This window comes from Cryptomeria japonica, chromosome 4, assembly GCF_030272615.1.
Source record: "Cryptomeria japonica chromosome 4, Sugi_1.0, whole genome shotgun sequence".
Lineage (NCBI taxonomy): Eukaryota > Viridiplantae > Streptophyta > Pinopsida > Cupressales > Cupressaceae > Cryptomeria > Cryptomeria japonica.
In genome coordinates this window covers 768,434,279-768,506,367 of record NC_081408.1, presented here as the reverse complement: position 1 = coordinate 768,506,367, position 72,089 = coordinate 768,434,279, and positions in this window count along the sequence as shown.

The window sequence follows — 72,089 nt, the reverse complement described above, 5'->3', positions numbered from 1 at the left end:
TGTAGTGTCTCAATTTGGTGGCTGCCAAGATAAATTCTAAGCAAGCTCGCTCAATAGGTGTGTAATTGAGTTCATAGCCTACCAGTGTGTGAGAGATGTAGTATACTGCACATTCTTTCCCTTCTACATTATGATGTGCTAGCAATACTTCTAATGTTGTGTTTGTAACTGAGATATATAGCAATAGAGGTTTTCTTGGATCTGGTGGTATCAACAATGACGTGTTCATTAGGTAGTCTTTGAGCATCTGGAATGCTTGCTGGCATCTAGTATCCCATTGAAAATGGATATTCTTGTGTAGCAGATGGGTGAAGGGATGACACTTATCAACCAATTGTGTAATGAATCTTTGAATTGATTGTAGCTACCCTTGTAATGTCCTTAACTGACTAATGTTCTTTGGAGGTGGCATGTCCATGATGGCCTTGACTTTTGTAGGATCTACCTCAATGCCTTTTCTTGAGACGAAGTATCCTAGGAGCTTCCTCGAGGTTACTCCAAAGACACATTTCTTTAGATTGAGGTGAAAATGATATTGTTCTAATCTGTCAAAGACTTTATCCAATATGGCAAGATGACCTTCTCTTGTTAATGATTTATCCAGTAAAGTATCCACATAATCTTCCATTATGGTGTGCATCATATCATGAAAGATGGTGGTCATGGCCCTTTGATATGTCACCCTTGCATTCTTTAGGCCAAATGGCATCACATTCCAATAGTATGTTCCCCATGGGCATGTGAAAGTAGTTTTATGTTGATCCTTTGGAGCAATCTTAATCTAGTTGTACCCTGAAAAGCCATCCATAAGAGAAAGCATGGCATGTCCTGTTGTCAAGTCGACAATCATGTCAATTTTTGGTAGGGGGAAGTCATCCTTAGGACATGTCTTGTTTAGATCTCTGAAATTTGTACAGATATGAATGCCCCCATTTGGTTTACCAATAGGTACTATATTGGAGATCCACTCTACATAATCAATTGGTCTGATGAAACCAAAATCTAAGAGCTTTTTAAGTTCTTCTTTGACAAGGACAACAATCCGAGGGTGAATTTTTTGGAGCTTCTGTTTGACAGGTTTAGCTCCTTTTGCTACAATTAGGTGATGCATGACCAAATCTAGATCAAGGCCAGGCATGTCTACATAGGACCATGTGAAGTTGATCTGACGCTTTTGGAAGAATTCGACAAATTTTGGTTGTTCCTCTGGAGTTAAGAGAGACACCAAATGTATTTGGTGAGGAGTCTCAGGGGTCCCCAAATTGAATTCTTTTGTTTACTCTATGAGGATAGTTGGTCTTTTGTGATTTGTATTGGAGGGTAAGATGTCAAACCTTTCATCCTCAGGTGCCTCAAAGAGGTTTTCACCTTTGGATACGCTCTTTGTTTTTACTTTTTTGGGATCAACAACTACCATTGTGTGTTTTTCACTAGAAGATCCTTGTTTTATTGTGATATTTTTACAGCTCAAAGGTTTGGCATCTGCCCGAAAGTATGTTGTGTTGTTAAGTTCGATGGCAAATCCAACTTTGTGATCCCTACTTGGTATATTATCTCATAATTCCAAAAAGTCTATGAGCGCCTCATAATTCTGGAAATGGTCAAGGCATGTGGGATTTGGTTGGTTCCATTTGCTGAGTTTAGGATGGATAATAGGAATTACCTCATTGATCAAGTTAATTTTATGGGAGGCATCGGTGATTGTTAATACAGTGGTGTGAAGGTCATCGATGGTACTCTCCCTATCAGGTTCAGGCGTAGGATTTGACGTAGGGCCTATGGAAGGTGCTTCCAACTTAGGAACCCAAAAGTTTTTAATCCATGCCTCTCCATAAACAGGGGTATCTTTGTGAGGTGGAGGGGGTGATGTGTCTTCCTCATCTGAAGTATTTAGATGCACTGAATAAAATTCCCACTCATGCAAGTCAGTCTCTAAATCACTTTTGAACATTTGATTACTATACCAAGATGGGATGTCTTTTGAGTTGAATAGAGCATTAGTGACTGGCTTATGTACTTCTAGAGGTGGAATTGCTGGTACTGCGAGTACTGCTGATACTGTTGATGGTGTTATTGATGCAGTGGGTGTTGCTAGTACTGCTAATGAGGTTATTGGTGTTTTTGATGTTGCTGATGGTGTTGTTGGTTCAATTGGTGGGATTATTGGAGTTGCAGGTAGGATTATCGGTGTTGCGGGTAAGATTATCATTGCTGTAGGTAGGATTATTGGTACTGCAGGTAGGATTATTGATGTTGTTGATTTTGTGGGTACTGTTGATGGGATTGTGGGTGTTGAAGGTATAGCTATGGATTGTGTTCTTGGAATAATGGGCTGATACACGGGAGTGTTGGGCTTCCCTTTGAATTGGAGCTTAGGAAGAGATTCCTTTTGAAAACCCACTCCAATTTTGTCTCTGGGTTTTAACTCTGGTTGCAAGGGCTCTTGTCATCCTTGTTTGCATGGTCCTAAAGCATTGTAGCCATCATAGCCCATTCGTTGCATGATAGTAAAGCCTTTGTCATATTTGTCTGTGGGGAGATTTACCTTCGGGCTTTCTTTGTCAATAGGGTCTGCGTAGATCCAATCTGCTATGTCTTCATCCATGGTTTCTTCCTCCTAACTTTTTCCAGGAGTAAATTATGCCAAGGTGCAAGTGCTTTTATCTAGTTGTGGTTGAAGTTAACCTTAAGGTTTTCCATGAGTTCTAGGGGATGTGAGTAATTGTCTAACATAAAAGAGTTGGCTAAGATTATATTACCCAGGGCTTTCCTCAACCATTTTCATTTTCAACTTCTCTTGCTTTGGTGTAGGGATTATTGAGTTGGAAAGAGAGGTCGGATTTACATAATATGAGGAAGGAATAACTTCATTGTTGTTAGGTACAATGATCTCCGGTTGATGGTTAATATTGTTGCTATATGCAAAGGGATTTGCATCACCAAAGATTGTAATCTCTACCCCATTATGCGGAAAATTGATACATTGGTGGTAGGTAGAGGGGACTGCTTTCATGGCATGTATCCAAGGTCTCCCTAACAAGAGATTATATGGTAGAGGAAGGTCTAGAACTTGACAAACTATATGCTTCACCACCGGCCCAACCCTGATAGGTAATACCACAGCTCCTCTGCAAGAGCATTATGCATCATCATATGCCTTAATGGTTATCTTTTTATTGGCATCCACTGATTCCACTACATACCCCAATGTTGTGACGAACTGCAAGATGCATATATTTAAACTGGCTCCATTGTCAATCAAGACTCGCTTGATCCTATGTTGGTTCACAAATCCTTCAATATGGAGAGAGGTATTATGGGGTTGTTGAAAGGATGCATTGTCACTTTCAAAAAAAGTGAGACATGGTGATGACTTTAGATTACCAACCATGGCTTGAAATTGATCTGTGTTGAGGTTGGCAGTGACTGACGCTTCTTGGAGAGCTTGGTCCAAGATTGTTTTATGGGATGGAGATAAGCGTAAGAGCTCTAAAATGGAAATAAGGGTGGGCGTTTTATCTAACTGCTCCACAAGATTATACTGCTTGGGAATGGGTGTTGTTTCTTGTGGAGCTGCTTTAATAGGGATCTTGCTATGACATGTAACAACATTGCATTCAGGATTTGGATTTTTTATGGTGAGGGTTGCAACTTGTTCATCTGCATCATATAGGTGATTCACAATATAATTGTACACAACTTGTGTATAATTAGTTGTAGTGTTTGTGTTTTTCCCTAAAGTGGAAGGACACCTTTGATCATGTGATGGGAGTGGATTTTTAAACATTAAATGATCATCATTGGTCTTTTTAGGGTCATGTCCTTTGATTTTAATTTCTCCTCTGTCAATAAGATCTTGAACAAGATCTTTCAGTCAATGGCAATTGCTTGTCTTATGGCCTTGTCCCTGGTGAAATTCACAATGTTCATGGTCTCGCCACCATGAAGGCTTAACTCGAGACTCATAGTTAGACATCTTTGGCAAGGTTACAAGATTAGAGGATATCAATTGATGCAAGATTGTTTCAATGGGTTCCCCTAAGGGTTTATACGTGCGTTTTGGTTTCAAATTTTGTTGCTTTGGTTTTGATTCCTCTTGTTGCGTGTTACGACCTTGATTTTGTGGTATATTGATGATGTTGTTGTTAGGAGGGGGATTTTTCCTTGCAAATCTGACCACTGCTTGTGTAATTTTTATTATCCTTGCATCTACTATCCCATCATTTACAACTTTCTTGTTCCAAAATTTGGGTTTATCACTATTATAACGTGGATGAGGACCATCTTTAGTTTCATTATAATTTTTGATGAGTCTCTTCTTAATAAGGGGTCTTTCACATTTCAGTCCTTGAGTGATCATCTCTTCAAAGGATTTCGTACCCTTCATGTCTAAATGGAATTCCATTTCATCATTTATGTTTGAAATGAAAATTTCCACCAGTTCTTGCTCGGGTAGATGAAGGGAAATTTTGTTGGATAATTGCCTCCACCGTTGTAAGAAAGATGAGAACAACTCTCCAGGTTTCTGTTTGGTGTTGCATAAATCTGCCATGGTGACATCGCGCTCTATGTTGTGTGAGTAATGAGCGATGAATTTTTGTACTAGTTCTTCGAATGTTCTGATGCCACTGGGTAGTCGTGAGAACCATTGTGTAGTGGTGCCTCCCAAACTTTGGGGAAAGAGGCGCATTAGATAGATATCCTCATAGGATACCTCTAAACAAGATGAGTGAAATTCTCTCACATGATCTCCTTTGCCTTGATACTTCTCAAATTTTGGTGTTTCAAACCCTCGCAGAAAAGGTGGCATGAGCATGTTCCTATCAAAAGGATAGGGAAAAATGTCATTGAGTGATAACTGAGTAGTCTTCACACCAGAGTTTAATTGTTGAGCAAGGTTTTCTAGTTGTTTCCTTAACATGTCTATTTCTGAAGGTGGAAGAGGAGGGGGATTCCCTTGAAGATTAGGATCATAGCCAAAGTATTCTCTACCTCTTCCACCATTGTGATGACTATGTTGTTCAGATGTTTGTCATATCTGTGTTGTATCAATTTCAGAGGGTAGTTTGGCACCCTCCTGAGCAAGTCATAAGAAATGAGCATCTGCATTGTCTCTAAGGATCTCATCGAAGAGCCTATTGAATTTGATGTTATGTTGTGCTCTTTCTATATCTTCTAGAGTTGGAGTGTTGGGATCCTCTGAATTAGTGCCTCCTCCAACGACCTCATGAAAATTGTTGAGGTTTTCTTCCTCCTCTTCAATTTATGGTTGTCAGATTCTCATTGATCTTGTGTGAGCCATGTTTTTTATGTTTGTGAAAATGATTTATGAGGTGATGATGATGTGTTCGATGGAAGAAATTTTTTGTGAAATGTTTGTTGGATGATAAATCTCTAACATCGAAGGTTGGATGACAACATAATTCTTTGTGAATTTCTCTTGTGTTTTCAACAATTTTGATGTGATAAGGTATAGAAAAGTTTGAGATGTGTTACAAACCAAGCTACCTAGCGATGAGAAGATGCACTCATAAACTATTTTTAACCTGCGTAGAAATGCCTCTTAGGATGATTGATCCTAGACGTAGAAACACTCTAAAAGTGATTCATTGTTTTGATATAGCAATATCTAAAAAGAACTAAGGATAAGACCTTTTTGTGTTTTGAGATTTAGATGGATTGTGATGTGTTGAATGTGAAAGTGGAAATGGGTAGAATGTATGTCTCAATAGAAGATTTTTGTGATAAAGGGGGTGTCTACTTCCTCCTCTCTTTCAGGGGTTGGTGGTTCTCCTCGAGCTTCATTGTATGTAATAAAGATTTGAGGAGAGAAAACAGGGTTGATTTTGCCCCCTTTGTTCTTGTGATAATCAAAAGCTCTATATTGTGTGAAATCTCTATTACTCAAAGGCTCTTTATCAAATTCGTTGGATTTTCCTTGAAGATATAAATGCATATGATGCATAAATATCCTATGTGAGAGGAAGAGTTGTCTATTGATATAGAAAAACTTCCTTCTTTTGTTAAGAGCTTTTGAACCAAGTTGTCTCTTCTTCAATTGGGTCTTTTGATGAAGAGTTCATTTTCTCAAGATATGAGAGATGGTCATACAAACTGATATTTTGTTTCACTTGTTGAGGTAGATTTGTTTGTCAATGTTTGATGTAAATTTTTTGGATGAACACTTAGCTTTTGAAATTCTTTGACAAGAAAACACAACAAGCACACAAGCACAATAACCTTGCCCTTTTTCAATAAAAGGAAAAAATAGGTGTGGATCTAGATCAACCCAATCATGAACTTTGACCCTCTTTACAAATGTATTTTAATGTTTCCAAAGCCTGGAGTCAGCTCAAATTGTTACTGGTCTGACACAAGATGAAGACAAATGAAACACTTTTTATCCTAAGGTCATTGGCTAGTTGTGATATTTTCAGCCCACATCTTGATTTTTCTTTGACTTTGGTACTACAGACGTTATGAATCCCGCCATGGTAGGTAAGGATCTGATATACTAAGTCTTACATGAGCATAACAGATAGATGATCCCTATGATGGGAGAGTCACCACTTTTATCAAGCTACAAGTAGCCTTTCAAAAAGCCCTATTTCTACTCAAGGAAATATGTATGGTGAGTATCTTGGGAGCAAAACCATGTATGCTCTAGCACTGAACTTTTCACAAATATCCTCAATAAATAGAATAGGTGGGCTTCTATAATAGGAGGTGTCTAGTAATGTTCGATGTCTTTGGATGTAAGTTCATTCTGCAGTGACTCACTTAAGAGCCTTGTAACTTGTGGTGGGGCCCATATGTCCTTTCGGCAAGTTACATTGTAGGAATGGCTACACCCAAGGCTACAACTTTTTCTCTCACCTGATTTCTATTGCGGCTCTAAGGATTCACTGCGCAAGGTCATTCCTAAGAGTGATGTGTCTCTTGGTAGGCCTCTCTTAAAAATAAAAAATTTCAAGCATTACTAACACTTTTCTCTTGCACCAAGGACCACAAGAGCCAAGGCAGAGGATAGTGTGTGTTATGAATGGGACCACTTTACAGACTTTGCACAAGCATGCCAAACATAGAAAACACTTATTCTTTTTAATTGATTTATCGCAATGTGATCTAGATGCTATTTGGAGATGTTGCTCCAACAATCATGGTGTTCTTTTTGATCCCACAAAACAATATGTTGTCTAACTAGGAAAGTGAAAATCTTGGTGAACAAAATTGAAGCACGTTTTGCTTGAAGTAAAATCATTTTTGTAACAGAAATGAACAAGTTGTTTGTTCTTTTTAACTTGAAAAATAAAAGTTGATTGTAAATTTTATCCTTGCAAGAAAAGAAACTTGTTTGTTTGTTCTAAACCCAAAATGAAAAGTTTGCCCCTAACTTGCAAGAAAACAAAGTTTGTTTGTTTGAGTTTGTGGTAATTTTTAACTTTGCAAAATGAAATTCTTTTTAAGCCCCAAACTGAAAATTTTGTTGATTTTTAATCCAAAATGAAAGATGAAGTTGTTTTTAAACCCAAAAGGAAAGTGAATTCTTTTTAATCTAACTTTAAAAGCAAATCTTAGAAAAAAAGAAATAAACTTCCTAATTCCTAACTCCTCGAATCCTGCAGAACAAAAAGGTTAGCAAACCTGCACAAGAAAAGAAAATAGTTAGTGATATGAGGGTTTTTGGAGGGCTTCTACAAGCCTAAAGATTTTAAATTTTTTTATTACACATGTCTTTTTTTCAACTCTCTGTTACAATAGAGCTATTTTGTGTAAACACAGAAGCGCCACTTTAAGACAAAAGCGCTAAAAAATTGACAGAGGTGCTAAAAGAATAATAAAAACACTACAAGAAGGACAAAAGCACTAAATTAAAGTGCAGAACCAAATGAAAACTCTCTCAAACAAGGAGCGCAAATGCGCTAAAATATTTATAATAGCGCTATTTAACCAACAATAACGTTATAACTACAACAAAAGTGCTAAATGTAGGACAAAAGCGCTAGAACTCGGACCAAAGCGCTAAATCTTTGGCTGTCAAAAGCGCTAAAACACGTGTCAATAGCGCTAAACCGTGACCTATGTGTGGAAGTTTTAAAATATCACAAAAAAAGAGTTAGCTGGAATCAAAAGGTTGCATGTTCGATTCACGTCGGGTTCACCAAATGATGCACACCTAAAAGGGTGGCAAGAGACATAAGATTCAAACGCGTTAACATTGTTGGTGACAATCCGAAACAAAAGAGAAATGAAACTACAATCCTAAGGATGGATATCAAGGGAGATATAAAACAGATTATGGAAAGAACACAAAAAATAAAGGAAAGACACAAAACCCTCCCAAATGCTATACAACATGCTCACAGCTTCTCCTCCCTTGTTCCTCTCCTCTCCAAGTTCCACATGAGTGTAGCTATCAAGTTTTTTGGACAATTATGGATGTCTTATGGAGGTTCAAGGTTATGAAAATGAAGATAAAAGATTATGCAAGTATAAAAAATCTAATATGAGAAAATACCTAATTATCTATGTTAATTTTAGCCAAAGTAACAAAGTAAATGTTCCTAAATGCTCTCTCAAATTTACTATAGGTTTGATGCACAAAGACTTGGATATTTGAAAATGATGAATGAGAGCTCTATTTATAGGTAAAATAGGGCAATGGGTGGTTGAGATTGAGCAACCTCAACAAGGGTCGGGATTGATGGGTTTGTGATCCATGTGAGGGCTTTCAACCCAATCCTAGGATGACAAATGTCAACATGAGACGGCTTGAGAGGAGATGAAGGAAGCATTAAATGCTTGAGATGACTTGAGGGTTACCTTAGGATGTAAGGTTTAGGCTTGGGTTAATCAATAAAGACTTTATTCAATGAATAATGCCTTTATTGAATGGATAAACTCTTGTGCAAGAGTTAGTGGGGATAACCATGGTCAAAGCAATGAATGCTTGAAGAGACACATGAGTTAAATGGGGGTTGAGTTAGAGGTAAAGTATCTAACCATGTGGGTGAGTTGAGTTTAACCATTAATGGTTATGTAAGAGCCATAAATGGTTTTGTAAGAACTATTAAGGGTTTGGAAGACTTTAGGGGTTAGCTTCTGGGAGAATACAAGTCAGTCAATGCTTTTTAAAGACTTTGGAGGCTTTGAGAAGTGACTTCAAGTTTCTTAGGAATGTGACAATAATTAGGGGATAGGATTGGGCTAAATAAGAATGGTTTGGAAGAATCTAGAATGAGATTAGGATGCAAGTGGGTTTGGTGGGTGAGGAAAAATAGGATTTTAATTAAAATAAAATTACTTTATTTCAACCAAATAGGTGCAACTTGCATTTGTAGGAAAGTGCAAGTCGGGGGGTAGTTTAGGGATTTAAATAGATATTATTTATTTATTTAAAGGAGGAAAAGGGGTTTAAATTAAATAAATATGTTTTATTCATTTAATTGATTTGGGATGCGGTTTAATGAATTTATTCATTTAATTGATTTGAGATGTGGTTTAATGAATTAATTTAAATAAATTGGATAATTTATTTAGTTAATAGAAGAAGAGTTTAAAGATGAATTAATTAAATATTAATTTAATTAACTGTTGGCTGATGGTTAAATAAACAAATAAATACTAAATATTCATTTAATTAAATGGACAGATTTATGTGTCTACAATATGTATACATATACATATGTATATATACACATGTGTGTGTATATATACATGTATATGTAGATGTATAAATCTGACCACCTTCTTAAATAAATATTTAATATTTATTTAAATCACATCCCCTTATTAATTAAATTTTATTTAATTAATTTCTTCATTTTCATCTATTTGATTAAATGAATTATTCAATTTATTTAATTCAATTCACATAAATCCATTTCTTCTAGCCTCACCTATTAATTAAACTAAGGGTTGATTAAATCATTTTCTAGCCTTTAATTAAACAAATCATTTTATTTAATTAAATACCCTTTCTCTCTTTTAATTAAATTTACATTTAATTAAATTGACCCTTGCATATAAATAAATCAAATTTATTTATAAAAATCTCCCACTTGTATTTTTGCAAGTTGCATCTATTTTAGTCGAAATAAATCAATTTTATTTTAATTAAAATCCTATTTTCCCCCACTTGCCCTCTCCTAACAAATCCGCTTGCATGATTAATCTCCTTTTAGAACCCATCTAACCCTAATGAATTAAGTCTTAACCCACTTAATCATATCCCTTCCCCAAATTTGAGGAAACCACTTCCCCAAATTTGGAAGAAAGTCTTTTAAATGAATAAAAGACTTTATTTATCCAACAAACTTCCCCAAATTTGAAGAGAATCTTACAAATTCATCTCCCACTAATGGTTAACTCAACCTTACCTCCTAAGGTAACCACCATCTCTTCTCGAGCAATCTCTTGTTGACAATTGTCACCATTTATATTGGTGAAAATTGTAAACATGGATTCATAATTTTAAATCCTAGCCATTGTTAATATTATTGAATCTTAAACATCCATTGTCCTATTTCCTCTATAAATAGAGCTCACATTCCTCATTCTTGGGGATCCAAGTTTCATGTATCCACATTATAGTCTAATTTACTAAACATTTTATCCTCTCTTTGTTAGAATATCATCATAGCATTTAGAAGCATTTTCATATCATAGAATACTCATGCTAGACTAGTATGTCATGTTAGGATAATTTGTTAATCTCTTTATCATATCACTATCTTCATATTAGCTTAATCATCCTAGTTTCAACTATCATTTAGATCTTAGAATGCATTCATGCATATAGATCACAATATCAATCGTTCTTGTGGTTGTCATTCCTAAATCATTTGCTCAATGATCTGAGAAAAAAACATTGGCTTTAGGGATCCTATGAGATAGATAACAATGGGACACCCCATGGGAAGTTAAACTAGTCTAACTAAGTTTATACTTGCAACAAGAGTCTCATTGGTATGTAGGTCATTTGATCTTGATTTATTCATTTTGATCACCACATTTTCCCGCATACATATTTGGTGCCCACCGTGGGGCCCGTCCCCAAAAATAACATTATTTTTTGTGCAAGTTGAAGGTTGCAATCACACTAGAATATTGTTTTACAACATCTGGGACTTCCTACAATGCACATGTGGCAAACTATAGTGCATATAGCTCACAGTTTAGCGCATATAAACATCCCTTAGCGCATTTAACTTTCCCTTTAGTGCATATTCTTCTCTGGTTTTTCCACGCATTCAGACTGCAGAGTAGCACATCTGGTTCATAGTTTAGCGCATCTGGTCCACAGTTTTGTGCAAACAGTCTATAATTTAGCGTATTGCATTGACAAAAGAAAACTTTTGTAACCAAGTAAAAAATTTAGGCTTGTAAAGCCCACCATCAGGATTTAATTTTTGACTAACTGTTCTGCAAGTTCTAACATTTTCTCAATGCAAGAAAATGAGGAGTTAGTTTGTTTCTTTACTTTCTTTAAGTTGGTAAAAAGAACTCATTTTTTTCTTTTATTGCAAAAGTTAAAATGAATCTCTCTGGTTCAAAATCTTTGCTATCTTCACACATTGCTATCTTGGGTTAAAAGGAGCGACATGTCTTCTGAATAGCTTTTTACAAAACAACTGCAATATTGGATAAAAACAATGTGTGTATTTCATGTCTTGAAAGTGGTAGGCATATGCTCTTCCCTTAACTAGGTAATCAAAAAGCCAAACCCACTCTTTAATGCTTTCTTTACTTCAAGTATCTTACATCCTTTAGAGGGCCTACCTTCCCGAAGCCTTGAGCAGGCTAGTGTGAAGGGTATGACCCAAGTGAGAAATGACTTTATTGCCAAGTATTCCAACCCACTATAATCAAAAGTGGAGGCTGATGAAAAATCCCCTCCAATGATTTTGCTTAGCGATTAGTCTTCTCCCAATATCTTTAAGATACGTAAAGCCTTTGTTCTAAAGGTTGGGAAGCCTCCCGAGGGAGTTTATCACTGAAGGCCAAACAAAAGCCTGATTAAGAACCCTAGCATTAGAAACTTTGAGCCGAGTCAGTTGCCAAACATTGGCAATATCATCATGCAAGGGTGGGGAAGAATCCACCCCCAAGATCACTCACCATATATCTCCCAAGATAACTACCCAATTGTGAAGAAATGCACTTTGGGTTAGTTTCTAGAAAAAAGGCAAAAAAATGGGCACCCTCTAGGGGGTGACACGGCTGTTTGAGCTGAAGTAGTCTCAAGTGTGGGCTATGATATTGTTAATGACCTTTGAATAAAGAGTCTACTTGATCCGTCTTCTTTGTAATCCAAACCAGTAAAAAAATCAGGGATTTGAACACATCCTCAAAAGAACATACACTATTTGTTACCATAGGCAAATTGTTACTACTTTTGTCTACTGTGTTTTCAAGTCATTTTCAGAAAATCATCTGTCAAGCACATAAATCATTTCTCAAAATTTCAGCAAAATCATCAAAACAAAGTTATCAGGACATTTAGCACATACGAGCATCAGCCTAGCACATATCAACCATAAGATAGCGCATACCAAAATCCAACACTTCTAGCATTCACATTAGCGCATAAGAAGTATAAAATTGTTGAAAACTGAGACAACGCTTACCAACATCATTTTAGCGCATATCAACCATCAGATAACATGTTTAAACCAAAAGCCAATGCTTCTAGCATTCACATTAGTGCATAAGAAGTATAACATTGATAAACCCAGATAGCGCTTGCCAACATCTTTTTAGCACATACAAGCATTAGCCTAGCACATGTCAACCAAATTATAGCCCATTCAAGCCAAACATTAGCGAGTTAGTCGGACATATTAGTGCATAAACTTTTCAACATTTTATGATAATAGACAGTCATAAATAGCGCATTTGAGGGACAACATAGCAAATCTGGAATTTTTTGTAGCGCTTTGGGGTCATTCTTTAGCGCATCAGGGCTCTACTCTAGCACATGATCAAAACTAGCCAAAAACAAAGAGCAAACCAACAACCTTGGGAAATTTTCATCAATAGTTTTAGATACCTTTTAGATCCTCTGATAAATCTGACATAGAAAGGAAAAATTAGATCATAAGTAAAGAAATTTCCAAATCAAACTAGTATCTTTAGGAAGAGGTATCAAATCTTCAACTATCTTAAGATAATATTTTATCCAACAAAATTAGGGAGTATCAATCATAGTGATAAAAGGTTCCACCATCCAACAAATCCTATCAAAACAATACCTAGTTAGATTCTCAAGTTGTCAATGAAACTTGACTCGTATCATTTGACACACTTTGTCATAGAAGCGAATCAAACTAAACTTCTACTTTACAAGTAGGCTTGAGTGTTCGAAACAAAGTATCCATATCCAACATCGACATCAACATTGATCACTTTTGTATTACCTCTCCCCATATTTTGAGAAGAAGAAGTCTTCATCAAAAGATTACATTAAAGAAGAGACAACCTAGTCCTAAGGCACTTATCCAGAGGAGGAAATTTCTCTATATCAATCGCCAACTCTTTCTCTCGCATAGAGTATTTTTGTAACAAATGTGCTCGTATCTTCAAGGTAAAACCAATGAGTTTGACAAAGAACCTTTGAGAAGTAGGGCTTTTACACAAAAAGTAGCATTCAACCAACGTCTTAACAAAGGGGGAAAGATCAATCTCGCTTTCTTTCCAAGAATCTGCATCACCTAGAATGAAGATTGACCTGAACCACCAACTCTGCCAAGAACCCCAATAGAAGAAGAGGAATTCACTACTCTAGAGATATATTAATGCCTATTGTTACTCGGTCTCAGAAAAACAAGGAGAAGGAAGCACAACCATAATCCAACATGAGTCGTAGGGAGTCCAAACCTTTCAATGAATATGCAAATATCGAAGAAAATGAGATCACCTAAGAGCTTCTCCAAGAAGGTCAAGAGAATGTCGCTTTCCAAAAGCTCATAGAAAGACTTATGGAAACAGATAAGCAAAAATATCTCCTCATGCTAACCAGTAAAGGAGTTGATATTCCTAAATATTTTGACACATAAAATTTAAGGAATACTGATGAGAGAATCTCACGAACAAGAGCAAGAACCTACACATATAATACCCAAAATCAAGAGCATCTAAGAGGAGAAGATGCCCAAGATCACACCCATTAACAAGATCATAACAATGAACAAAATAATACCCGTAATTATGACAATCTTAGTGAATAAGGGGATGTTAATCATCAAAGGTCCAAGGCACCCCTAGCTATTCTTGCATAACAACTCCAAACACTTCAATGAAAAATGCAGGACATGCAACAAGGGACTACGACACGATACTCATTGGAGGACATTTACCCTTATCCTTTTGATAGAAGGTTGAACATGATGCCTTTTCCAGCAAACTCAAATATTCCACAGTATCATAAGTATGATGGTAAGAGTGATCCCCATAACCACATCAGGGAATTTTGCACCATGATCTTGGAGTTTTCCCACAACTATTCCCAAGAAGCTTGGGAGGTCAAACCATGGAATGGCTCTCTAAAATCACACCTCCTATAAGATCATTTGATGAGTTAGTGAATAAATTCATTTCATAATACTCATATAACATCCAACATGAGACTACCATGCTAGATCTATGTAATACAAAGCAGAAACCCAATGAGAGATTTATGGTATTCTTACAAAGATGGAGATGTATGGTCTCAAGGTATCCTTGTGATGTGCCTAAAAAAGAGAAAATGGAAATTTTTATAGATAATTTGAATGACGAAATGAATTATCAACTCAAACTACAATGTCTACCTACTTTCCAAAAGCTCATCGACAATGGCATCCAAGTAGAAGAGACCTCAATCAAAAAGGGGACCTTAAGCTTCACCAATGAGGGTCCTAGTTCATCCAACAAAAACACCTACAATAACCACTATAATAATTCAGACAAGTCCAAATTTTGGACTAGAAAAAAGAATGTGGTTAATGATGGTGTAGTGGACAATGTCAAACCTAAGCAACCAATTCTCAACCTATCAGGTGTTACACCTCCCAATAACAATCAATGAAATAGGAATCACAACAACGACAACAACTACTGGTATAACAACAACAAAAACAATCGAGGCAACAACAATCAACAATCAACCCACTCACACCAACCAAGGAAACATCAACAACAACCAAGGAAACAACAATCAAGGGGGCTACACCAAACCCTCCTTTTATTGAAGGACTTTTACACCATTAGGGAAATCCCTTGAGTCATCATTTCAAGAATTGTTGGCAAATAAAGTCATTAAATTACCACCCATATGTGACTATGAACCCCAAGTTAAGCCATCATGGTGGAATGATTCATATTTTTGTGAATACCATCGCAACAAGAGACATCACACAAATGACTGCATGAGGTTGAAAAACCTGGTTGAAGACTTAATAGAAAAGGGAGACATAACAATAGATAGCCATAAGAACAACAATGATCACATGATATTCAAAGATCCCCTCTCAAATTATAACAAGGGAGGAGCATCCACATCTGACAACAAAGGAGCTCGTATCAACCACATCTATGACAATGTCATCAACCACATCTCAGCTTATGACAATCAGGTGAATGCCATAAAGATCAAGAATAAACAAGAAAAAACATTGATGAATGTGACAACAAGAGCACAAAAGTATGTCCTCAATGGGAGAACATCTAAAACATCAACTCCTCCCCCTAAGACTCAATATAGTCTTGTGGACTAACTACAAAGGACACCAGCTCAAATCTCCATCTTAGAGCTGTTAAAAATCTCACTAGCCCACAAGGACATTTTGGAGAAGGCTCTGGATACTGTGGTCCCACCTGATTTGGACCTAGATAGATTTCAAGCCATGGTGGCACATTTGACTGTGCCTCATATCATATCTTTTTTAAAACATGATGACATCTCCTTGATTCATCTGCACAACACCCCTCTCCATATCGAAGTCATAGTTTATAAATATCAAGTAAAAAGAGTATTAATAGATGGAGGAGTTGGTCTCAATATATGCACTTTAAAGCTTATCTGTGCATTGGGCTTCTCTAAACAGACTATTGACCCTAAAAGGAAGATCACCATCAAAGCCTATGATGATGAAGAAAGGTCATCCGAGGGAACAGTGGTACTACCCATTCAGGTGGGACCTATACAAAGAGACACAATGTGCTAAGTCTTGGACATAGAATTGACATACAACATACTCCTAGGTCATCCTTGGATCCATGAAATGCAAGTGGTACCTTCTATGTACCATCAATGTCTCAAATTCCCCTATAACAGATAAGAAATTTCGACATCAGTAGATACTAACCCTTTTCAGTAGTGCAATGCTATGGGGGCAATGCAATATGTCCTAGTTCCACACAATAGGGAGGCCCAAGCTTCTTCATCATCCAACCATCAAGAAGAACTCAAGTCCCTATCCATGAACTTCAAGAAAAATATGAAAATCAAAGATCAAGGCATGGGGGAATACTCTTTTGAACCCTTGTGTCTATCTAAATTGTTAACTTCACTAAGGTCTTAAGGACAACCTTCCACATCAAAAAATCAGGCAACACAACTGATCATTAATTTTTATGGTAAATTTATCTAGATAGGTACATTAGCTGACAAATCAGATAACAAAGACATCCTCAACTGGCTATACAAGGATGAGGAAGAAATCAGAGGAGCTGCCCTAGAAGTAGCCATACCAACTGAATAGTATGGCAATGGGTTTAGAATTATGCAACGCATGGGATACAAAGGAAAAGGCCCTATTGGTAAGCATCAAGAAGGTATCATAGAACCCATACAACCCCATTCACAACTAGCGAAAGATGAATCAGGACTTGAGTATGGTCAACATTACCCCCCTAAGCAAAAGAAAGATCATCATCAAACACCCTAATGGAAAGGAAAGGCGACGCATAATGAAGACTCATGGAAAGAAGCACTACACCAAGCATCAGAAAAGACAAGAAAAGAATAAAAACATGAAGAATATGAGAAGCGACAAGAAGAGCTCGCTATCCAAAGAGAGGAAGCCTCTTATAAAAAAGTACATCATGTACAGGAACCTGATCAAACCGAGTCAGAACCACAATCCAAGGAGATTTATCCTAACAGAAGGGAAATAGTGTATGAACAAATCCAAAGAGTAAAATCCAGCACAAATCTTGAATCAGAACAAGCCACCCAAATTGTAGCAATAATCAGTAATCTTTTCTCACCATACACCATCCCTATCAAATTCAGTGAGGTAACCTGGGACAGTGATTTTGAAACTAATTCCAATGAGTATGAGTGGGACACTTGTTCATATGTTACAAAGGATATTAGAGTGGATACGATTCACACATACACACCCATTCCTTATGAAGGACAAGGCTCGAGCTCTAGATCATCTGAATTAGAACCACAACATATCTATGAGGCTAATGAGAACAAGCAACTCCAATATGAAACATGCAATATCAAAAAGAGTACCATCAAAAACCTCAAGAATATCATAGACCTCACCCATGTCCTAGAAAATGATGACAATATCTCTATCATGACACTTACAATAGTTGATCTTGACCCACCAAATGACTCCCTACCACTCATATATCCTGACCTCATAGACTGGGAAGAACCTGAACATCATGATATACCAATATTACCAAACAATGAGGCCATTGTCCAATACCTCTGCTCTGTTAACCCCAAAACTTGCTCCACCAATGAATCACATAACGATATCTTTAATCAGGGGAGTGCCAAGTCTCTCAGTTGCAAAAGGAAAATAAAAAATGGATCTAACAGTGAAAACCATCTAATGGCAGTGTTAGATCACAAAAACAAAAAAGTGGAAATAAAGGATGTATCTGAGGGTGAAAACCTCTTTGAGGCACCTGAAGATGGGAGACTTGACACTCTTCCTGAACATTACTAGGAGAGGTCACTAATATTGATTTAACCAACTCAATCAATTAATATTGGCACTGAAGAAACAACAAAAACCATACATCTGGCAGAATCACTGATCGAGTAGGAACGACTAGACTATAACCAATTCTTCAAGGAGAAGCAAATAAACTTTTCTTGGTCTTATGCTAACATGTCAGGGGTAGATCTGAATCTAATTTTGCATCACCTATCAATTATTCCAAGAGCTAAGCTCGTCAAACAAAAGCTCAAAAAGATGAATCCACATGTAGCACTGCTAGTCAAAGTTGAATTAAAGAAACTATTGGATGTCGGATTTATCTAACCTATAGACTATGCAAAATGGATTTAAAACATTGTACCTATCTCCAAGCTAGATAAGAGCATTAGGATCTGTACCAATTTTAGAGATCTAAACAAAGCTTGTATGAAAGATGACTTTCCTTTACCAAGCATTGATGTTATAATGCACCTCACAGCAGGACACACCATGTTATCATTAATGGATGGTTTCTCAAGTTATAATCAAATCCAGATAGCCCCCGAAGATCAAGACAAGACTGCATTCACATGTCCATGGGGAACCTATTGCTGGAACATCATTCCTTTCAGCTTTAAGAATGTAGGAGCCACCTATCAAAGAGCAATGACCACTATTTTCCATGACATGATGCACATATTCATGGAGGATTATGTGGATGACCTACTAGCTAAATCTTCCACAAGGGAATCCCATCTAAATATTTTAGAGAAGATATTCAAAGGTTAGAACAGTTTAATGTCAGATTGAATCCTAAAAATTGTGTCTTTTGTGTTACCTCAAGCAAGCTCTTAGGATACATCATATCAAAAAAGGGCATAGAGGTTGATCCAACAAAGGTATAGGCTATCGTGGAGATGCCACCTCCTAAGAATATCAACCAACTTAGATTGCTGCAAGGGTGGTTGCAATCCATTTGAAGATTCATAGCTCAGTTGGCGAATAAATATCTTTTGTTTGCACATCTATTACATAAACATGTAACTTTCAGGAGGGAAGACAAGCGTGCAGAATCCTTTCATCAACTCAAGAAATATTTGACGAATCCACCCATTTTGGTGCCACCAATAGCAAGAAAACCCCTCATCCTCTATATATCAGCAACAAAAGTATCATTGGGGGCACTCCTATCCCAAGAGGATTCAATAGGAAAGGAATGAGCCATTTACTACATCAACAGGACATTGAATGGCTATGAACTTAATTATACCTTCATCGAGAAAGCATGCTTAGCTGTGGTGTTTTCTTCCCAAAAGTTATGACACTACATGTTAGCACATACCATCAAGCTAGTAGCAAAAATTGATCCATTAAAGTACCTACTCAGTAAATCTGCTCTCACAGGAAGGTGGGCAAAATGGGTTATAATCTTGAGAAAATTCGACATTCAGTACACCGAGTGAAGAGCCATCAAAGGACAAGAAATTGTCAATCAACTGGCTGAGACACCACTACAATACCATCATCTAATCCAAATGGAATTTTTGGACATGGATATTATTAACATCAACACCAAGCAGTGGATTCTTTACTTTGTTGGATCTTTTACTCAGCATGGATCAGGAGATGGAATTATCTTTGTCACTCCCAAAGGACATACCATCCCAAGATCATACAAATTGATGTTCCCTTGCACCAGTAATGTGGCGGAATATGAGGCACTTATGACTGACATCAAAGTGGCTATTGAATGGAAGATCACTAAGCTAAAAGTCTATGGAGATTCACAATTAGTCATCAATCAGATCAATGATGACTATCAAACAATGGATGATAAGCTACTTGTTGGCATTCTACACTCATATGAGAATGGTTGATGTTGTCATTGATGGCAACCAACCGGTAATAGGATTCTACAGGTTCACCGGCAATGCAGACATCATCTACCAACACCGACAACGAAGCATATCGACACTGAGGCTGACATGAGATAAAGTTTTGGTTATATGAATTTTGTTGTAATTAGCTGTAAGCCAGCATATTGTATTGTAAAGACTCATATGTGTATGAGATCTTGTAGATCATTTTGTAATATTAGTGATATGGGATAGAGATGAAAAGTATAAGAGCTTTGATGTAATGATTTTATGGGTGAATAAGGAGAAGAGTAGAGCAGAGTGAATTTTATTCACCGGCAAGGTTTTGGTTATGGTTTTTGATAGAGCTTAACTGATACTGAATCAAGCATTGCAGATGCTCTTTTGAGCAGTACATTGTCATTGGATTTAATCATCCAATTTTGTAAGTTAGTGCGACTTCCTTTGTATTTGAGCAGTGAGCTCTAGGTTGTTGGCCTTCTTACATGTGCAAGCCCCTATTGTAAGTAATATTTATTCATATTGGCCAATAAGTAAATATTGTGGGTCACAAATCCCACAGAGGTTTTTCCCACATCGGGTTTCCTCGCCAAAACATCTTGTGTTATGGTGTGCATTTATGTTGTCTATGTTATTTCTATTTGCTGCAGTATTGATTGTTTACCGGTACATTAATTTGGGTTGCAAAGTTATAAATAAGTTTAAATATTCCATTAACCAGTTAGACATTGATTCACCCCCCCTCTCAGTGTCTTTGGGACTGTCATTGAATCTAACACTACTACCCTACAAACCCATGGTGGATGATTTCAAGAAGTATTTTATGGACATCACCTTTGAATAGATTCCAATATTGGATAACAGAGTTGTCGATGCAATGGCTACTATCACCTTGCTCCTACAAATTCCAAATAAAATGAGTCGTTATGAATTCCTGGTGGAGCAATTAATTTCCCCAGCCTATGATAATGCAGAATCCCAAGTCATTTGTGCCTTAACCAGTTCTAATTCCCCCTTATACCATAAAGTATATGACTATCTTAAAAACAATACCCTCCCACCCGACCTCTCTCACAATCAAAAGTGAACCTTTATCCGCCAAGTAGCCCACTATACTTTAACTGTTGGCACACTTTACCACCGAGGTCTAGATGGTACTCTTCTTTGATGCCTCGATCGTAACGAATTTGACTCTACCTTACATGAGATTCAGAAGGTATTTTTGGTACGTATTCAAGTGGTCCTACTCTTGCCAAGAAACTTCTAAGAATGAGATATCATTGGCCAAAAATGGAGAGAGATTCCTATCGATTTGCTAGGAAATGCCAAATTCATGGTAGCCTCATACATGCGCTAGCATAGGAGTTGCAACCATTTACCACATCATGGCCTTTCTATCAATGGGGACTTGATCTAGTCAGAAAAATTCATCCTTCCTCTTCAAATGGACACAAGTTCATTATCACTGCCACAGAGTACTTCACCAAGTGGATCGAAGCAGTCCCAATGACCACCATGACTGGAAAGAAGATCTCATCATTCATCCTCAACTATCTCATTTGAAGATATGGCATCCCTAGCTCCATTATCACAAATAATGGAAGACCTTTCAAAAATCAAGATATCCAAGAGCTTTGTGAGTGATTCCATATCCAACATCACTTTTTGACACCATACTATCCTCAAGGGAATGGCCAAGCAGAAGCATCAAACAAAATAATCTTGAAAATCCTCAAAAAATAGTAAATGATGTTGGCAAAGATTGACATGTACAACTCAATCCAACACTTTGGGCCTATAGAACGAGTACCCGCACACCTACAGGGACTAGACCATATTCATTGGTGTATGGTTTAGAATCAATTCTATCACTTGAGGTAGAAATCCCATCTCTCTGAGTATCTTTGAAAGGTCTCATACGAGATGAGGAATATCGCATCAACAGGCTACAAGAGCTAGAACTTATTGATGAGAAATGACAATGTGCCTATGACCATCTTAAGGCATATCAGCAACGCATGTGCAGAAGCTATAATCACAAGGTCATCCCAAGGGCTTTCAAAATTGGTGATCTAGTCCTAAAAGAAAATCCAAGAAATCAAGAAGACTAAGAGAAGAAGGGGAAATTTGAACCTAACTGATTGGGACCCTTTGTCATCATATTAGCCTATGGATTAGGAGCATATTAGTTGTCAACTTCAGAAGGGGATATGCTCAATGAACCAATCAACAATGTCCATTTGAATAAATTCTACACTTGAGTCGTCCAATGCATGGATCAAAGCAAAAAAACCAAAAAAATCAAAAAAGTATAAAAAATTGTCACTAGGGTGAAAACCTAGCCAACAGACACCTTGTGACACAAAAAAAAAATAGAAAATGAAGAAAAATACAAAAAAAATCAAAAAGTGCAATAAAAACAAGTGGTGAAAACATGGCACCAGGCGCTATTTGTGAGAGATCGACTCTTCCATCTGTATATACTCATTTGGCCTATCCTTTTTGAGCTAAACCCATAGCCATCACAACTTTTCTAATAGATACCTATCAACATCCGGGACACACTTAGCGTAGTCATTGTTCCCAACTCTCTGAATCAGTTATCTTAATCATATTCCACAATGGCTTGGTGACTGCTATGTATATCCATAATAAAAGGTTGTGTCGACACTGAGGGAAAAACCCTGATCTCAGTAAAGGCAAATCTGTTTTAGGTTCCATCACACAGACGACCAAGTAATAGGGCAAAAACACGTCACAACAAGAATCAAAATGCACCTCGAACGCCAAAAACAAGGTCAATCATCAAAATCCACATCAGGCTTAGGATCGAATTCATCAGCATCAATTATCAGAATCCGTACAAAACAAGAACACAATGGATAATCTATTTTGAATAATGACTTGTTTACATGTAGCATAATGTTTTGACTATTTGTATCTTGATTTCTAAATTATTGGATCTCTTGAACTACTCAAGGATGCACTCATGAGCTAGAGAAGCCATGAAGGAATATGATATTTTCTTTGTCTACTATTTGTGAGTCGATCATTAGTACTGTGTAAATTTGTGTTGAGACATGATTAGAAACATATCATTGAAGAAATTTCCTATTTTACACATAAAAATGGTTAACTCTTGTCTGTTTTATGCAAGAAACACTCAAGCCGTCTTGGTTCCATTATACCTCAATGCTTGTGTCATCTTGCCATATCAAAACTCATGTAAGTTGTACTCAGGTCATTATGGTTCAATTATACCATGATGCTTGTATCAACTTTCAACATATCAAAAGCTCAATGATGACAAAAAGAGCACAAACAAGTGACTAACAAGAATGACAACAACAACATAAAAAGTGATCATTTAGTTGTATTTATATCATTTAGTTGCATTCATAACATTTTAAATATTACATCATTATCATTATCATTTACACATCATTTTAAAGATACATCTCACATGATTATCATTATCATTTACATATCATTTTCAAGATACATCTCACATCATTATCATTATCATTTACATATCATTTTCAAGATACATCTTACATCATTATCATTATCATTTACATCGCATTTTCAAGATACATCTCATACCCTTATCATTATCATTCAAATCTCATATCAAAAGGCATTCACATACATATCAATAGAGCATCATCACATTATCAAAACACATGTATATCCCAGCTACCATCAAGAACCATGCATTCATATGATCAATACATAAAAACATCAAAAGCATCATCACATCATCATAATAAAAATCAATAACATCTAATCATCCTCATAGCATCATCATATCAAAACATAAGCATCACACATATCAAAGTATCAATCATCATCATGAAACATCACAAGTGGATCAAGAAAATCATTTTCATATATCATATATCAAAAAGGTCACAAGTGTACATCTTAGTCTCATGGCTATAAATACAAAAACAATGACCAAAATAAAAAAGTCAAGTGTGGCTATCTCCCGAGGCAGACAGTCTCGTAGCAGATGTCCCTGCTCCTAGATCCCCACTGGGCGAATCATGTCGCGCTGGTCCTATCACTCCTCTGCTCTCCATCCAAGAATGAATATGGTTAGAGTGAGTGGATGCCACTGCAGCATAACTCAGAGCTCTATGCTCTCGTGGGACCATATCCTTGCATAAGCACCCATAATACTCGACCTCCTTGGCTGAGTACTATATCTCCCTCAAAGTATCCCAAAGTAGACCACCTGCGGCTGCTCTATCCAGCCTGTCAGCAAGAGCCTCTACTTGACCCTGATGCTCTACTATTGCGTCCCTCTTTGCCTGCAACTAAATAATTTGTCACTACTACATTAGAACTTGTGCCTACAACTACTGAACCGAGACCTGTAGTGTCCTAATCTAAGCATCCCCATTGGTGGGTCAACACCCTAATCTAAATAGGTACTTGTGTTGTAGTCCTAGCTACACATGTCCCTATTTGAGGCACCAATAGAGTAAAAAAGTCAGATCTCCTCCTCTAAGAAGGTCGCCTGCCAACCTCATCACCACCACCCACACCTCCCATGGCAGCTAGAATCGCACCACTACCTGCCCCAAAAAACAAGGCCACCTCTCCTACCTCTACTATCTTCACCATCGCCACCTCCCCCATTGCTACCTCCTCTCCTACCTCTACTATCTCCACCATCACCATCTCCCCCATCTCCACCTCCTCTCCTACCTCTACTATCTCCACCATCATCACCTCCCCCATCACCAACTCCCCCATCTCCACCTCTACCACCTCCACCATCACCACCTCCTCCATCACCCCCCTCCTCTCCATCCTCCTCTCTCTACCTAGGTATACCTTATCTCTATGGCCGCTCCTCCTCCTCATCATCAAAAGCAGGCAATGGCTCTCCTGGATCTGATATCCATGCCATCGCATGTGCCGCGAAGTAGGATAAGAACTCCTCCGTCATTCTTGCATCCACCGCCCCAGCTGCATAATCCCATATCTGTCCTGCCAAGGTGATGTACTCAGCCAAAACTACTATGCTATCTAGGGTAGGCCCCCACTCTGACACATCCTTCCATCGACGAGCGTACAAATAGGATCCTTGTGACATCCCTTGTTGTCTCCCATATTATCGATAAATGTGACTGTGTAAAAACCTCTCAATAATACAAGGCATCTGCCCAATCAAATACCTAGACATGTACACATAGGGCATCTCCATCTCATCCATTGCCCACGCCTTGCAATCTATATATGGTCTCCAGATGATCATATCAATGTCATCCAAGGCCCTGCGCTAGTGCTCTAGTTTTCCCAGCTTAAAATGGACAACTACACCTGTATAACCATAAACATAAGCTTGATCCACTGGCCTATCCCTGTCTGCAAGTGGTCTCGTCACTGGTAAATGATCCCAGGCCCACACTTGTAATTATTTCACCCCAGCTGATAGACTGGTGTATCCTAGATACACTACCTGGTGGAGCTCCCTATAAAGGTGGGCCAACATACAAGACCACCATGCAAACCTGCGTCCATGTGTCACCATGTCCTCAAGGACCAATCCCCATCCAACAGTGAGTCCCTTTGACCTACAATCGGGACAAAGGACCAATGAAACCTGCTAGAACTGAGGGCACCGACGTGTAACCTAAATCCAAAAAATCCTACCACGTGATCTTGTAACCACTAATGTGATCATCCTGGAACACATGATGGAGAGCCTCTGTGCCACCCTCCTCGGTCTGCTCATACAGTACCAAATCCCCAACCACATAAATCTACAAGATCTGATAACAGTCCTCTGGTATAACTATCATCTCACCGGTTGCCAAATGAAAGGTGATCATATCACTGTTCCACCTCTCTGCTAATGTTGTCAATAGACCCCGGTTAATGGTATATTGGGGCATGTCTAGTAAGGATGATAAACCACATCTTTCTATCACATCTTTGTTGGCCTATGATAAGCGTGGGATGAGTGTCCACGGCTTCGGGAATCTCTCCCGAGATTGTAACACACCAAGATCGGCCTGCAAATCAAACACATATCCATCATCAGTTCTTGATTCCATCAAATTTATCAAAAACACATCAACTCAACAATGAATCATATCAGCAGTATCATATCAACAACATATCAATGAACCATATCAGTGCATCCTATCAGGACTCATCAACCAATCAGTGAACCATAGCAGGGCATCATGAACCATATCAAATGAAGCATCATATCAAAGAAATTCATATCAACATCATATCAGTACAACAAAATCATTGCTCCATATCTAAGACCCATAACGAAATCACATTTCACATCAATCATGCAAGTATCATATCAAAGATCATTCAATCGATCGAGAATCATATCAAAATCCAACAACATATCAAAATCACGCATCATAACACAATCAGTGACTCATATCGACAAATTGATCCATATCGACATCTTGATCCATATCGACAACATGATCCATATCGACAAATGATCCATACCAACAACTTGACCCAAATCGACAAATGATCCATATAGACAACTTGACCCATATCGACAAATGATCCATATCGACAACTTGACCCATATTGAACACAGACTCATATCGACATCTAGCAACATATCAGAATCAGATATCATAATGAAAATAGGACCCACATCGAATCACGACCCATATCAAGCAAACCGACAGACCCATATCAACATTTACACAAGCTATCCAATTCATCGAACTCACGATGCATTTTCAAATGCAATTTTTTCCAACCTTTTTGTCCTACGTGCTAAAACAGGGCTTCAAAGCACTCAACTACCCCTTATGTGCTAATATTTCACATGAATGCCCTAGCAAACAATCCCACTGTGCTATTCTATTATCATGCGCTAAAATAAACTCCCTATGCGCTAGCCTATTTCCCCCACATGGTCACTCAACCTATGCATTTACTGAGACACCCTATGTGTTATCCAACATACCCTATGTGCTAAAACATGACTACATGCTATTATATAGACCACATGCGCTAACGTTTTGACCCAACACCCTCATGCGCTAACTTACCTATCGAAAGTGCTACACTATTAACCCTATGCACTAAACCGACCTCACGCACTAACCTACCCACCGAATGTGCTAACCATTGACACATAGCTGCTAAACCTAGCTACGATTTCCTACGTGCTAATGTTTTTGTCGTATGTGCTAAAAGACAGACCCTACATGCTAAAACATGAAAAACCCAACCCAAAAAAATAAAAACATGACCAAAATCGACAAAAACAATAAAACAAGATAGGGGTTCGAACCACTTACTAGTGGGCCATACGTGGTGGGTCTCTGATGTCACCTGACACACTCGAATTAGTGAGATGAGTATGGGAACAACATCATGGTCAGAGCTCCAAATGTCACCTTCACAAAAGACAAGTGTGCAAATGACTTTTCAAAATCACTTTGTACCTTTTAATAGGGTAAAACAAAAATTAGGGTTAATCAGTGGGGCATCTTTTTCCACTTCTTTTTTTTCATTAACCTTATCCACATCTTTTTTGAGAGATGAATCAACTTGCGTATCCGACAACATCCACATTATCATATTGCAATTAAACCGACCAATCACAAATTTGACAAAAATTTTGCACAACCCCTTGATTCATCTCCTGAGGGGGCATCATCGATATCATTTATCAAATCTACATCTGAGGCATCATATTGACCATTTGGTACACAATAACATATCAATCAAATTTTGGCAAGTATATCCAACGATTTTCTTTGAATCAACATGTGCACACATGTCACTTCAAAGAGGGGCAAAATGTAGACGTATAAATCTGACCACCTTCCTAAATAAATATTTAATATTTATTTAAAACACATCCCCTTATTGATTAAATTTTATTTAATTAATTTTTTCATTTTCATTTATTTGATTAAATGAATTATTCAATTTATTTAATTCAATTCACATAAATCCATTTCTTCTAGCCTACCCTATTAATTAAACTAAGGTTTGATTAAATCTTTTTCTAGCCTTTAATTAAATAAATCACTTTATTTAATTAAATACCCTTTCTCTCTTTTAATTAAATTTGCATTTAATTAAATTGACCCTTGCATATAAATAAATCAAATTTATTTATAAAAATCCCCCACTTGTATTTATGCAAGTTGCATCTATTTTAGTTGAAATAAATCAATTTTATTTTAATTGAAATCCTATTTTCTCCCACTTGACCTCTCCTAACATATCCACTTGCATGATTAATTTCCTTCTAGAACCCATCTAACCCTAATCAATTAAGTCTTAACCCACTTAATCATATCCCTTCCCCAAATTTGGAAGAAAGTCTTTTAAATGAATAAAAGACTTTATTTATCCAACAAAACTTCCCCAAATTTGAAGAGAATCTTACAAATTTGTCCCCCACTAATGGTTAACTCAACCTTACCTCCTAAGGTAACCACCATCTCTTCTCAAGCAATCTCTTGTTGACAATTGTCACCATTTACATTGGTGAAAATTGTAAACATGGATTTATAACTTTCAATCATAGCCATTGTTAAGATTATTGAATCTTAACCATCCATTGCCCTACTTTCTCTATAAATAGAGCTCACATTCCTCATTCTTGGGGATCCAAGCTTCATGTATCCACATTATAGTCTAATTTACTAAACATTTTAGCCTTTGTTTGTCAGAATATCATCATAGCATTTTGAAGCAGTTTCATACCATAGAATACTCATGCTAGACTAGTATATCATGTTAGGATAATTTGTTAATCTCTTTATCATATCACTATCTTCATATTAGCTTAATCATCCTAGTTTCAACTATCATTTAGATCTTAGAATGCATTCATGCATATAGATCACAATATCACTTGTTCTTGTGGTTGTCATTCCTAAGTCATTTGCCCAATGATCTGAGAGAAAAACATTGGCTTTAGGGATCCTATGAGATAGAGAACAATGGGACACCCCTTGGGAAGTTAAACTAGTCTAACTAAGTTTATACTTGCAGCAAGAGTCTCATTGGTATGTAGGTCATTTGATCTCAATTATGTATATATGTATATGTATATATACATGTATACATATATGTATATATATATATGTATATATGTATACATGTATATGTATATATACATATATATGTATACACACACACACACAAATATATAAACATAAACATACACATACACATACACATACACATACACATACACACACATACACACACACACATACAAAGACATACACAGACACATATACATGCATACAAGCATACATACATACATACATACATACATACATACATATATGTTTAATTGATTTTTATTTACTTATTAATTGATGTTGTTTATTTTACCACAAATGAAGAAGATATTACAAGAACAAACATTTGTATTGGTCACATCAAAGAATAATTTGTGTTATAGATTGAGAAATTCAACCAAAAACATCCACCTTAAAAACATTTAATTTTATGTAGTAAACAACACCAAGTGATATTTAAGACTACATTAACTAGTCTATTAATCAGTCAAATATAACTTTTGGAAAAAGATAACATTTAAGAAGAAACAAATTTATGTAATATTATCTTAATTTCCAAAATAATCTTCAAACATATCTAGTGTCATCTTCTTAAAAAAATTTATCTATTGGTACTGAGAATTAGAGATCACAATGAAATGATAGAAACAACCATGAGCTGAGAGCCTTCATAATATTATTTAAATACAGACCTAATATAAATGACAACATATACAAAAGAGAGGATAATAAAGATTGTTGATCATTTCATCTTGACAGTCTGTTTATTTGTTTATCTTGTTTATTTGTTTATCTTTTATACTTATCTCTATTGTTAACTATCTATAGATCTCATACACTATTTGAAAACCTTAATTCATTCACCAATTACTTAACAATAAAAAAAGATGGCATCCATTACTGTCCTGAAAGATGCTCCCAAAACTATTCACCAGGATTGCCCTTTATGCCTAGCCATGTGAAGAAAAATTGAACTCCACATAACTAGGAATTGCCACTAGGATAATTGATGTTTAGTCATCTTGATAAGGAATACCAAATTTTTGGGCACTTCTATCATGATATACTTTCTTTTGAATATGACAGGCATTGAGACTTGACTTACGTCAGTATCTTGGACTATTGATGCCAAAATAGGCTTCAATTCCTCTCAAACAATGGGCTCAAACCATGTAGTCCAGATACTTGCTTTTTTATTGAAAGAAGAAATATAAAATACAAATAGTAATACAAACAGATACTTTGAATATTTTGATTCAAGAAGTTGATAAGGTTATTTATCAAAAAAATTGACATTTGTTATTTTCATTTTGTTGAATCTTTTTCAAATTATACAATACTTAAATTCACAAAATTCTAAAATAATTTATCTAATTATCTTAATGATAGATCATAATATGATCTTAAACATTAATCAAAAAATAATACTAATCCTATGATTTTAGGATGTGCAGGTCATGGGTATGGTGAAGAATTCATGGAAGACGTTCCATTAAATGCACAAGGAAGACATGATACTTTTGGAAGAGCACTCTCTATGAATGTGCTGGAAATTTTATCGTATTAGAAGAAGGATAAATTCATGCATATATGGTTATGATCAAACTTTACCTAAATGTTGATCTTGCTAGTTCACTGCTTGACATGTATTCTAAATAAATACAGAAGGATTGAAGATGCAAGCCAATTATTCGACAAAATTCTTAAATGAGTTTATTGTGGACTTCTATATCTAAAATGGATTTATTTAAAGTTTTGGATTAAAGATATTGAAGTTTTTGTTTTTAATGGGTTCTATTGTGTAAGAATTTTTTGTATCAATGTTTCATACCATACTCTGTGATCAGTGTGATCATCACCAGAATAGTAGATAGCTAAAAAGAACATGAAATCGAATAGAAGGTACTTACTGCAACAAGCAATGAACCTTGGGACAGTTATGGCCAAGATTGCTCAACTACAAGGAATTTCAAATAAATCCAAATGGTTATGGGTGTTCTCTCATAAGGATCGGTGATACTAGGAATTTGGTGTTATATTTATAATGCATTGACTGTTTTGGAATATATAGTGGCAAATGGATCCAAACATGTTGATGAACACACCTTCCCGATCTCCACATTTTAAGATTTTAATTTTTTTGAACCTAATAGAAAGGATTGGGAAATCGATGTGAGAAAGAAGGATTAGAATATTCTCTCTTTTCAATGACAAAGATAAAATACAAGAAGTGATTAAAGATATCAGTTTTTCACAATTCATATTGTAACTTCTTGTTGTTTTAGGGTTTGATTGTGTTCATTTTTTTTGCATCAACATTCTGTATCACACTCTCTAATCCATCATCGAGATGTTAGAGAGCTCAAGCAGTCGAAAAATGTGATTGTAGAGTGTGATCCAAAACATCAATTGATGCAAAAAAAAATTAATACATCAAATCCAAAAACAAGAAGAAGTATAAGAAATGAGACATGTGGTATCCAATAGAGATAAATATGGTACCCTTTCTTCATCTGGAGGATACAAGCCTAGCTCATACTTAGGCTTTGGTGGTGGATATGATGGTGATCATCAATGATGATGACCATTATAGAAGTAAAAATGGTGGCAAATTGGACGATCTATTACCAAGTGAAGAAAAGATGACTATGATTGCATGATTAATATTCTTGGGCACCAAGTCCATGGGTGTATAAATATTCTTGAAGACTTAGAATCTACTCCAATCTCTTTCATTATGTCAAAATACTATATCACCAACACCATATCCATCACATCCTTTACAGAAGTTCTAGACACATTCCTTGAAAAAGAAAGTACACCAGATTTCTCATTTCATCCACAACTACTTGCCTTTGGTGAGTAGAGGGACTAACTACAAAGTTAGTAATGACCCTGAATTGTATGGGTTTGGAGAACTACTCATTTACTATAACAAAACTAAACTCTCAATCTACCTAATGTTTGAATGCTTTAGGTCGAATACTTATGCTTGGATGAAATTAGGTTGATCAAATGTCTTTATATATGAGGATCTAGATCAATTTATCAATTAGGCCGACCTCCAACGGTCATATGGAGCCACCTATTTTATTTCTTGCTAGAGAGGTGGGTCCCAACCTCCACTTGAAAATTGGGCCCCATTGAGGGGGACCAGGGAATTGGGCACCCTGGTCATCCTCAATCAGGGACCAAAATTTAGGCCTAGAGAGGACACCCCTCCAGAGAGTCATTTGGTAGGTGTTTGGCATTAAAATTGGAGTTGAGGAACTAAATGGACCCGGATAAGAGATGAGAGGGAGAAACACTAAAGCAGGGGCAAAAACATGAGGTGTAAATTGGCCCAATGAAAATTTATGATGCTACAATAAGTAATTCATGTAGGCCACATGGGTGACTACAGTGTAGTGTTGTTTCCTTGCCAAAAATATTTTGCCACATGGATACCATAAATTTTGGCCACATAATTTGGCTATGCAACCTTATAAATAGTAAGATATATAAGAGGAACATCACCCAATGCACTTTTTTATACATGTATTCCTGGTGATTTTTATGGCTATATAGCCGCTACTAATTGACCCCTATCTAGCATCCACTAAATTGATTCATAGATGTATTTAAATTAGTAACACAAAATTTCTCACATCTAGGCATTGATTAATTGGTTAATTATCAATAAAATTTTGGGGATTAATTGGTAATTTAATGACACATTTTATTAAAGAATTCAAATGAATACACATGTAATAATGACAAATTTTTATATTGTGAAAGACTGAAGTCTTCACCATTTAATTTATATATTGACCATTTAATGATTTTTTGGATTGGTGTGAAGAATGAATAAGAGCTAAATCTTTAGAGTCACTTAGATTAATACTTCATTTTTCAAAATATATTCAATTATAAAATTTATACTTTAACATTACAAAACACAATTTTTTTATTTTAGATAAAAGCACATTAACATATGATCTAGGGTAATTGCCCTCCTACCTCTTCATGGTCTTTACATTCTAAGGATGGTATATCTTGGGTGGTTGTGTAACGTAGGAAAAGAGGTTTACTAAAGCATGACCTAATATCTATAAATCTTCCCATTTCTTGGTTAAGGGTGATCATAGTGGTTGGAAGGTTTCAAAGATGGTTTAGTTTCCATCTTTTGCTCCTTTAGTGTTTTGTTTAAGGTTTTAGGTACCCTTTGAAACCTGCTATCATTTATGGTTTTAGATGCCCTTCAAAACTTGCTTGTTTTGTTGTTTGTTGGGTGATGTTTGCATGTGTTTTTTCTTTTAGCAATGTTCTTTTCAAGGGTTTTGAATACCGGCTAAATCTGTTAGTACATGGTTTTAGGTCCCTTGAAAACCTATTTTACCATTAATAAAAAATAATTGATTTATTCACATATAAGACAATAATGATCTATTCACATATTAGACAATAATAGTTAATTTTTAAAATATTTTATAATAATATATTTTTGAAATATAAAAATATATTAGTAGAAAAATATTTATAAAATTTTAATTTTAAAAAAAATGTAAACACTAAAATCATCTATATTAATTAATTTTTGTAAGACTTCATGTTGTTAATCACAATATCTTAATCTATTAAAAAATATTATTTTAAGTTTATTAATATGTCATAATTAAATTATTAAATAATATTTATTATTTAATTAATTTAAAATTAATTATTTATCACATTATTAACTAATAAATTAATTTTAATATTAAATTTTAAAACAAAAAAACTTTTTTAAAGTATAAAAGCCCTAGTTTAAGATTCATGAACCAAAAAGGAACAATCTACATATATCGATGTCAAGGTCGAATGAATATATGGACAAACAAACTAAAGACTACAAAAGATAAACAAACTCTCCTTTACACATTTTCCTAACATAAAATTGCAAAGAAAAAAAAGGTATCTAGCTAAAAGAACTCAAGAGATGCTTGCAAAAACAAAAAGCAAACATATGAAAGTGGATAAACAAATGCCCAAGCCACTACTCATGGAATGGTACCATCGCATGCCCATGTATAATGAATAGAGCTACATGGTAATCAATGATACCAAAACTGATGGTATAATGAAAGAATAAGGATCTGGTTAACTACTGAGAGTTGGGGGGTGGGTGAAATAGCAGATAAAAAAACTGATAAACTTTGACCTTGCTTAAAAACAACTTCTCAAAGTAAACTTTGAAAGTGACAAGTTAAACCACTGAACTATAAATACAATATCTAGGTCAGGATAGAATGTCAAGATAAACCAGTTGATTGTTACAAAAAATAACAGTAAACAACTTGAAACTCTCAAATGTTAAAATACTTTTACTTGACATAAGTAATGCATTATTTTAGATCATTGTCGATTAACATGACTTATCAAAGTGGATTAAGTAGTTAAGCAATTCAACCATAGAAACATAACAACAAAAAAATTCACCACTTGATACAATATTTTTGATGTGGAAACCCAAATGGGAAAAACCACAATGAGATGAGACTCACAAGATAACTATCTGAACTCTTCTGAAGTTCGCCTTGTTAGGAGCCAAGCCTGTTAAAGCTTTTATAAAGTCCTGTAAAGAATAGATCCTGTTAGGGACCACCCGGTTAAGGGATTAACTATAATGCCTTGTTAGAAACAATGCCTTGTGAGGAGTAACCTTGGTAAAGGATTTAAAATCCAAGCTAATGGACCACCTGGTTCAAGTATTTGAATAACACAAAGCTTGTTAGAGCTTACCCGGTTAGGGGCTTTTACTATTGTAATTGTTAGAAAACAACAGGAGTTTGTTGATCTGATAGAATATTACTACACTTGCTTGTTCAGATCCTTTTCATGCTCTTATCTTCTTTTACACAAACTGCAGATACATCATCTGGTTCGACAACCACACACTCAATTCAAATTTGCCAACTCTCTAAACAAAACAACTCATCGACCTTATAAATAAATCAGTTAGGTCGGTAACATAACAAAAACCTAATTCTCTCATAGAGATTACAAACAAGTCAGTTCATGTATGACGATTGGATTACATAACAATCTTTGCACATCATTCAAGAAAGCCTTGACGGCTCCTTGATCACCGCTTCATCGAACTCAATAACTCATCACGTACTTTGCATTATATTCAATATACTTGCTCATTCCCAAGATAAAAACATTAACTCAACGCGCCAAAAACACTTTGAAACTCTTCCTCATATAATATGCATACGTGTCATAATCATTACCGCTCATCATCAGATCATAAACCAATATAACCAATTCATGAAACTTAATCGGTTAGGGTTTATCAAAACAACAGGTAGGTTTTACTAGTTCAACTCTCCAATACTTAGCGATACCGGTTCACTCCACAAACTTACCTACCGGTTACAGTTCCTTTCACTAGCTCTTCCTACTGGTTACAAAACAACATTATAACAAATGCATTACCGGTTAATTGACATCAATGACAACAGAACAAATACATTACCGATTCTTTGAAATATTTATGGCACTGGTACTATCACATAAGATCTTTACAGGTTCTGTAAACTTCATCCTGAAACCTTCCAAAATGTGCCTCATCCAGATAGTCTGGGTACAATTCATATAAGTAGCAACATACTCAGCTTCAGCAGTAGACTATGAAATACAACTCTGTTTCTTGCTACCCCATGAAACAAGTCTTCCTCCCAGAAAGAATGCTCCACCAGTTATGCTTTTCCGATCATCAACATTACCTACCCAATCTGCATTTGTATACACCTTCAAGTCAAAGTTTCCTTCATATGGATACCATAATCCATAGTCAACAGTACCTTTCAAATATCTAAATATCCTCTTGGTTGCTATCAAATGTGTTTCCTTAGGATTCTTCTGAAATCTAGCAACTAGACCAACTGCATGAGCTATATTCGATCTGCTGTGAACAACATAGTGCAATTTTCCAATCATTGACCTGTGTCCCAATTGGTTTACAGTCACTCATACCAAATGTCTTTAATACCTCTTTCGCATACTTAGACTATGTAATGAAAATACCACTCTTCATTTGTTGTATTCGCAAACCTATGATTTTTTTTATCTCTCCCACTAGAGACATTTCAAACTCACTTTTCATTTCATTTACAAAGTCATTTCTCATGTCATCATTTCCTCCAAATATGATATCATCCACAAACACTTCACTAACCAGTATCTTATCTCCTTCAGATTTGAGATGTATGTTACTATCTTCACTAGTTCTCTAAAAACCTATCTTCATCAGGTGTGAATGAAGTCTTTCATACCATGCTCTTAGTGCTTGCTTTAATCCATATAGCACCTTGTGCAACTTACCTACCATGTCTTTTTTATCAGTTAAGGCATAACCATCTGGCTACTCAATGTATACTTCTTCTTCCAGTATACCATTCAAAAATGCAGACTTCACATCCATCTGATATACTTTGAATCCCTTATGACCTACAAAAGCCAGTAAAGTTATGAAACCTTCCAGTCTAGCAACTGGTACAAAAGTCTCAACATAATCTTCTCCTTCTTCTTGTGCATAACCTTTGCAAACCAATCCAGCTTTGTTTCGGACTACTATACCATCTTCATGTAGCTTGTTCCTAAAAACCCACTTAGTACCCATCACATTTTTATTCGCCGTTCGGGGTAATAGGGTCCATGTATTGTTCTTCTCAATTTAATCAAGCTCCTCCTCCATAGCTTTGACCCAATGATCATCTCCAAATGCTTCCTTAGCAGTTCTAGGCTCAATAGTGGAGATCATGCAAGAATTATCTCTAATTCTTCTTCGGGTTAGTACTCTAGCATCCTTATCTCCAAAAAATTTGTCAGGATTGTGATTGAGTCTCACATACCTTAGAATAACATGATCATTTTCTTTAGGTTAATCTTCTTCATTATCATCATCTTCTTCTGAGTCTACTCATTCCGGTTGAACTCGTACATCAACATTTACTTTACCGGTTACAGGTTTCACAAGTTTTGGTTCCAAAAACAAAATGCAAGGATCTTCATCCATTTTCTCCACACTGGCTTCCCCTGAGACTTTGGGATACTCATCCACTCAAACATCAACACTCTCAATGATTCTCTATGTCCGATTGTTGTAGCATTTGTAGGCTTTACTCTTGGTGGAATAACTAAGAAATATACCTTCTTCACTTTTAGCCTCAAACTTACTAATATAGTCACCTCTCTTAATAAATAATTTGCTACCAAATATCTTGAAATAACCAACATTAGGTGATCTACCATACCAGTATTCATAAGGAGTCTTATCCTTGCCTCTTTTTACCAAAATCATGTTCATTGTGTAGATAGTTGTGATGACAGCTTCTCTCCAAAAGGTTTTTGCTACACCTCCTTGTATCAACATCGTCCTAGTAGCTTCAACAACTAATCGATTGTTCCTCTCTGCAATACCATTTTGTTGTGGTATCCTCAGTGCAGAAAGTTGTCGTTTGATACCATTCTCTTCCCAATATCTAGTGAACTCCTTAGAAGTAAATTCACTGCGTTGATCAGTCCTCAGATACTTTATCTTCTTACCACTCTCCTTTTCAACTAAGGCTCTCAATGCCTTGAATTTACCAAATGCTTCTATTTTATCCTTCAAGAATGTGACCCACATCATCTTGAGCAATCATCAGTGAAGATCATGAAATATATATCACCTTGAATACTTTTAGTCTTTGTTGGTCTACAGAGGTCTATATGAACCAAATCTAACAGATGTTCCATTGAAAAAGACTTGCTCTTAAAATTTGAGGATGTCATCTTTCCCAACCGACATTCCTTACATAGAGCATTAACCAGTACATCCAACTGAGGCAAACCTCTCACTGTCTTGGACTTACTCACTTTAACAATGTTATCAAAATTTAAATAACAAAATATCCTATGCCAAAGCCAACAATCATCCCATTTTAGCAATTAAATAGTTTTTGACTTTAGGATTCAGGTGAAATAGGTTACCTTGAGTCTTCTTACCGATTGCAATCAGTTCACCTTTGTTCCCATAGATTTTGCACATACCATTCTTAAACTCCAATGGGTATCCTATGTCATTGAGTTAAGCAACACTCAAAAGATTATGATTTAGACCTTCAACCCAATAGACATCATCTGCACAACTCTTCCCATTAAGAGAAATAGTTCCCTTACCTTTAACCATGTAGGGTGAGTCATTACCAAATCTTACAAGTCCGCCATCAAATTCCTTCAAAGAAAGATATTTTCTCCGATCACCAATCATGTGATGTGAACAACCACTATCAATAATCCAATCATCAAAATTATCCATGCAAGAAACTAAAGCTTTCTGATCGGATGTCTCCTCTTTAATGGCTACAAAGACAATGTTTTCATTAGCATCACCTTCAGATTCCTCATCAGTGATACCACCATCAACTGCAATAAGACATTCTCTTTTTCCTTTTCTCTTGTACTTCTTGAACTTCTCTTGCTTGTGCTTATTATCACCATTAGGACAGTTAGAAGCTATGTGTCCAATCTTGTTGCATGCAAAACATTTCAAAGGTAATTTACCTCTATATTTAACGGTACCTCTGGGCAATCGCTTGGCCAACAATGCTTCAAGCTCAACCAAACTGTCTTCGTCATCAATTTCTCTACTGGATCTAGATTCATGATAGTGACTGACATCTCTACTTTTCCTCATAGATGGGTTCGAAATTGAAGCTCTAAATGCAGATTCAAATTTTTGAATACTACCATCATAACCATTTAATTCAAAAGTGTAGTAAGCTTACCAATGATGGAGTCAAGGGTTACCTTGGTTTTGTCAATTCACTTTAGCTCCTAAATGGTTGTAACTCGGATAGCGTAGATCGGTAACATGGTTCTCAACACCTTAATAACCATTGTGGCATTATCCATTTTACCATCAACACTCTTGATCTCTCCAACAATCTTTTTTATCCTCTGACCATATTGTTGGATATTCTCACCTTCAGCCATCTGCATGTCATCAAACTTTCCTCTTAGACTCTCTTCCTTGGAAATCTTCACATGTTCATCATTGCTAAAAATCTCTTCAAGTTTCTTCCATAGCTCATGTGCAGTCTCCAGACCATGAACATCAACATATTCTACATCAGACAAAGAACTAATAATAGCTTCCAGTGCTTGGTTATTTTCTTGTTGCTCTTTCTTCTGATCATCAGTCATAATCCCACTAGGTGCAACATATTGAGTATTAACATGTTCCCGGTATTGATTTCCAAGACTCTTGATATAAATTTTAATTTTGTCACTGCATATTTTGTAGTTCTCTCTATTAAACTTCAAACCTTCCTTCTTCGTCATGTTCAACAAGATCTTTACCTCAAGATATTAGGCTTAGACCTTAGAGGACCTTAGAAGTGCTCTGACACCAATTGATGGTATGATGAAAGAATAAGGATCCGGTCAACTACTGAGAGGGGGGGGTGAATCAGTAGATAGAAAAACTGATAAACTTTCACCTTACTCAGAAACAACTTCTCAAAGTAAACTTTGAAACTAACAAGTTAAACCACTGAACTATAAATGCAATATCTTTGTAAGAATAAACTATCAAGATAAACTGGTTGATTGCTACAATAGATAATAGTAAACAACTTGAAACTCTCAAACATTCAAATACTTTTACTTGACATAAGTAAAACCTTATTTTAGATCATTGCTGGTTAACATGACTTATCAAAGTGGATTAAGTAGTTAAGAAATTCAACCATAGAAACATAACCACAAAAACATTCACCACTTGACACAATATTTTTGACGTGGAAACCCAAATGGGAAAAACCATGGTGAGATGAGACTCACAAGATAACTATCTGAACTCTTCTAAAGTTTGCCCTGTTAGGAGCCAAGCTTGTAAAGCTTTTACAAAAAGTCTTGTTAAGAACAAATCTTGTTAGGGACCACCCGGTTAAGGGATTAACTATAATGCCTTGTTAGAAGCAATACCCTGTGAGGAGTAACCTTGGTAAAGGATTTAAAATCCAAGCTAATGGACCACCTAGTTAGAGGATTTGAATAATACAAAGCTTGTTACAACTTACCCGGTTAGGGGCTTTTACTACTGTAATTGTTAGAAAACAATAGGAGTTCGCTGATTTGATAGAATAGCACTACACTTGCTTGTTCAGATCCTTTTCATGCTCTTATTTGCTTTTACACAAACTGTAGATACATCATCTGGTTCAACAACTACACACTCAATTCAACTTTGCCAACTCTCTAAACAAAACAAATCATCAACCTTATAAACAAATCAATTAGGTCGGTAACGCAACAAAAACCTAATTCTCTCATAGAGATTACAAACAAGTCGGTTCAGGTATGACCATTGGATTACATAACAATCTTTGCACATCATTCAAGAAAGCCTCGATGGCTCCTTGATCACCGCTTCATCGAACTCAGTAACTCATCACGCGCTTTGCATTACATGCAATATACTTGCTCATTCCCAAGATAAAAACATTAACTCGATGAGCCCAAAATACTTTGAAACTCTTCCTCATATAATATCTGTACGTTTCATAATCATTACTGCTCATCATCAGATCATAAACCAATATAACCAATTCACGAAACTTAATCGGTTAGGGTTTATCAAGAAAAAAGGTAGGGTTTACTGGTTCAACTCTTCAATACTTAGCAATATCGGTTCACTCCACAAAATTACCTACCGGTTACAATTCCTTTCACTAGCTCTTCCTACCAGTTACAAAACAATATTATAACAAATACATTACCGGTTAATTGACATCAATGAGAACATAACAAATCATTAATGCAATCTTCATGCAAATGCCAACAAAAACAACTTATTATTGTTTAGGAGGCCCCTTAATATCGGATTGCATGCATTTCAAAGGTTGAGAAAAGAAATTATCCCACCAACATTCAAAAGAAAATCTTCTCATATCTCTTAGTCCCACATCATTATTGGCAACCCAATCTGCCACCTATTGCAAGGTGTGTGCCCTTGGTCTCCTTGTGTTGTGCAGTGCAACACTCGGGTTTGTAACATGGCTTAACCGTCTCATGTGGATTCTATAAGTATAGCGGTTGTATCAGACATTAACAGGTCGATCTTTTGGTGCAATGGCAACCACACTTGTAACAAGTGGTATCAGAGCTTGGTCACAAGTTCAAACCCCTCGCTTGCACTGGGGGGGATTGTTGCAAGGTGTGTGCCCTTGGTCTCCTTGTCCTATGCAACACAGAGCTCGGGTTTGTGACATGGCTTAACTGCCTCCTATGAATTCTCTAAGTCTAGTGGTTGTATTAGACATTAGTAGGTCGATCTTTTGCTACAATGACAACCACACTTGTAACACCACCTAGTTACCTTTTCTACCAATATTGACCCCCCTCTTTTTTAGTTGATTTCTTATTTTTCCTTTTCTTACCCTTTATTTGTTATTTCTTGTGTCCTTTTTATGTTATTTTAATTTATTTTTTACCTCTCTTTTTTTTCATTTTTAATCTTTATTTTCTCACTCATCTCATCTATTCTTGGTTTAGTCTTTTTGAACTCATTTGGTGTTTCATCCCTTGTTCCCTCAACTTTTTTTAATTGTTAAATTCTGATTCTTTCTTATCTTACTTTGATTGCACTCATTCATCCTGATGATGGATCACATAGAGTGATCCAAAACTTTGATGCAAAAAATAACACAATCAAATCGAGAAGCATTAATCATAAAAATAATACCTTCAAACCATCTAGTCATGTCCAAATGACCTCCACTATTACAAACTCTAGTCTCCAATTTCAAAAGCCCTTATGACTAGCTTAGAATCTCCTCCCACCCATAATTTATTATGTATTTACACCTAAAATTGTGCCTTATCTAGACACATAATTTTGGCCTATTCTAACGCATTATTTAAATAAATATTTATTATTTATTTAATTAATTCTATATTTATTTCCATCCTACCTTAATACCCTTAATTAAATAAATATTTATTTATTAAATACCCTTATCCTATCCCATTAATTAAATTACTATCCTTTATTCACGAGGGCTTCAGTGGCTAGGGAATATTATATCATGTGCATTCATATTGGCGTTTTGAATATCCCAAAAATGAGGGTGCAATATATTGCCTATCAGTGAAAATAGGGGGGTTTTTAATTCCGGCTATGAAATAATACAATATTTGATGAAAATAGGGGGGCTTTTAATTCATGTTGTGTATTGGGAGGGGGTGACAAAAAAGGAGTTTAGGGTAATTTTTTTGAAAATAGGGGGATTATTTAGTATGCCATGAACACATGTGCTATAACCTAGGTTCACTAAGTGAAGCCCTCATGCTATTATTTTATTTAAATAATTGTAAAAATTCCATAATTTACCTTTATCCTTGTTAATTCAGTCATATCCCTTCAACTTGTTCACATGGATCATAATCTAAATTCATAGTCATGTGACAAATGTCCTACCTTGTCCATGTTGGCAACAACAATGTAGGAAAATTGAGAAGGGGGGGAGGGTGAATCAATTTTCAGAAAACATAAACAAATTAACCTCAATTTAAGATCTGATCAATAACAACAATAACAAAGATAAACACCACATCAACAACACACATAACACATAGAATTTTGATGTGGAAAACCTGGTCAAGGGAAAAACCACCGTGGAAACGTACCCACAATATGATAATATTATGCAATAACATGTGTAAATATTACAATGGGGAATGCACATGCATTCAAGCACACTGCCTAGAGCTCACTACTCAAAAACAACAAAAGGCTACAACCCTGGGAAGGCACACTGCCTTATGAAGATCGAACAACAATTCGGATTACATGAACTGAAAGAATAACATCTCCAAATGCCTGATCACAGTTCTAGTTAAGCACATTGTCTGCTATGCAACACTTGTATGCTCTTCTTCACACTTCTGAAAGATCAATTCTATTGTTTGCACATACAACACTCTCAAAGAATGCAGACACACATCTTACATGATTATTACACTTATTTATACAAATCATCAACCTTAATTTCAAGGTCGGCTCAACTCATAAGACCTATTTACAAAATTACATCATATGATACATAAATCAATATGTGAACCAATACAATGTTGGCAAGGATATAGCATGGACCTAAATCAAAAACCTTGAACATGCAACACCATCGAATATCTCACCAAGATAATCACAACATGCAAGAATCATCATGTCGGACATAAGGTCGTATAACATGAAGAATACCATCGAACCAATAAAATCTTCAATAGCGTGCACAATGATCAATGCGGACCATCAACATGAATAGAACACAATCGAAAAAACATCAAAACGCAACGTGAATTCCACTACAACAACCGTAACAACTCAAATTACTAGAATCATCATCATCTCCCTCCCGGAGCTCCAGAACACCAACATAACTTACTGACAAACTGAAAGATATGCTTGTGAAGTTTCAAATTATGAACCACTTGGACTAAGGACACACATGAACGTCCCAAAAACTCCAAAATCTACTCAACATGTAATGATTCAATTTCAGAGCAATACAAACTAGAAATTATAACTTTGCAATACAGAACCAACAGAAAAACCAGTCATCACACCGAACCACATAACTTGATCAAATCACCTTCCAGAACACTAAAACTCATGTTGAATCAACTGAAGATACTAATCTCTGAATCCTTAAATCCGTATCAGCATATCTACAATATACCAACCAAACCAACTCTTTGCAACACTGAAGCACAAGAACACAGAAATATTTTGACTTCAATGACAACAACACATTCCAACAACTCTAATATCCAACACCTTTCACATGTCTAACTAAGCCTTGTCCTCGTTCATTGAACCTAGGTAACTATCCAAAAGTCAAACTAACTTTATATTGTATCCATCCATCTCAAACTAAACCTCTTAATCATGGCCATTCCTATAAGAATGTTACCCTAACCTTATCTCAAGCCCTAGATCTTATTTCTCATGGAACATTGGTCACATGACTACAACTTTGAGCTTAACCCTAATCCTTAATCAATCTAGGTTCTCTATTTAGCCTCTTTATTCTAGTTATTGATTTTTATCTTAAATTTTTTATATCTATAGGTTGTCAATCAATCCATATCATCTAATCTTGTGCCATCACAATTATGCTACTATTTTGATCATCTTATCATTGCTATCATATTTAAGTTATGTCAGTCTATTGAGTAATCCACATAACAAGAGTATTAAATAGAACAAGGGTGCATTCTGTAGTCACACAAATCTATCCAACTTAATTAAGTGAATAATTGCTACTTATTTGATTAAAAATCCACTAGCCACCAGTTAATTAAATTAATATTTAATTAATTTATCTCCAAACATTCTTCTATTAATTAAATAAATTATTTAATTTATTTTAATTAATTCATTAAACCAAATTCAAATCAATTAAATAAATAAAATCTATTTATTTAATTAAATCCCCCTTGTTCCTCTTTTAAATAAATTAACATTTATTTAAATCATTTTAACCCCACCACTTGCATTTTCCTACAAATGCAACTTGCACACACAAATTGAAATAAATAAATTTTATTTTAATTAAAATCCTATTTTCCCTCACCCACCAAATCCACTTGCATTCCTAAACCCCCTTCTAGATTCTTCTAAACCCTTCCTAATTAACCTAATCCATCCCCTAATTATTGTCACATTCCTAAGCAACTTGGAGTCACTTCTCAAAGACCCCAAAGTCTTTGAAAAGCAATTAATGCTTTGTGTGCTCAACAATTTAACCTCCAAAAGTCTTCCAAACCACTAATGGTTCTTACATAACCATTTATGGTTAATTCCACTTGCACTCATGTGTCTCCTCAAGCATTTATTGTTTTGACCATGGTTATCCCTTCTACCTTTGCACAAGAGTTTATCCATTGGATAAAAGCTTTATTCTTTGAATAAAGAATTTATTCACTCAACCCAACCTTGACCTTAACCCCCAAGTTGACTCCCAGGTCATGTCAAGCATTTAATGCTTCTTCCCTCTCCTCTCAACCTATCTCATATTGACACTTGTCATCCTGGGATTGGGTTGAAAGCCCTCACATGGATTGAATATCATTCAATCTTGACCCTTGTTGAGATTACTCAATCTCAACCATCCATTGCTCCATTTTTCCTATAAATAGAGCCCATTTCTTCATAATCCAGATCCTGAAAACTTGTATGCATTTAAGCTATAGTGAATTCTAGAGAGCATTTAGCATAAATACCTCATAAATTGTCATTTTGGTTTAAAACAAATCATCTTAGTATCTATAGCATTTAGTATTAGCTTTTCATTCATATTTAGAGCAAATACCTCAAATCTCAATCCTCCATAAGCATCCATAGTGCAAAAAGCTGCTGAGAGCTACACTAGTTTGGAACTTGGAGAGAAGAGGAACAAAAGAGAAGGAGCCAATAGCATGTTAGGAGGCATTTGGAGATGCCTCATCATATTTACTTTCGTAGCTAAATATTCTCTCATGTTTTTGACATCTCTTTTGATATGCCTGTTTAGATTAGTTTTTTGATTGATTAACACTAACGGTTTCTTGTCTTGTGTGTTATTTATCATCAGCTAACCTTCCCTTTTTGCAGAGCATCATTTGGTGATGTGAAGTGGATTTTTGAACATTTGATGATCTTTGTTTGTTGTCTTTGGGTCATGTCCTTCAATTTCAATATCACCTCGGTCAATAAGATCTTGAATAAGATCTTTTACTCTGTGAAAATTACTGGTTTTGTGTCCTTTTCCTTGATGGAAATCACAGTGCTCAGTATCTCTCCACCATGCGGGTTTGACTTGAGGTTCATAATTTGATGTTCTGGGTAAGGTGACCAGATTCTGAGAAATCAACTGACGTAACACAGTTTCGATGGGTTCCCCTAAGGGAGTGTATGTTCTCTTGGGTTTTTGTTGATGCTGCCTGGGTTCATCCTGAGATGTAATGCGCCCTTGATTTGGATGTGCCACTGTGTTAGTTTGGGGTGGGGGATTCTGTCCTACAAACCAAACCATAGGTTGTGCACTTTTGATAGTTCTTGCATCCACAACCCCATCATTGACGACATTCTTGTTTTTGTTCCAGAAGTTTGGTTTGTCACTATTGAAGCATGGACGCAGGGCATCTTTTGGCTCATTATAGATTTTGATCAGCCCTTTTTTGATCAGAACCCATTCACACTTTAAACCTTTTGTGATCATGTCATTGAAGGAATCTGTGTCTTTGAGGTCCAAGTGAAATTCCATTTCATTTTTTAAGTTGGAAATAAATATTTCCACTAATTCCTATTTTGGCAATTGAAGTGAACGTCTACTAGACATTTGACGCCATTGTTGCAGAAAGACTCAGAATAGTTCACCTGGTTTTTGTTTAGTGTTACACATATCTGCTGTTGTGACATCCCTTTCAATGTTGTGTGAGTAATGCGATAGGAACTTTTGGATTAGTTCCTCAAAAGTCCTAATGCCACTTGGTGACCGAGAGAACCATGATGTGGTTGTTCCTCCCAAACTCCGGGGAAAGAGTTGCATTAGGTATGTATCCTTGTATGCCACTTCGAGGCATGCTGAATGGAATTCTTGAACATGATCACGAGGATCTCCTTTTCCTCTATATTTTTTTAACTTGGGTGTTTCGAACCCTCGTGGAAAAGGTGGCATATGAAGATTTCTATCAAAGGGATATGGGCAAATTTCATCAAGTGAAAACTGGTTTGTTTTCACACGACTGCGAAGTTGTTGGGCAAGACTTTCGACTTGTTGCTGCAACATGTCTATATCATTAGGAGGAGGTGGTGGTGGTGGATTACCTTGATGAATGTTATATCTGATGGGATCTCATCTTCTTTCATCCTCATTATGACTTTGGCATTCTGATGCTTGTCGTAGTTGTTCAACATCAAAGTCTGAGGGTAGTTTGGCTCCCTCTTGAGCAAGTCTCAAGAAGTGTTCATCAGCATTGCTCTTGAGTATTTCATCAAAAAGTCTATTAAAGAGAGGGTTGTGTTGTGCCCTTTCTATTGCTACAGGAGTAGGAGTACTTGGATTTTCTTCATTCATGTTTCCTCCAAGAGCTTCTTGGAATTCATTGATGTTTTCCTCCTCTTCTTCCTCAATTTTCATTTCTTGTTGTCTTGACCATGTTCGGGTAGGAGGCATTTTGTTTACAAGTTTTTGTTGAAGTTGGGTGAAAATGATGATGAGTTGTTGATGAAATGAAATATTTATGTTTGGTGGAGTTTTTTGCATATGAATTTCTAACACTAAAGGTAGATATTACCAAAGTTCTTTCTGGAATTGCTTGTTGTATTTGATTGACAAAGTTTGATGTGATAAGGTTTAGAGGAATCTGAGATGTGTTACAGATTCAACTACCTAGTAATGAGAGGATTCACTCAAAGACTAGTTTTAACTTGTGCAGAAATGCCTCTTTAGGATGAGTTTGTCCTAGATGTTGAGACACTCTAAAAGCGATGAATTGTGTTTGATTCAAGCAATATCTAAAGAGAACTTAGGATAAAAACCTCTTGGTGTTTTGAAAGTTGAAATGAATGAGATGATATGGGATGATGGATGAAATGTTTAACTTCAATAGAAACTTTGCGTAACAAAAGGAACAAACTCTTCCTCTTCTTGCTCAGGGGTTGGTGGTTCTTCCCTAGCTGAGTTATAAGTGATACAAATGTTGGGAAAGAAAGCAGGATTGATCTTACCTCCTTTGTTTTTGTGATAACTCAAAGCTCTATATTGCATAAAAGCTCTATGGTTCAATGACTCTTGATCAAATTCGTTTGACTTCCCTTGAAGGTAAAGATGCATATGATGTAAGAAGGCTCTATGAGAGACAAAGATTTGTCTATTAAGGTAGAAGAACTTCCTCCTTTTGATTAAAGCCTTTGAACTTAATGGTCTTCTTTTCAAGTTGACATGTTGATGAATATTCTTCTTTCTCAAGACATGAAGAATGGTCATAAAATTTGATATTCTTGCTCTTTGTTTTGGATCTTTGTTTGGTATTTGAAAATGTTTATGTTGGATGAATCACTTTGTTTTTGGAACTGATTTTTGATATTTCTTTGACAAGAAAACAAAGCAAGCACATAAACACAAGATTGTTGCCTAAAAAGGCACAAATGAGTATGGGTCTAGATCAACCCAATCTTTGGACTTTTTATGACCTTTTAAATGTATTTTAAGGTGTATTTCCAAAGCCTGAAGTTGGCTCAATTTGCACTTGGTCTTGACTAAAATGAAAACACTTCAAACACTTTTTATCCCTAAGATCAAATGGCTAGTTGCGTTAAATTTAGCCCACATCTTGATATTTCTTTGACTTTGGTACTACATACCTTATGAATCCCACCATGGTAGGTAATGATGTGATATACTAAGTCTTGCATGAACATAACAAATAGATGATCCCTATGATGGGGGAGTCACCACTTTTATCAAGCCACAAGTGACTTTTCAAAAAGCTATGTTTCTACTCAAGGAAATATGTATGGTGAGTATCTTGGGAGCAAAACCATCTATGCTCTTGCACTAAATTATATCACAAATATCTTCAATCAATAGAACGGGTGGGCTACTACTTAAAGGTGTTTAGTAATGTTCGATGTTTTTGGACATAAGTTCATTCTGTAGTGACTCACTTAAGAGCCTTGTAACCAGTGGTGGGGCCCATTTGTCCTTTCAGCCAGTTACATTGTAGGAACAACTATACCCAAGGCTACAACTTTCGCTCTCACCTAATTTCTATAGCGGCTCGAAGGATTTATCGCGTGAGGTCTTTCCCAAGAGTATCAATCCCTTGGTAGGCCTCTCTTAAAAAGATAAAATTTGAGTGTTACTAACACTTTTCTCTTGCACCTAGGACCACGAGAGCCAAGGGAGAGGATAGTGTGTGTTAGAAGTAGGACCACTCGACCAACTCTTTTACACAAGTGTGCCAAACACGAAAAACTCTTGTTCTTTTTAACTTGCCATCGCAATGTGTTCTAACTATTTGGAGATGTTGCTCCAACAATCATGGTGTTCTTTTTAACTTCAAATGCAATATGTTTCAGTAAACTAGAATCTAAAATCCTGGTCAACTCAAATTGAAGCACGTATGCATGAAGGAAAATCGCTTTGCAAAATTTAAACAAGTTGATTGTGAATTCTTAGTTTGATGCAAGAAAGAAATTTGCCTTGTTGATTTTAAGCACCAAATAAAATGTGTCCCCTAACTTGCAAGAAAAGGCACCAAAAACAAGTGATCCTAACTGGAAAGCAAGGGAAAGTTGCTTGTTCAATTCTTAAAACACCAAAAATAAAGTTTTTGATTTTAAAGAGGTGAGTTTTAAACCTGCACAAACAATAATCAGTTAGTAAAATCCATACCTAAGGGGGGCTTCCACAAGCCTAAAATATTCTAAATTTTTGATTACAAGGCCTTCCTTACAACATTTTGTTACAATAGCGCTAGTCTGTGTGAAAACAGAAGTGCTAGTTTAACAGAAGCACGTTTTTCCTATGACAAAAGCGCTAAAAGAACAATATTGACAGAAAGGACAAAAGCGCTCAAACATATGGTCAATAGCACCAAAACAAGGTCAAAAGCGCTCAAACAATGTCAATAGCGCTAAACTTGGTACAATAGCACTATTGTAAGAACAATAGTGCTATAACAACAAGTTTCAATAGCGCTACAATGTGATCAATAGCGCTAAAGCGCAACCTGTGTGTCAAATTCAACATTCAAACATGTTATTGGTAAAAAATAAATAGTTTTTGGGTGCTTGGATTGACATCGGGTTCACCAAATGATACCAGAAGAAACACTGATACCACGGATTGTACGCAAGCAACATATAATTACACGGTAAATCACCTATATGATGTCAGTGAACAAGTTGCCACCATTATCATCAAAAATCTACCCAATTCTGAGTGCAATGTTGTTACACGTCGCGGTAAAGTTACCATAAAAGCAGCTTCACAAGGTACCACCTCAATCCCAAAGCAGTATAACCTTGTGGATCAATTAAATAAAACTCCCGCACTTATCTCCATCTTAAAGCTATTGCGCCTGTCTCTATCTCATAAAACAATCTTGGACCAAGCCCTCCAAGAGGCATCAGTCCCTGCTAACTTGAATACAGATCAGTTCCAAGCCATGGTTGGAATTCTAAAAGCATCCCCTTGTCTCACTTTTTTCAAAAGTGACAATTCATCCTTCTAGCAACCGCATAACGCTTCACTTCATATTGAAGGATTTATCAACCAGCATAGGATCAAGCGAGTCTTGATCGATAATGGAGCAGGCCTGAATATTTGTACACTATAGTTAGTCACGGCTCTGGGATATGCAATTGAATAAGTGGATCTCCGCAAGAAGATCACAATCAAAGCTTATGATGATGCAGAGCGCTCATCCAAAGGAGCAGTGGTGCTACCAATCCGAGTGGGCCCTGTGGTGAAGCATATCATATATCAGATTCTGGACCTTCCTCTGCCATATAATTTATTGTTGGGAAGACCTTGGATACACGCCATGCAAGCCGTTCCATCCACTTACCATCAATGTATCAAGTTCCCACATAACGGTGTAGAGATCACAATCCTGGGCGATGCAAATCCTTTTGCATATTGTCATAACATAAATCAACTAGATATTACTGTTCCCAACAATAGAGAAGCCATCTCATCCACCTCATATGTAAGTCCAGCCTCTCTTTCCAGTTTGAACACTATTATACCCAAGCAAGAGAAGCTCAAAATGAAAGTCGCAGAGGAAGGTCTTGCAGAATACAACCTAAGCCAACTATTTTGTGTTGGACAAATGCCCACTTCTCCCAGAACTCATGGTAAACCTCAGCAGGTACTCCATACATCAGCAGTCACACCAACATGCACTTTGACACCTTTCATCCTTGGAAAGAGTCAAGAAGAAGAGACCCAAGATGAGGACTTAGCAGAATGGATCTATAAAGATCCTATCACCATGGACATCCCACAAGCTAAGCTTCCTACAGATCAATATGGAAAAGGCCTGCTCATTATGCAAAGAATGGGTTATGATGGTCAAAGTGCCTTAGGACTTTGCAAGCAAGGACGACATGAGCCACTGCCGACATAAATGAAGTCTAAAGATAACACAGGCTTAGGCTTTCAAAAAGAGATCTTCCCTAAACTCAGATTCAAAGGGAAACCCAGCAAACCGCTATATCAGCCTGTTACCAAGAGGTCACCTTTGATTATCAAAGTAGTACCCCCCATCACTCCACCAGTTAAAACAATAACCTCAAAAGCATCCTTAGCAGCAACCACTATATCTGAATTTCCAGCCGTGTCAACAAAATTGACAATTCCAACAGAAGCAATAGAGTCAACAACATCAGTACTTCCTATGTCAGATTCATTGATCTCCATAATTCTTCCTGCAGCACAGATCGTTACATCTACAAAGATACATCAGCCGATCACACCTACAGTATTTAGCTCAAACAATATCCTAGTATGTTATAAAAACCAGATCATGGATAGTGACTCAGAAACTGACTCACACGAGTGGGAGTTTGATTCAGTAAACCTGAATACTTCAGATGAGGAAGACACATCACTACCTCCACCTCGCAAAGACATCCCTGTTTACGAAGAAGCACAGATAAAGACCACTTGGGTTCCTGAACTAGAATCATCTTCCACAGACCCTATGTCACATCCTATGCCCGATTCTGACAGGGAGAGTACCATCGACAACCTCACCCATAATGTCTTAACCCTCACTGAAACATCTCATGAACTTAACCTGATCGATGCGATAATGCCAATTATCCATCCTGAACTCATCGAGTGGAACCAACCTAACCCCCCATGCCTTGACCACTTCCAAAACAATGAGACAATCATTGACTTCTTGGAATTAAGGGATAACATACCAAGCGAGGATCATAAAGCTGGATTCGCCATAGAACTCAATAGCACAACATACTTTGGGACGGATGCCAAACCTTTCAGCTGCAAAAATATAACAATAAAACATGGATCTTCCAGTGAAAACCACACTGTGACACTATTTGATTCTTCAAAAGTAAAAGGAAAGAGCGAATCCAAGGGTGAAAACCTCTCTGAGGCACTTGAGTATGAAGGGTTTGACATTCTCCCCTCTAGTACACAGCAGGACAGATCAACGATTCTGATCGAGGAAACCAAAGAATACAATGTGGGGACTCCTGAAGCTCCTCACCACATACATCTGGCATCTCTTTTGACTCTAGAGGAGTAGCCCAAGTTTGTTGAATTCTTCAAGAAACGCCAGATCAACTTCGCATGGTCATATGCAGACATGCCTGGTCTCGATCCGGATTTAGTAATGCATCACCTCATAGTGGCAGAAGGAGCTAAATCTGTCAAGCAGAAGCTTCGAAAGATGCATCCCTAGATTGTAGTCCTAGTCAAAGCAGAGCTTAAGAAACTTTTGGATGTTGGTTACATAAGACCAATTGATTATGCCAATTGGATCTCCAATACTGTGCCTGTCGGTAAACCGAATGGGGGCATTCGCATATGTACTGACTTCAGAGATCTGAACCAAGCATGTCCTAAAGATGACTTCCCCCTACCCAACATCGACATAATAGTGGACCTAACAGCAAGACATGCTATGCTTTCACTCATGGATGGCTTTTCCGGATACAATCAGATCAAGATCGCACCAAAGGATCAACACAAGACAACTTTTACAAGGCATGATGGGATGCAATGAGACCACCCATAGTTGATGGATTGGATGCCTCAACATCAACAATAGACCATGTTATCGGTGTACATTGTGCTTGCGGTTTAACGCCACACATGTATGCTACACTTGATAATCAAGCACTTTTATCAACGTCAACATCAACAACAGACGATGTGATAGCTGGGAATAGGAAAGACGAGGAACCATTAACCATAACTCCACTGCGCCATTAACCATGGTGTACGTTGCGCTTGCAGTTAACACCATACAATTGTGCTACATTAGATACTCGAGCACATCTGTACCACCAACATTTTAGTATTTTTTAAATATTGAATAAAGTTGCAATAATTTATAATAATTGCTTGCTCAAGGCGTGCAAATGTGACCACAGAAAGCTTATTCAATAAAATATAAAACCTAACTTGGATAGTGGAATACAGCTACACTGTCAAAGACGATGCAGAAGGATAATTCAGAGCGTACACTCACTGCTGAACAGTGAACAGTAAACTCTTGTGAATCAAATCAAATCAAATCCAATATTCTAAACTCTCTGTCCATAACAAGTCTACAACTATGAGTTCACATGGCAGTTCGATCTTAGTGCTAGAAGTGTGTCACGTGCCTTTTGCACAAACTTGGACTACTATGAGCCGTTGGATGTTCACATCACTGTTTAAATCTTTCTTTCATGAATCAAATTATTCTACTTAGCATAAATGTCCCACATCATAGAAAATAAATGGAATGGTAGGTCAGGAAAATGACGTAAATAGTTTAAAATAAAAATTAGCATACACAATCAAATCTAGAAGAAATTATTGAATATTAGTATAGATTGTGGAAAATGGAATTGTAGATCAGAAAAGTGAATAAATATTATTTTGTGTAAGCTTTTTTAAAAGCTTGCACACAATCAAACTCAGAAAGTGTTTACTTTATTTTTATGTACGAGCTTTTAAAAAGTTATAAATTGCTTACTTTATTAGTGTGCAATAAAAAACTTGTACACAATCAAATCCAAAAATTGTATCCAACTCACAAAATCCACACTTTCTTGCCATGGCTGCCAAAGAGTATCTAGAAATAAAAGTGGTCTTCCATTCTATTTTCCACCTTCTTGCCTTTAAAAAGATGTACCTTCATGTCATTGAGTTTGCATGCCCTGCTGTATTCTCGATGTGCTAGGTACTTCTAAGATGATCATTCAAGATCTTTTTAGAGGATTAACCTCATGTATTAACAGTTGAATATGGTAAACATAAAAAATTTGCACCCGGTTAAAATGTAATCTAGTGGTACACGAAGATACTTCTCATTAATAAAAAAGTTAAATGTTAAAAGTTAAAATAAGAATGAAAAAATGAAATCCATTCAAGTTAATGTTATTTTGTACAGTTGATGTTATTCTTATGTTTGATTCAGTGATCTGGCTCATAGAGGTTGTTATAAAGGCTTTAAGATTAGTTGATATTTATGTTTTCTTTTAATTATTGATAATAGATTATGTTGGTAATGTTGTTGCTAATTTATGATCCTTTTTTTTTGTTTCTTGCAGTTCGTTTTGAGTTGTTTATTCTTTATTGTAAACTATTTTGTTAAAAAAAAAGGAGAATATTGTTGTTGAGAAAAAAGCTACCATGGATTTAATGATTAGAAAAATTTAGGCAAATAATGATGTTAACATTGATGTGCAATTTCTTGGTCACCCTAATTTTTTTATTTTTTTTGGTTGAATATACAACCATACCATCTCATATTCCCTATTTTGGGATGTTTGATCTTTATTCTTTGTGCTTTATATTAATAAAAAAAATTGTTTTCCAAAAAAGCGTTAAAAATTAGAAGAAAGGATAAAGAAGGGTTAAAATTTTGTCTTGTATGAAAAGTGATATAAAAATATTATGTGTGATGTGGCAATATGATATGGTTTTGTGTATGTCTATGCAATAGAAATTTCATCTGATGTGGTACTATAATAGTTTTCTATGTGATGTAGGCAATGTGATCAATATTCTATGCAATGCAATTTGGTGCTTTGATCAATTTTCATGCAATGTGATAGTGTGCTAGATTTCCACATAATGTCAATATGTAATATGATCAACCACCAAGTAATGTGAAAAAGTGACAAATATTTATATGATGTGAGTACACAATGTGATCAAGTTCCATATAGATGTAATGATGAATCTTTATCTAGTGCAAGTTCGTGATGAGTCTTTGTCTAGTGCAAGTCACTATGTGAGATCTCAACCATGAAAAAGCATTAGTAACTATTGGAATCAGGGAACACTAAGAGGGGGGGTGTGGGGGAGCAGGTGGGAGAGGGTGGATCAGTGTTCTACAATTTTTAACTTTATAAACTTGGTCTTTCAACCACTTAATGCAAATGAACAAATGAAAGATGCAAAAAGACAAAGTAATCAACAAAAACACCATAACACCAGATTTTATACGTGGAAAATTCAATTAAGGGAAAAAGCACAGTGGGGATGAGACCCGCAATATAAATATACTCTGCAAAAGAATAAAAATATTACATTGGGAATTCACATGCATTCAAGCACACTACCTAGAGCTCACTGCTCAAAATATCAAGGGCTACAACCCTAGGAAGACTCACTATCTTACAATATCTTTTACAAAAGATAATTGAAATGTCTAAACTGAAAAAAAAAAAAAAAGCATCTACAAATGCCAAGATACAGTTTCGGTTAAGCACAAAACACTCAATCTCTCACTGCTCTGCTATACTACTCTATTCCACTATTCAACAATATTCTGGAGCACAAATCCTTCACTTGCGCACATGAAACTACACACAATTGATCACAAACACTTTCCACACATTCACCGATATAAAAAATGATCATATCCATCGGTCTTTTATATCCACAACATGAGATTAAGTCTTCTACATGTCACCTTCAAGAACACTATCCAAATAATGAAATGTGCATACATAGTTGGCTCAATCCGAACTTTAATGCAAAAGCAAACCAAAAAGAATTGTCCACACACTTTCTAGATGTCAGCTAAACATCCTCGATCACAAAAATAATCACCAAAATTACTCCATCAATTCCACACAATGATCAACTACTCAAAACGACCATACCACATTGTTCAACCCAAAAACCTGTACATCGGATTTTCTAACTCACACAACAGTCATCATTAGAAGCTAAGATTCTGGACTAAGGTACTCTAGACATTTAACTATCTTCCTCTAGCTCTACAACACAAAATACTCAACATAAATGAAATGCCAACCAAAATATTGTATTATGTCGGATGCATTGTTCTAACTCACCAGACTCAACCAAATCTTCATTTCGACTTCTAGTAAAATCAGATCACACACTGTGGATAGGATCTCTGACTAGAGTTGTCATCAATAACAACATTTGATGACCTACACAGTGTCTCTTGCCAACAATCTCCCCCTTTGGCATTGATAGAAACACTTAGTGAAAAATGACTGTGTTGGAATCAGTACCAACATATATACACTCCAAAACTAAAAATCTCAAAATTTTGGAACTCCCTCTAAGATGAATACAACATTTTTCACTGCTCTACACTCCCCCCTTTGACATCAATGGCAAAGGTAGGGATCTAGATGCCAAAAAAATTACACAAGACACTATATACAGTGGCATATATACACAGATCTACTACCGTAAAAAAAATTGAAGATATCTACAAAAGTGCCCAAATGGCTATCCTAGCCCTTCTTAAGATACTCTAGAACATATATAAGACCACTGAAAAGGTATGCTTGTAGCTTTGTTGATTTGAGATTGGACGGTTCATTGGTAGCTTGAGCATCCTGAGCAATGTGTCTAACTTGGGAGTGATATGACTTCGAAGTTCACTAACTCTACCAATAATCATCTCCTTGTCATGGTTCAAACTCTTGATTTTGTCCAGTAAGGACATTACCTAATCTTCTTGACTACTCACAGAAACTGACAAGGGATCAAATGACTGAGATATATCGGCTAATTACTTCTCATGTTCCTTGGACTTCTTCTCAATATTCTTAGTGAATTTTGACAATGATAGACATGATTTATAAATGTTACCACCTTCAAATAATGTATCTTCAATACTCTTAATACAAGTATCTAATGTAACTTTATCATTGACAATCGTTCTTTTTAATGTCCTGAGCCTTTTAGCATTAAATTCATTGCAGACCTTCACCTCAACAAACTTCTCCAAAATGATCAAAATTTTCAGCTGATCAGAAGGGGAATTAGATGTATCCTTTTGAAATGTAGGCATTATTTCTCCAGAGTACCGGATGCAAGACTCACAAGTTCACTATCCTCTATGTGAGACTTTAAGATCTCTTCTCTTGCCTTAGCTTGTGCAAGTGATGCTAGATTTAGCTTCTGAATGTGTGTGTGTGTGTGTGTGTGTGTGTGTGTGTGTGTGAGAGAGAGAGAGAGAGAGAGAGAGAGAGAGAGAGAGAGAGTCCAAGTTAATTGGACCTTGGGACAATGTCGGATCATCAAAATTTTACTTGTCCTTTTCCAGAAAATATTTCACATCATCTACAGTGTCTTGTGCTACATCCTTTTTATCTTATGCATCTAGTTTTGTCTTGACCTCTTTAAGGTCTGCATCATCAACAACTAGAGCTTGAGTCTCAACTGAGGGCGTTGTATCCATGGGTTGATTCGGTGGATTCTGTGTATCCTCATCCTCATTATCATTACATGTCTCCTCTTCACCTTTATCCAACTCATCTTCCTTTATCGAAGCACTTACCTTAGCTTGATCATCTTTGGGCTACTCTTTTTGTGATGTCAAAGCATATGAGACAACATCTTATTCCTTTCCAAAATTGGCTTTAGGATTGTGTCAATATCCTTTATTACTTCATCCACTTTCCTAATCACAATCTTATTTATCCTAGTTTTACCTTTAAAAATTCAATGGGCTTCTTTGATTATTATTTTTATTTCTTCTACTGCTATTACCGAACATATGTTGACTATTACATATTCCTTCAGTCTTTCATATTTAGCTTTAGCAGTTTGTCTTCTCATTTCCAGAATATCATATAAACCTTTTGGAATCTCTGACATTATTTATATAAGTGCCCTATTGTAGATGTTCAAATATTAAATTGTAGCTTCCTCTAGAGTTCTTTTCCCATCATCATCAAACTTGTCATAAAAATAAAAAAGAGGCTTTAGATTACCTTGTACTACTAATGGTTCCACCACCTCTTTAACTGACATCCCGGATTGGTTGGAATTTGTTTTTGGCTTCTTTCTTGGTTTTTCTCCACCAAAGGGCTTGTCCTTAGAGATTTTTGTTGCTTTGGTTCCCTTGGACTTCATTTTATTCACCTCTTCATTGAACTCAGTCTCCTCATCATCCTTCATAGTCACAAACCTTACTTTCTTCCTCTTTTCTTCACCATCAGATGACTTGGGTGGAGATTTTACTGGTTTAGAAAATCTGGAGGAGGCTGCAGAGCTCCTAGTTGGCTTTGGCTTGGGAGAAGAGACTTTCAATTTGGCTTTCTTCTTAAAAGGATCCTCTGCAAATAGGATGTTTATCTTCCTTACTTCCTAGACAACTTCCTTAGTGACCCCAATGCTTTCTGCATATGCCTCTACTTCCTTCCTTACTTTCCTCTGAATTTTTGGCTTCTAGAATTACTTATGAAGCTTCAAGGTCTTCTTAGCATAGGTTCCAAATCTCTCTTCTGAGGGATCTACCTATTTTCTTAACAAGTATTGAGCATATAGATCCAATATTTGCTTATCTACCTCATACCCCATGGGCATGATCCATATAGTTCTAGGCTCAATTGCTTCAATCAAGCATTGGTTAGTATCCACCATGAAGAAAATTGCATCTTGGTACTTCTCTACTACTGACTAGGGATCCTCTCCCTTTCATGTATTTCATTATGAAATTTCTTGAAATAACCCCATAAAACAACTTTTTCGGGCCTAAGTATCACCGACATTGTATAATAGTTCTTTATTTCTACTCCCACAAGTCTGCCATAAACCCATTAGACTTGGCCAACTCTTGAAACTTCATTCACGAAATAGAAAAACAAACACTGGATCAAAGCTCATTATTTGAACGGATGTTTCTTGTCTTGCTTGATTTTGGCTAAGTTCTTCATTAGCTCACTCTGGAGCAACTTACATAGGTCATACTACTTGTTCTCCTAGATTATCTGGTAGGCAACATATATTGTTGTTCCAGATACAAAGTTGTCTCTAATGGAGTAGTAAATATTATACCTGTAGTCACACAAATCTGTCCAGCTTAATTAAATAAATATTCGCTATTTATTTGATTAAAAATTCACTAGCCATCAGTTAATTAAATTAATATTTAATTAATTCATCTCTAAACATTCTTCTATTAATTAAATAAATTATTCAATTTATTTTAATTCATTCATTAAAATCAAAATCCAATTAATTAAATAAATAAAATCAATTTATTTAATTAAAATCCTTTTTTCTTCTTTTAAATAAATTAAATAAAACATTTATTTAAATCATTATCCCCACCCCACTTGCATTTTCCTACAAATGCAACTTGCACACATTTATTGAAATAAATGAATTTTTATTTTAAATAAAATCCTATTTTCCCTCACCCACCAAATCCACTTGCAAATCTAATCCTCTTCTAGATTCTTCTAATCACTTCTAATTAGCCTAAACCATCTTCTAAACTTTGTCACATTCCTAAGCAAAATGGAGTCACTTCTCAAAGCCTAAAAGTCTTTGATAACCATTAAAGGCTTTCAACCTTCAACCACCAAAACCCTTAAAGTCTTTGAAAACCATTGAAGGCTTCCAACCTTCAACCACTTAATCCCCAAAGTCTCCAATAACCATTAATGGTTAATTCAAACCCTCCCACATGGTTAAAACATTTGTTTTGACTCAACCTCTACCCAACCCAAAGGTCTCATCAAGCCTTTAATGCTTTGACCATGATTATCTCTTAATCATTTGCACAAAGGTTTATCCTTGAATTAACTCCTAATCTAGTGGGTAAACCTAACTTAGACTTGACCCTTAGCCTTTAGATAACCATGAGGTCTTCTCAGGCCTTTAATGCCTCCAACCTCTTCTTTCAACCCAACCCTATGTTGACACTTGTCACCATTTCATTGGTGCTAATTGTGCACATGGATCCCCAACTTTCAAGCTTGACCCTTGATTAAACCCTTCAATCTTGGCCATCCATTGCTCCATTTTTCCTATAAATAGAGCCCATTCCTTCATAATCCAGATCCTGAAAACTTGTATGCATTTAGGCTATAGACATTTTTAGAGAGCATTTTAGCATAAGCAATCTAACATCTTATCATTTTGGTTAAAATATATCATTTTAGTATCAATAGATTAGTATTAGCTTTTTATTTCACATTTAGAGCTATACTACAATCTCAATCCTCTATAAGCATCCATAGTGCAAAAAAATGCTGAGAGCTACACTATTTTGGAACTTGGAGAGGAGAGGAACAAGGGAGAAGAAGCTAAAGCCATGCTAAGAGGCAGTTGGAGATGCCTCATAATCTTTTCTTTGTTTATTAGATATATTAGCATGCTTTTAGTGTCTCTTTTGGTATGCCTTTTTAGATTAGTTTTTGATTGACTAACACTATCGGTTTTTGTGTCTTTGGTGTTGTTTATCATTTGCTAACCTTGTGCCATTTAGGAGGGCATCATTTGGTGAACCCGACGTGAATCGAAGCACCAAAAACAAATCTTTTTAAAAAAAAACTAACATATTTGCTTGTTGAAAGTGCCACACAGGTCGCGCTTCGGCGCTATTGAACACATTTTAGCGCTACCGACAATTTTGCTTTTAGCGCTATTATTTTTACAATAGCGCTATTGTAAAAGTTTTGGCGCTGTTGAAATTGTTTTAGCGCTTCTGTTATTATTCTAGCGCTATTGGGAAAATTCTAGCGCTTTTGCCTTTTCTGTCTCTCCTGTTCTTTCAGCGCTACTATGTAAATTAGCGCTTCTGTAAACGCAGAATAGTGCTACTGTGTAAATTAGTGCTTCTGTCAAAACACAGACTAGTGCTATTGCGACAGAGTGTCGTCCAAGTTGCCTTGTAACCGAAAAATTGAACATCTTAGGCTTGTGGAAGCCCCCCCTTGAGCACCGATTTTTACTAACTTGTTTTTGTTCATGCAGGTTAAAAACTCACCATAAAAATCACAAATTTATCCTTTGGTGCTTAAAAAGAACTTGAAAAACACAAAACAACAAATTTTCATTGTTTTCTAGTTAGGATTCATCTTTATTTTGGTGTTTAAAATTAACCAAACAAAGTTTCTTTTCTTGCATCAAACTAAAAAAATTTACAAGCCACACTTCAAATTTTGGTGGAGTTAAAAACTTACAAACCACTTGTTTTGATTTTTGCAAAAACAAATTTTACTTCAAAGCAAACGTGTTTTCAATTAAGTTGACCATGATTTTTTGAAATCTAGATTACACAACACATTGCTTTTGAAGTTAAAAAGAACACCATGCCTGTTGGAGCAACATCTCCAAATAGTTAGACCACATTTTGACATGATGGATTAAAAAGAACAAGTGTCTTTCATGTTTGGCACACTTGTGCACAAAGGTCAGTCGAGTGGTCCTACCTCTAACACACACTATCCTCTCCCTTGGCTCTCGTGGTCCTAGGTGCAAGAGAAAAGTGTTAGTAACACTCACATTTTATCTTTTTAAGAGAGGCCTGCCAAGGGATCGATACTCTTGGGAATGACCTCGAGCGGTAAATCCTTCGAGCCACTATAGAAATCAGGCGAGAGCGAAAGCTGTAGCCTTGGGTATAGCTGTTCCTACAGTGTAACTAGCTGAAAGGACAAATGGGCCCCACCACCAATTACAAGGCTCTTAAGTGAGTCACTGCAGAATGAACTTATATCCAAAAACATCGAACATGACTAAACACCTTTAAGTAGTAGCCCACCCATTCTATTGATTGAGGATATTTGAGATATAATTTAGTGCAAGAGCATAGATGGTTTTGCTCCCAAGATACTCACCATACATATTTCCTTGAGTAGAAACATAGCTTTTTGAAAAGTCATTTGTGGCTTGATAAAAGTGGTGACTCCCCCATCATAGGGATCATCTATTTGTTATGCTCGTGCAAGACTTAGTATATCACATCCTTACCTGCCACGACGGGATTCATAAGGTATGTAGTACCAAAGTCGAAGAAATATCAAGATGTGGGCTAAATTTATCACAACTGGCCATTTGACCTTAGGGATAAAAAGTGTTTGAAGTGTGTTCATTTTAAAGACCAAGTACAAATTGAGCCGACTTCAGGCTTTGGAAATACACCTTAAAATACATCTAAAGGAAGGGTCATATACAAGTCCAAGGATTGGGTTGATCTAGACCCATACTCATTTGTGCCCTTGGAGGCAACATTCTTGTGTTTGTGTGCTTGCTTTGTTTTCTTGTCAAATAAAAATCAGAAAATCAATCCCAAAAACAAAGTATTCATCCAACATTTCTCAAAAACAAACAAAAATACCAAAAACAAAGTGCAAAACAAAAAAGAGTCAAAATTTTATGACCATTCTTCACATCTTGCGAAAGAAGAAGCATCATCAGAATATCAACTTGAAAAGAAGACCATTAAGCTCAAAGGCTTTGATCAAAAGGAGGAAATTCTTCTATATCAATCGACAAATTTTTGTCTCACATAGAGTCTTTCTACATCGCATGCGTCTATACCTTCAAGGTAAAACAAACGAGTTTGATTCAGAATCATTGAATCGCAGAGCTTTTATGCAATATAGAGCTCTGAGTTATCACAAAAATCAAGGAGGAAAGATCAATCCCAACTTCTTCCCAAATGTCTGTATCACCTACAACACAGCTCGAGAAATACTGCCAACACCCGAAAGGGAAGAGATAGAGTTTGTACCATTTGTAACACAAAGCTTTTATTAAAAATTGCAAGCATTTGATCCATCATCTCATGCATTCATCATCACTTCATCATCAATCCGTTTCAACTCTCAAAACATTAAGAGGTTCTTGTCCCAAGATCCCTTTTTAGATATTGCTTGAATCAAACGCATCACATCACTCTTTAGATTGTTTCTACATCTAGGATAAGCTCATCCTAAGAGACACATCTATGCAGGTTAAAACTAGTTCATGAGTGAATCCTCTCATTGCTAGGTAGTTAAAATTTGTAACACATCTCAGATTTCTCTACACCTTATCACATCCAAACTTATCAAAACAAGCAAGCAATTCAAAGACGGAATTTTGGTTACATCTACCTTAAAAGTGTTAGAGATCCACATACAACACGAATCCCCAAACATCAATCTTTCATTTCATCAAAAACTCATCATCATCTTCAACCAACTTCAACACAAACTTGCAAAATGGCTCAAACCCGATCTCAATCAAGGCAACGTGAAATAGAAAGGGAATCAGAAGAAGAGGAAAATCTCAATGAATTTCAAGAAGCACTTGGAGGAAATGCAGATGACGAAAACCCAAGTACTCCCACTCCTGCAACAATCGAAAGGGCTCAGCATAACCCTCTCTTTAACAGATTGTTTGATGAAATACTCACGAGCAATGCGGATGCTCACTTCTTAAGACTCGCTCAAGAAGGGGCAAAACTCCCCCCTGACTTTGATCTTGCCCAATTAAGACAAGCATCAGAAAGACAAAGTCGCCATGAAGAGGAAAGAGGTAGAAATCCCATCAGATATAACATTCCTCGAGGTAACCCACCACCTCCTCCTCCAAATGAAATCGAGATGTTGTGGCAACAAGTCGAGAATCTCGCCCAACAACTTCATAGTGGTGTTAAGACCAATCAATTCTCACTTAACGACATCTGTCCCTATCCTTTTGATAGGAATCTTTATATGCCACCCTTTCCACGCGGGTTCGAAACACCAAAATTCAAAAAATATAGAGGAAAGGGAGATCCTTGTGATCATGTCCGAGAATTTCATTCCGCTTGCCTCGAAGTGGCATATGAAGACACATACCTCATGCGCCTTTTTCTCCAAAGCTTGGGAGGACCAACCACATCATGGTTTTCTCGACTATCAGGTGGCATAAGAACATTTGAGGAACTCATCCAGAAGTTCCTGGCTCATTATTCTCATAACATTGAACGCGACATCACCATGGCTGATTTGTGCAACACCAAACAAAAACCAGGTGAGCTATTCTCAGTATTCCTGCAACGATGGCGCCAAATGTCTAGCAGACGTTCTCTTCAGTTGCTTGAACGAGAACTAGTGGAAATATTCATTTCCAACTTAAACGAAGAAATGAAATTTCACCTAGATGTCAAAGACACAGACTCTTTTAATGATATGATCACCAAGGGTTTGAAGTGTGAACGGGCAGTCATCAAGAAAGAACTCATCAAGATATTTAATGAACCAAAAGATGGTCCTCACCCGCGCTTCAATAGCGATAAACCAAACTTCTGGAACAAAAACAAAAATGTCATCAATGATGGGGTTGTGGATGCCCGGACTATCCAAAATGCACAACCTGTGGTTCGGTTTGCAGGACAAAATCCTCCACCTCAGAATAATACAAATGTTTCTTCCAATCAGGGTCGCATCACATCTCATGATGAACCTAGACCTCGTCAGCAAAAACAAAAATGAACATACACTCCCTTAGGGGAACCCATTGAAACTGTCTTGCACCAACTCATTTCTCAGAATTTGGTCACTCTACCTAAACTATCAAACTATGAGCCTCAGGTCAAACCGGCATGGTGGCGAGATACTGAACATTGTGAATTCCATCAAGGACGAGGGCACAAGACAAGTAATTATCACCAATTGAAAGATCTCATTCAAGATCTTATTGATCGAGGAGAAATTGAGATTGAAGGACATGACCCAAAAACAACAAATAATGATCATCTGATGTTCAAAAATCCACTTCCATCACAAGATCAAAGGGGTCCTTCCACTTCTAGGCGAGGCACTGATACCACTGATTATACACAGGCTGCGTATAATTACACTGTAAATCACCTGTATGATGCCAATGACCAAGTTGCAACTATAACCTTCAAAAATCCCAACTCGAATTGCAATGTTGTTACACGTTGTGGCAAGGTCACCATCAAGGCAGCTCCACAAGGTACCACCTCCATCCCAAAACAGTACAATCTTGTGGAATAATTAGACAAAACCCCTACGCTTATATCCATTTTAGAGCTTTTACGTCTGTCACCATCTCATAAAACTATCTTGGATCAAGCACTCCAAGAGGCATCAGTCCCTGCAAACCTGAATACCGACCAATTTCAAGCCATGGTTGGAAATATAAAGTCATCACCTTGTCTCACTTTTTCCGAAAGTGACAACTCTTCTTTCCAACAACCTCATAATGCTTCGCTACACATTGAAGGCTTTATCAACCAACACAAGATCAAGCGAGTTTTGATAGATAATGGAGCAGGCCTAAACATTTGTACACTACAGTTGGTCACAGCATTGGGCTATGTAGTAGAATCAGTGGATCCTCACAAGAAGATCACCATCAAGGCCTATGATGATACAGAGTGTTCATCCAAAGGAGCTGTGGTGCTACCAATCCGAGTGGGCCCTGTGGTAAAGCACATCATCTATCAGGTTCTGGACCTTCCTCTGCCATACAATCTATTATTAGGGAGACCTTGGATACATGCCATGCAAGCCATTCCATCCACCTACCATCAATGTATCAAGTTCCCACATAACAGTACAGAGATCACAATCATGGGCGATGCAAATCCCTTTGCTTTTTGCCATAATATCAACCATCAACCAAAAATTACTGTTCCTAATAATAGAGAAGTGATTTCCTCCACATCATATGTAAGTCCCACCTCTCTTGCCAGTTTGAACACCCCTATACCCAAGCAAGAAAAGCTTAAGATGAAAGTTGCAGAGGAAGGTCCTGGGGAATACAACTTGAGTCAACTCTTTTGTGTGGGACAGATGCCCACTTCCCCTAGAACATATGGTAAACCACCACAGCTACTCCAGCAACCACTGATCACGCTAGCATGTGCTTTGACGCCTTTCATCCTTGGAAAGAGTCAAGAGGAAGAAACACAAGATGAGGACCTAGCGGAATGGATCTATAAAGATCCCATCACCACTGATATACCGCACGTTACACTTCCTATGGATCAGTATGGTAAAGGCCTCCTCATTATGCAAAGAATGGGGTATGATGGTCAAAGTGCTTTGGGATATTGCAAACAAGGATGACATTTACCGTTGCTGCCAGAATTCAAGCCCAAAGGTAATACAAGCCTAGGCTTTGAAAAAGAAATCTTTCCTAAGCTCAGATTCAAAGGAAAACCCAACAAACCATTTTGTCCACCTACTGCAAAGAGGACACCTTTTATAATAAAGGCACCATCAAGCACCATCCCAACTGCCCCATCGAGACTCAAAATCCCAACACCATCATCACCAATGCCAAACATCCCATCAAGCGAACCAGTAATCCCATCTGCAGCAGCCATCACGTCAATGACACCAGTTGCAGCAGCAACTGTATCAGAACACGCGGCAACATCTATGGCACCAGCAGAAGCAACTGAGTCAATATTACCGATACTCCCTGTACCAAATTCTGTAATCACTACAAAGGTACATAAACCAATCATACCTACAGTGTTTAACTCAAAAGACATCCCAGTATGGTATAGTAATCAGATGCTGGAAAGTGACTCAGAGACCGACTCACATGAGTGGGAATTTGATTCGGTACAGCTTAACACTTCAGATGAGGAAGACACATCACCACCTCCGCCATGCAAAGACATCCCTGTTTACGGAGAAGCACAGATAAAGACCACTTGGGTACCTGCGCTGGAAACATCTTCCACAGACCCTACGTCTCATCCTACGCCTGATTCTGACAGGGAGAGTACCATCAATGACCTTCACCACACTGTCTTAACCCTCACTGATACCTCTAAGGAACTTAACCTAATCGATGAAGTAATGCCCATTATTCACCCTGAACTCATCGAATGGAACCAACCAAATTCCCCATGTCTTGACTTCTTCCAAAACGATGAGGCTATCATAGACTTTTTGGAATTAAGGGATAATCTACCAAGCGGGAATCACAAAGCTGGATTCGCCATTGAACTTAATAGCACCGCATACTTTGGGGCAGATGCCAAACCCTTCAGCTGCAAAAATATAACAATAAAACATGGATCTTCCCATGAAAACCACACTATGGCACTGTTTGATCCAACAAAAGTAAAAAGAAAGAGCGTATCCAACGGTGAAAACCTCTCTGAGGCGCCTGAGGATGAAGGGTTTGACATTCTCCCTGCTAGTACACAACAGGAACGATCAACGATTCTTATCGAGGAAACCAATGAATACAATGTGGGGACTCCTGAAAATCGTCATATTATACATCTGGCATCTCTTCTCACTCCAGAGGAACAACCTAAATTTATAGAGTTCTTCTAGCAGCGTCAGATCAACTTTGCATGGTCATATGCAAACATGCCTGGGCTTGATCCTGATTTAGTCATGCATCACCTCTCCATAGCAGAAGGAGCCAAACCTGTCAAGCAGAAGCTTCGTAAGATGCATCCCCAGATTGCAGTGCTAGTCAAAATAGAACTCAGGAAACTCCTTGATGTTGGTTTCATTAGACCAATTGATTATGCAGAATGGATCTCCAACATCGTGCCAGTTGGCAAACCAAAAGGGGGCATCCGCATTTGTACCGACTTCAGAGATCTAAATAAGGCCTGTCCTAAGGATGATTTCCCCCTACCAAATATCGACATCATAGTGGATCTAACAGCAGGACATGCGATGCTTTCATTCATGGATGGCTTTTCCGGATACAATCAAATAAAGATCGCACCAGAGGATCAACATAAGATAGCCTTCACATGTCCATGGGGCACCTATTGCTGGAATGTAATGCCTTTCGGTCTAAAGAATGCAGGAGCAACCTATCAAAGAGCAATGACTACCATCTTCCATGACATGATGCATACTATGATGGAAGTGGATGACTTACTAGCAAAATCACTCACTAGAGATGGGCATCTCCACATCTTAGATAAAATCTTTGATAGACTGGAACAATACCATGCTCGACTCAACCCAAAGAAATGTGTCTTTGGAGTGACCTCTGGGAAGCTTCTATGATACATTGTTTCAAGCAAAGGTATTGAGGTCGACCCAGCAAAGGTAAAAGCCATCATGGACATGCCACCTCCAAAGAATGTCAGTCAGCTAAGAACATTACAAGGGCGGCTTCAATCCATCCGCAGATTCATTGTACAGTTGGCTGATAAGTGTCACCCATTCACACACCTGCTACACAAGAACATCCGCTTTCAGTGGGATGTCAAATGCCAACATGCATTTCAGGCGCTTAAAGACTATCTCATGAATCCACCATTGCTGATGCCACCAGATCCAAGTAGACCGTTGTTACTCTATATCTCAGCAACAAGTATAGCATTGGGTGTACTACTGGCACAACATAATGCAGAAGGAAAAGAGTGTGCTATTTACTACATCTCTCACACACTGGTGGGCTATGAACTCAATTACACACCTATTGAGTGAGCTTGCCTAGCAGTAATCCTAGCAGCCACTAAACTAAGGCACTATCTGTTAACACACAAGGTGCAACTCATTGCAAAGATTGATCCACTCAAGTATTTACTCAGTAAAGCAGCATTGACAGGTCGCTTGGCCAAATGGGTGATGATTCTAAGTGAATTTGACATCAAGTATATAGATCGTAAAGCTATCAAAGGTCAAGTTATTGTAGATCAGTTGGCCGATGCACCACTCATAGGTGATCATCCTATCATTTCCAATTTTCTAGATGAAGAGATATTCATGATCACAACAGCACAACCATGGAAATTATATTTTGATGGTTCATACACTAGGCACGGCTCGAGGGTAGGCATTCTATTTATTACACCTCAAGGTGACAGCATCCCAAAGTCTTATAGGCTCACATTTCCATGCACAAACAACATAACAGAGTATGAGGCCTTGATCACGGGACTCAGATTAGCCATACAATGGAAATTACAAGAACTGCAAGTATATGGCGACTCGCAACTGGTCATTCGACAAGCAACAAATGAGTATCAGACCAAGGATGATAAACTCATGCCATATAAGAAAATGGTGGACAATCTAAAGACATCATTTACTACTATCACTTTTGAACAGATACCAAGAGATCAGAATCGAGTTGCTAACGCTATGGCTACCATCGCATCTCTCCTAGATCTTCCACAAAATTCAACACGCTACGAGTTCTTGGTAGAACAGCTTTGGATTCCCGCTTATGATATCCCTGAATCTGAGATGATATGTCACCTTGTCGGTTCCGAATCCCCATGGTACGGTGAGTTCTACACCTATCTCTGCGATCATACCCTTCCTCCCGACCAATCAAATAACCAACGTAAAAAATTCATTCGCCAAACTGCTCGATATACCATTATTGCTGAAACCCTATACCGACGCAGTCTTGATGGTACTCTCCTTCGATGTCTGGAACAAGGTGAGATAACAAAGGTTTTGGAAGAGGTACATGAAGGAATTTGCGGGACTCACTCAAGTGGTCCATCACTAGCCAAGAAGATCATGCGAGCTGGATACTATTGGCCATCTATGGAAAAGGATTCCTACTACTTTGTCAGGAAATGCAAGAAATGTCAAATTCATGGTGACCTGATACATGCACCAGCACAGGAATTGCAACCAATCACAACACCATGGCCTTTTTGTCAATGGGGCCTTGACCTTGTGGGTAAGATTCATCCATCTTCATCCAACGACCATAAATTTATCATTACCGCTACTGAATATTTCACAAAGTGGATCGAAGCTATTCCACTTACCCAAGTCACCGGCAAGCAGATCGCCTCATTCATCCTCAACTACATCATCTGCCGGTATGGTGTGCCCATGTCCATCATCACAGATAACGGTCTTCCTTTCAAAAATCAGGATGTCCGTGAACTTTGTGAGAAATTTCATATCCAACACCACTTTTCCACTCCCTATTACCCACAAGGCAATGGTCAGGCCGAAGCATCCAATAAAAACATATTGAGGATCCTCAAGAAGACAGTCAATGATGTCGGTTGTGATTGGCATGTTCAACTAAATCCAGCACTATGGGCATATCGAACTAGCATTTGAACCCCTACAGGCGCAACTCCCTACTCATTGGTCTATGGTGCTGAAGCTATCTTACCTATTGAGGTCGAGATACCATCCTTACGGGTTTCCTTGCACAACCTCATCGATGATGAAGCATACAGAGTATCCCGTCTGCAAGACTTAGAGTTACTTGATGAAAAGTGACAAGCTGCATACAGTCATCTCAAAGCCTATCAGCAGCACATGAGCAGAAGCTACAATCACCGAGTTAGATCTCGTACATTTGAAGTAGGTGATCTTGTTCTACGAGAAAATCTTCGCAACCAACCAAACAGAGAACATCAAGGCAAGTTTGAATCAAACTGGCTGGGCCCATATGTTGTCACTGCTGTATTCAGGTCCGAGGCATATTAGTTGGCTACATCAGAAGGAGAACCGCTCGCAGATCCAATCAATAGCATGCACCTCAAATGGTTTTATACTTAAGGTGTACACGGCATCAGGTTTCCCTGCATATCCGAAAATACCAAAAACATTCAGAAAAATGTCCTAAAGAAAATACAAAAACATTCAAAAAAGTAAAGAAAAATCATGCATCCAAATGGTGAACAACCACTCCGGTGGCACCTTGGGTAAGTGCGATGGTGAAAACCTGGCAAACAGGCGCCACTTGTAAAGACTATGGCTCCATTGTCTTTTCAGACTTGTTGCGATCACATTTACTTCATACATACATCCATCCGTCCATCCAACCATGGCTTGTTATTTGATCTGTAATCCAAGAAAGTACTTCATGCGTCTTGCATCCCGCTTTTTTATAAGTCATGTCTAAACTGGGGGCAATGCCTTTAAACCTATTGATGGAAGTGGATTCTACGTTACTGATGATTCATTGGCAAAAAAAAAAAAAAAAAAACCATTCAAAATTGTTTCACAAAAACCAAAAACATTCAAAATTGTTTCACAAAATCCAAAAACATTCAAAAATGTCTCATCAAAAATCCAAAAAACATTCAAAACAATTCAAAATCCAAAAAACAACGAAAAACCATCGAAAATCACAAAAACATGACAAAACATTGTACATATCCATTCGCATAGATGCAAAACAAACATTGACAAAATACTCACACAATGACCACTTATCAATCAACCAAAACAATCAACATCAACAAACCAAACTGTCCTTAAAACAAGGATGCATCCTTCCTTACCAAAACAAAGACAAAAGTGACATTTTCTTTGACAAGAAAATTATGTTAAGCTATCAAATACTTGGTTGATTTGTGAGTACAATCCTTTGTTTCTCTGTATCGGGATCTTTCAGCATTGTTTTGTATCGTTTGCGCATTATTTTCGATGAAGTACTGGGGCATGTACTGATGGTGTCTATGTGGGAAGTTCACTAAGCTACGTGATCTTATGCCAAATGCAGTCATAGATCATTACGGCTTGCTGACTACAGCGTATACCTCGACCATATGGACATAAACCATTACCAAGGATCCATATTCTTTTATTCTTTATGTATATACTGTTTGTTTGCAGGTATAATGCTCATTCTTTGGTTCCTCTTCCTCCAAATTGGATAAAGGTTTTATTTCTTAGTACGGTATGCACTTGTCTCAGGATCTGATTAGCCTAAGATCAAGGAGGACGATCCAAGTCATGCATGAAAGGAGATAATCCTTGTCTGTTCCGCAAGCAATACTCTGGTCGACTTGACCCTGATATCAAGTCGTTTGTATTAACTTGCTATATTAAAATCCATGAAAGAAATACTCAGGTCATCTTGAATCATTCTATCAAGATGCTTGTATTCTCTTCCAACATTTTAAAGCTCAATGATGAAAATAGAGCACTATGGATCGTCATTTCATCTCATCTGTTTATACATTGCATTCCGTTGCATATCACCCATCCATTCACTCATTCATATATAGGCTTTTATATGCAACATAGGCAAATTAAGCTGGTCTTGGATACAATCATGATTGATTACTCTGATACATCATCAATACATCATGCAACATCTTACAAAACCTTGCATTCCTCATACTCATATCATCCTTACATTTAGTTGCATTTTGCATTACACATTTAATTGCATCTTGCATTAAAAACTTAGTTGCATCTTGCATTCAATACATTCACGTCATTTTAACTTCACATTGCGTATAGTTCATTTTAACATTAGTTTTCCTTACATTAT